Raw genomic sequence first — 72,089 nt, forward strand, 5'->3', positions numbered from 1 at the left:
ACATACGATATAAACTTTTTGAGCATTATGTGTCCATAAGTTATACTTAAAATGATAGTCACGACTAGGGTTTGGGCTGGGCACCCTTATCATATGGTCGTCGCATTGGGTATGCCTAGACATGTGATGTTAGGATACAAATGCGAGTACTCACAGGTTTGATGTGTGTATTGGCAAAGAATCTACTTTGTCGATTCCCTCATGTATTACTGTTAAATGTAGGATGAGATAGACATGTGTCACCAAGACCCTGTACCTGAGAGGACCTTGTCACTGCAAAATGTGACCGCATTCTTTGGTTCATCAATGACTGAGACTCAAGTGAGTCAAAACCGGTATTCTGGGAATATGCAAACATTTTGGGAGTAAAGGAGTTACTCAACATGGTCTCCACTGCCCGATTGGGGAACACCAAGATTGAGATTGTCTGTGAATGGTCGGATCAGAATCTGGATCCAGTGCCGTTTTGGAAATGCTTTTTGCAAAACCTATTTTACATAAAATGATAGATTATATGTAGTTATTTAATTAAAATATTTTATCGAGTTTTGCGGGACCCGATCATATACACAGACACTCTTTATATGGATATGTTCTGTGGAATGGGATTTGGCAGTACTAGTGTACATGCCCTAGATTTCATAACGATGGTGTTGATTAGTGGAGGGTTGGTATATTATGATTTATTATCATGTGGGGGTTTATTTGGAATTTGCTAAAATAATTGATTATTTATATATTTAATAGATATGGTGCTAATTGTAATTATCTATAAATTAAAATAATTAATTAATTATACTATTCCCTATTAGATTTTGCTTCTTCACCAATTAGAAGCACTTCAGGATTAAACAAGATCATGCTAATAAGGAGAGAGAGTTCTGACTCTCACTGGGATTTTCCACTCTGGGTTTTAGAAACCATGTCTTTATAAACACCCAAAAACGCAGAAGGGGGGCTGCTCCACGTTTTGCCTAGGGCTGTGCTCCCCCCCTTCCACGATTTTGGCTCTCCCACTCTCTCTCTTGTGATCTCTTCTGTCTCCTTTTTTTTGCTCTCTAGTATTTACGAGTTAGGGTTTTTGAAAACCCAGATCTATGCTTGAAGAACTGAAGAGACTCTTGGATTGGCTTGGAGAACCTTGGCTATACCATTGGAGGTTCAAATCTGTTTACCTGGTGTGCTCGTTGGGGGAAGAACCACTATCTATTGGAGGAGCAACACTTGACGCTCATTAGGTTAGCAAATTTATGTTAATACCTCTTGCTTTAATTATGTGATTATTCATGGGATGCAAAAGAAAATCGAATCGATCTCTTTCCACTGCGCATTCGGGTATGGGATGGATCCCTCTTTCCATGGGATGGAAAAGATATGAAATTTCTCTTTCTTGGGGATCCCATAATTTTATGGGACAAAAAAAAGTGATTTGGTAAAGTATTTTTATACCAAATACCATAAGGGTTCCCATGGGAGAACATGGGAATCCCTAACTATGTGCCCTGGGGACAACCCTGGATATCCTAAGAGTTGGGAACTCAAATAAAACATGTCATTAGTTTCCATGGCAAGCATGGATGAACCCATGGACCGTAGTTTGACCTACATCTCCATCTCTCATTCTTTCTCCTACGCTAGCAATAGTTATGCTTTATTTTGAATGCCCAAAAACCAATTTGGTCCCGAAGTAAGGAATAACCAGTTACACCAAAAGAGGCAGTCAATACGCCTAGAACCACGCCTATAACCAAGTCAATTCACGAGGTTTTTAAATCCACCATTTCCCTCACATTTACTGCCCCTTGGCAAATGAGTGATCTTCGCAATGAAAATTGAATTTGTCAAGTGGCCATTGTTGGCATTTAATACTCTCACGGGCAAGAAGAGCTCTCTTCTCATAGGCGTGCATGTAGCTAGCTATCTACCCAAAAAAAAAAAAAAAAAGCATGTAGCTAGCTCAACCAACCAATTTGACCTAGATCCGAACTATGATCTTTGTTTGACCATACGGTCCAGTCAAAATGAAAATATCCCACTCACAACATTCTGAGATGTATAAAGTTCGGGGTGTCAAACGGTCGGATCGGTTTCGGTGTGGAAATGACTGAATCAGAAACTACACCTATAAGGTTTTTCGGTTCGGTGTGATTTCAGTTTTAGTTCAGGTTGATCTAAGTTTGGGTTTGGGTTTGGTTTATGTTAACGAGTTCGAAACGGTTTGGGCCTGTTTAAACTGGTATCAAACTGTTTTGAACCCGGTTTTAGGCCTTATTAAATGGCCGGGCTCCATTTCTACGTTTGTTACTTTTCAAATGGACGGATCCATTTTTTAATCCAAACAAACGGGCTGTTCCAAAATGGCTGGGCTCCTTTTTCTAGTTTTACCCTTTGAAATTGGCTGGGCTCCATTTTTTAATCCAAACAAATTTGAAAGAGTCCAACGGCAAGGGAGGGTAAGGTTTTCTATCGGTTTGTACTGGGTCAGGTTTCGGTTCTGGGGCAACTTGGTTTCGGTTTGGGCCTGTCAGTTCGGGCTTATCGGGGGACCGTTGGTGTAGCCCGAACCACCCCTATTCCGAGAGGTTTTATAATTCTGAATCCGAAACCTGCCCTATAAGGGCTCAACTCAGTTCGGTTTGGGCCGGATCAGGTTGGTCGGTTCAGTGCATGTTTTGACACCGCTAGATGCTAGATATTTCCTTAAGCCTTGGAGAAAGATGTGGGTTAAGGAAAAAACCTTCCCCTTCCATGATTGATGCTGAATAGAAAATCCATTTATACTTGCCACATCTTTTCCTCGTCATTGACAATGGCAAGCAATGGAAAAACAAAAAACCTCTCAAATGCCTTAATCTTGCGGTGCCTTGCAATTCGGGCCTAAGAGCTCAACACGTGAAAGATGCAACATCCAACGGTGCTGAGCTCGAGAAAGAGAAAAAAAAAAAAAACTGGGTTAATTGAGCTCACACCATTGGATGAAGCATCTTACACGTGCCGAGCCCTCAGGCTCAAACTACAAAGCATCACAAGATGAAGGAATTACAGAGAATTTTAATCCAAGAGAGATCTTACATTCCTTAAAACTTACTTTAGTGTACAAAATGAAGTAAAGTTTAAGAAAGTTTATATTCACATGGGAACGTTCACCACACATGGGTTCTCACAAATCCCTACAGGGTGTGCAGGGAATAGATTCCGATAGATTCACATTCACCCTGGGTGTAAGGACACTCAGTCTAAAATTTAGTAATCAAACATATAATGCGTCAGAACATAATTACCCAATAATGTTAGGTAATGATTATAAATTTCCTTTCAAATATGCTTTTTTGCTCCAAAACAAAATTATTAGCTTTGAATGATCTTTGATGTCAATATGTTCAAAATTCCTAACCTTAGTTAGCTATCTCCCTAAAGCACTCCTAAAGGCAAGAACAAGTTTGCCAAATTATGCAGCTATTCAACAATGCTGCCCCTTCCTATAGATTTACTTGTAGGGCAGACAACATTGCCAAACCTGTAACACTTCCATCTAATCTAGATTCAAGTTGAGTGAAGCAATAACTCTCTATTAAAGAGATCAATACATGGGTCCATCTAAGCAGGATGTGTGCAAATTTGAACCACCATCCATGATCTAAGTCTTGGCAATAAATTTAACATCCTACCCCTATTTCAAGCTCTCCCTCATGTTCATCACAGCAAATAAAACCCCCCCCCCCCCCGCCCAAAACCTTCTCCTGGTTCTGTATCCCTGAGAAAATCTTACATAACCATGGTGTATACAGAAGGAAGAGATGTAGCAAAAACACCATACTACACCCTCCTAAACACAAATACATTCAGAATCTTAAACCTTAGCTTGAGCAGCATCCAACTCTCTTCAGTGCCGACACATCATCTTTGACGTTTATCTTCTCTCCTTTGCTGGGAACAGAAGAAGCTGCTCCCTCATCACCAGCTTCCACTGCTTTCTTGCTCACGATACGGTAGATCTGGGTTAGAACCTCAGCAAAGGCATTGTCCACATTTGTTGCTTCCAGTGCAGAAGTCTCCATGAAGTACAGAGACTCCCTCTCGGCAAAGGATTTACCATCCTCAGTAGAAGCAGCCACAAGGTGACGGAGGTCACACTTGTTCCCAATTAGCATAACAACGATATTGGGGTCTGTATGGTCCCTCAACTCCTTCAACCACCGCTCACAGTTCTCAAATGTTGCATGTCGGGTCACATCATACACGAGCAATGCACCAACTGCACCTCGGTAGTAAGCACTAGTGATGGCCCGGTACCTGCAAACTCAGAAAAGCCAAATATTTCAGGAGCCATTGGATATTCATTTTAGTATTCATATGGTGAGCAGGTGACGGAAAGATGAAGCAAAATAATTATGCAGATACAACAAAAACCAGTTCACATTATTATGCATTCTGCTTCTTGTAATTTTTGAGGAGGGATCTACATGCTGCTGGCATGTTATGGAGTCCCCACACCCAACCAATGGATTGGGCACTGCACAGTAACAGGAGCATACTTGTCAAGGACTTATATACCAGTGGTTTGTACAGCCTTTACCCTAGAAACATTGAGGGAAGCAAAAAAACACAGTACTAATGATCATCTGCGTATTTGCAGCAATTCCCAGAAATAATGGTTGCTATAAAGTTTTCAATGAAAAGGGATATGAATGGAGAAAGGAATACACAGCAATGATCTGAAAATCAAATCTGATATGACGCAGTGTCAAATATACCAAAGGGAAACAAATGAAACTTTTTAGCATCAGTGTTCCATTGCATGTTATTATAGAGCAGCGATGGAAGTACGAAAATATATATATAAAAAGCTTAAATTAAGAGTCGAGCAATCCTGTGGATGCAGTGGAGAGGTGAAGAAGGTCAAGTCACAGAAAGAACATGGCACAAAAAAATGCACAAATCATGAAAGAAAAACAAATGCATGCAAATTAAGAATAGGAAGAAGGCTTAAAGACAAGAAAGCTAGCAATCAGGATGGTTAAGGTGGCTGGTAGATTCCTCGTTACCTTGTCAAGTCATTAACCTGGGGCTGTCAACGGTACCCATTTACTTGCCTTTCCCAACCCTCATTCAGATACCATTTAATTCAATGGAAAGGGAAAGCTAATTACTGTTTAGCAATACGTGTAGGTATTGGTAAGAGAGTCTTACCCTCCGCATTAACCTGTTCACCTGTCTAGATAGAGATCGGTAATTTAGACAAATATATACCTGTATTTATATTTAACTCAAGTTCTACAACAAATACCCATAAAAAATCTCAACTAATCTACTACTCTTCAAGTCCTACAAGGTCTATGGTTAAAAGAAGATCGTTAATGCTTTGCCCATCGGGTAAAGCCAATTTTTACCAAATGGTTGAAGTCCATTACCTGATCTTACCCTACCGATGGAAAGCCCTAAATTTAAGAGTTAACAACTAGCCAATGCCTATTTTACAAAATTAGTAATATTCCATTCAATAAATATGTAACAGTTGATTAACATAAAGAGGGCTATGATAAGTGAAATTCTTATGCTACTCAATGCTTTGTTTCCTTCTCATGCTCCCTACTCAAAATCAGCTGAACAACTACATTATCACATCACATTCAGAGCACTGACATGCCCTTTATGATCGCAAGGGACAGTCCATCCTCTGAGCCTAATAAGATTATTCTCATGGCTTATACACAAATATTGTGGGAAATAAATCCCACATTGTATAACTCTTGGAGCATAGATGCCTTCATATAACAGTTGGATCTCTTCAACTAATAGCTAAGTTATGGGTAGATAATTCAATATGGTATCAGAGCCATCAGGCGCAAACAAGGTTTTAAATCTCTGCTTCGCAAGAAACCGAGACAAAACCTTAATGTGATACCACTTTGTACCAGGTTTCGACATGTTTCGGCCATATTTCGCTAATTTCACAAATTTTGACCTGAACCACCTATATAAATTCACTTGTCCCCATCGAAACTTGACAAAACCTGGGAGTTTCGACCTGAACCTGGTTGAACAACCTTATTTATGCCAAATATCATTTAAATAATGTTATTATATTTGTTATTTCATTTTTTTAATATATTATTCATAAGGGAAAAAGAACGTTGCTTGGTCGTGTGGTTCATGCGCCTAAAGACAGTAGCACGCGAAATTACTGCCCAGCCCCCTCCTGAAATAAAAAATCCCATGTGTTGATGTTGTTGCATGCGCTCTCATTGGCCCCCTGCTGGTCAGGGGCTACACAACCAAGCAGCAATCTCTTGCCCTATTCATAAATAAGCAAATACAACCCCCCCCCCCCATTTGAATCCAATAAAAATAGTTAGAACATCAAATTCCAAAAGGATAAAAAGTCAACCCCCTAGTTCAAGAACACAACCTGGATTTTCAGCGGTAGGTGAGATTTTCAACTTTCAAATGTTGGGATTTTTCTCAAATCTAAAAATTCCATTTATATTGAAGGAGTTATTTTCCGATCAAACCTCTTTTGGTGTGTGCGAATCTTTTGGTTTTTAGAGATGTTCTATCATGACAAGAAAATTGGAGTTTTTAGATTAGAGAAAAATCCAAACATTTGAAAGTTGAAAATTTCACCTACCAACGAAAATCCAATTTTTGTTCTTGAACTAGGGGGTTGGCTTTTTATCCTTTTGGAATTTGATTTTCTAACTATTTTTATTGGATTCAAATGTTGGGGGGGGGGGGGGGTATTTGCTTATTTATGAAAAAAAACTTTAGTAAATGAAATAATAGATATAATTCATTTACTTAAATGATATTTGGCATAAATAAGGAATGATTCTTGTTCGATACCATTTCCAAGAACAGTATACACTATCAAACTTGGGTCAAGCCACAAGTACCATTTTGAGTGTTCCTTATGCGAAACTATCGTATGGATTGGGTTCAAAATGTCAAAAATAGGAAGCATAGCAAAAATCAGGGCAAGAAAACAACTTCTGGACCTCAAAACCAGCGTTTCAAGTTGGCCTGGAGAAAGTACCAAGTTTTGACCAAAATATGGTTGAAACCTGGCATATCTCAGTTTTGGGGCTGGCCGAAACCGGCCTCGAAACCAAGATTTAAAACCTTGGGCACAAATAACACGGGTACTCTAAGACCTTAGATGCCTTCATATACATCTGTGTATGGCCATCCAAATAAGGGGTCACATATACCACGTGTGCTGTCATACAAAAGAGAAGCAACATGTTAAGGGGAATGTTGGGAATAATCCTGCATTGGAAAACTCTGGGACCTTATAGGCCTTCATATACCATTGGGTCTCTCCACCTAATAGCTTAAGCTTTTGTGTTGGATAAATCAACAATACTATATCATGCATAAATGAATAATGTTTTTTAGCTACTTGTCACAATGAAATGAAGAATGAGATGGAGCACATTGAGAATGAATCAATGGTTCAATTGCCATTGTCCTGTCTGTATTTTTGCTACTTAGGGGAGCACATTCAATGGTTAAACTACCATTGCTGAGTAGCTTTAAGTCCCCTTCCCCACCCCCAGGCCCCGACAGATTGTAAATAAATGCAACCTTTTCCCCGGTAATTACAACTATAATCATAGTTACCAAGGCGTCGCCTTGGCAACACGTAGGTGTCCGGGTTCCTAGGGCGCCTTGGATGCTTTGGCCCGCCTTGTTGGTGTCACCTAGATTTTGGACCCTCTCCAATACCTTGGTCGCCTTGCCACCTTGATAATTATGACTATAATATCATCAGGTGGAAATGATTGGTTGAAGAAAACAAGTGTGGAGATGAAAACAAGATTTCATTAGAGAAAATGTAATGTAGTACTGATTTAAGGGTTAAACTAGTACTAAAAATGGAATTTGGAAACAGAGAATTTCAGAACAAACAGAAGAGTAAATAACCCATGTTGATTTCAGCATGTAAGGTCACAATGATCATCCTACTTGAGGTAGAACTGTGTCAATAACCCAACAGATTCAGAAATTGAAAACAGAATCTGGAAGAGTGCAGTATCTATAGAACGTTTATGAAATCATAACTGAAATCGGCACATCAGAACACCTTCACATTAACAATCCTAGTGAGAGTAGGATTGCTGTCTCACAGGATTCAGATTTGAACAGAATTGCAGAGATTGGATGGACAGTACAGTACCTTAATGCAGACAAGAGCAAGAACAATGGCACTTGGGCTTCCCAGCGCAAGGTGTTGACTGAATTCACACCAATCATATCTTGATTCCACAAGGAAGAGCATACCATGATAGGCAGCAAGGACAATGCTTCTCATTAATCAAAATTCATACAATGCTGGATCCTCTTACAAACTTATATAGAAGACTCAAAACACTAAAAAAGAAAGGCCTAACCTAATCCTTAACTAATTAGGTAACATAAACTGGCTAATAAAGGAAACTAACTCAAAACAAGACTAGACTTATAGAATCAAAATCCAGCCTAACTAAACACTTAATAACAATTAAAATAAAGAAACAAAGACACTTACTTAACTAATCCCATCTGCCTAGCTTCTACCTTTAATGGTATCCTAATTATCCTAATTACCTAACACTAGTAACGAGGAAATCCAAAGGAAACCAGGACCGTAGGGGCAGGTAAAGGCCAGATATGGGAGAAAACCTGTAACTCTTAACTGGAAAGATAGACCAGAAAGTCTGGTTGATTGATCTAAGGTCTGAGACAAACCCTTAAAGTTTCATACACATCCAACAGTGGGATCAAGAGATACGGCTTATGAGTTATGACAGAAATAGTAAGTATCCAAAAAACAGAACTAGAAAATCAGAAAGTGAACTGTAAACAGAGATTATTAGCCTTAAAGGATGATAGAACTCGAAACCTTAAAGACTCCTGCAACACCGGATTAGAAGGTCAGGAAAATAAAAGTTTCTAAATTAGCAAGATGGCTGAAAACAGCAACTGATGAGCTTTAGTCCAGTAGCACCATGAGCAGATCAGTACGCTAAGAAAACAGGAGTCAAATCAACAATACAGATAGAAGATACAGACTTAACAACCGACAGAAGAAGAAGAAGAAGAAGAGGAAAGAAAACTGAACTGTGAAAATAGAAACCCAACGTTTAATAACAGAAACTAATAGAAGAATATCTTACCAACTGTAGGAAGGAGGAATCAATGGCTGAATGGAATCCTGCAGTTAAAGACGAAGGACCTAAGGGAAGAACAGAGATATGTTGATCTCACACCAACTCAAAGAAGGCCTCTCACCAATCTTCAACTCAGTATCTCACAAAGAAGGCTACCTCAGAAGACTCTCACACTCACACACATGCACATAGCAATATTTTTTGGTTGTCAAAATCATGACTACTATGGTGGCCTCTTCTTTATTTATAAAGAGCAAAGCTATTACAAGAAAGAGTAATTCTATATGGCTATGGGGGAGTTACTAAAATAAAGATGCAACACAAAATAGAAACTTCACTAATGACAACTAACTTTCTGGCCAAGGAAATAAAAATAGAAACTAGCTAACAAAATAGAAACGGAATAAATCTCCATGCAAGGGTGCTTTCGGCAGCTGGTTGCTTCTAGAAAAGCCCTCCCACGCATGGACTAGATATTGGCCTTGGCTTGGGCTTTGGCCTAGGCCTGACCCATGAAGACCAATTAATCTGGGCCTATGTTGGCTGATCCTTCTTGTTCCGACAGACATATTTCTGCTGGAACCTCTGATCCACATCACCCTTTGTATGTGTTCATGCCACACACAGGCACTAATGTTGGTCAGTATAAGCTTAAACTATTCTTATATTAGTTTATGCTTGTGCTCATATGCTTGTTACCTAGGACTGAAGAACCTAATTGGATTTCAATCTCTCTCACCTCCCCTCAAGCTCTGTTGCCAGAAAAATAACAATTTTAGTGAACTGTTTTAACCCGCATAGGTTCATGGAAATAATAAAATATATCAGCAGGTATCTAACAGCATAACAATTAAATCTGCAAAATAAAGACATGAAGTAAACCCCCTTACCATTCTATGCTCAACCTATCCGTAACGGCTTTCAGGGGGACCAAGAGCATCAAGAGACCATGTGGTGGCAATAAACTTTCAAAGGAACAATATAAACCAATCTGACATACTACCAACAAGGTGATTGTGTTTATTGTCCGAACTTTTTTTTCTATTGGGGAAGAGGATTAAGGTATTACATTCATGTCCCCTTGGCAGGGCGGTGGGGGGCAAGTTTGGGTGGGTGGGTGGATCTTCTTTTCTGTATGAGGTATAGTCAGTCCTGACCCCCCTGGCTTTTCTCCTTTCTTTTAGATTAATAATGCTCTGACAACAAACCCAGGCGCTGAGCTTTTCTGGGTTTAATAAAAAAGGTGGAAGGAATAAGATACCATCAAGTCACAGAATGCATGAAGGCTTAAGCACCTTCAAGTTCATATTAATAACAGAGATAGCAAGATGGTGACCGAGATGAAAAGAGTACAGCACATATTGAAGTTGTAGCAGCATGGGTTGGCAATTGGATCAAATAAAACTCTCTAGACCTATGCTCAAAGGCAGGTTTAGACCTCAAACATCGAATTGACAGTTGAACTGTGAGACAGGTAATGGCAATAACCAAAAATAAGTAGACAATATAGCTAATAAAGCAACTTCTACAATCAATAACCCCACAAGTACTGAAACATCATGAGAGAAGACGTGTTTTGGCCAAAAACCACAACTGATTGTATGTTTCACAAAAGGAAATAGAGCCCAAAGAAGCACATGCATACATCATATACAAGCTGCAAGTAGCAACAACATGCGAATTCCAGAAGAATTGAACGCCATAAACCCAAAAGCTTTGCTTTTTACAAACATTCAACCCCAGCTAAACAGATTTATACTTGATATAAATCTTTCATCAATTTATACAGATCAAACATTATCACAGTATACTGACTGTGGCTTTGAACTAACAACCTTAGAAGGATAAGATGCCTCACAATTGTAAGCCTTAACAAGTTGTCTGCTCAACAAGCCAAAATATACACGGTCTACGTTTTGTAGCAAGAAATATTTATTTATACAAAAGTCTCAATATCAGAAGAACCAAACTTCAGAAACCTGAAAGAATGGAATCTGGAAGGTTTGTTCATGCTGGTTGCAGGCACCCTTGTTACATAAACAGCACTTCTGGTGATTTCATTGATTTGTCTGTCCCATTGAACCTAAGACAACAAACGATACTACAAGTTACAGATACCCATCACAGGACAATTTATGTATCGGAGGATTTCATCCTATCCCTATTTCTGTTGAAGGTATACCTAGGAACTGTTCTTTTAGGGTCATTAGGACACAGTATGGATGGTTCAGACCTCTGACAACTAAGTATGGATGAGCCTTGAAGATTGCATTCCCATCCCCCCTTCTTATCCACCACACCCCAACTTGTAAAGCTCGTACAATCATTTCCACTCAGGGTTTACAAGCACAACATAAATTTAGTTGGCAAAACCCTAATGCAACAATATATATTTTACTACATCTTACTAAGTTACTAGTCCTCTGCCAAGTTTTACGCCAACAAGTTTGGAGTTATCACTTCATAGATAACCAATACTGCTCTAATATTATCACACTTTAAATTGATGAAAACATCTAGCATAGGGTATCACAGAACCAATCCTTCTTCATTTAACACCATATTAATTAAATAACAGAACAAGAAAATTTTGATCCCCAGAGATGGAAAAATTTGTCGTGAGGCTTCAACAACAAACAATGTTCTCCAACTACTAAATTGGCTTACTCTCAAGACAAGATGTAATGGAATAAATTTCACATTTAAATCATGGATACATATTGGGGAAAGAATATTGTTGTTATCCAAGTCCAAATACAGGCATGAATTTCTTCATTATATTCGTAATTTACATGAATGACCACAGCAATAGTCAGTTGATTCCTTAAAATATCCTATACACCTTTATATGCATTGAGTACATTCAGCTACTCATCACTGAAATGTTCCTTCATTTTACAAAGTGATACAACCATCCTAAAGTACAGCTCGAGGAAAATTAGCATCCACAAAAGCCATAATGTACACACAGACATCCATCATCATTAAAGCACTATTTTAAAGGACCATCAGAACATACAATCTTACTGCAGACTTTTTGCTGAAAACAGTAGACTCAAAACTGGAACATTCAAGTTTTATTTTGTTTGGATAGTCGGACCATTCGAACTGCCGCCCTTTTTTGTTGAATGGTTCACCCTCTGTTCTGGTTTTTAAAAGCACTACAGCATTTCATCAACCAAAATCATTCATAAATGGATAAAATCATCTTTCTATTTATATAAGTATTAAAACTAACCACAGCATTCTAGTAGAATTAGGAAATAAAATTTCTATGTACTTTTACCAAGACTGCATTCTAGCACATGTTATTTTTCAATTTTTTATTTCAAATATAATTTTACAGTAACAATACAGAAAATAATTAAAATATCTTTTGGGTGAAGTTTTTGTTTTTAAAGTTATAAGCTCACACAAGAACATAATTTTTCGAATTACCATTCAGATGGCAAAGGATCAGGCCCCGTAGTTCTCAAAGATATTTGTAAACCCTAACCAGCCCCACTCCTTGAAGCATGCATGTAACTTAATTATTTTACTAGTTAACAACGGCGAGCCTCATAGGGTGAGAAGGTGGGGTTTCTAATAGCAAACAACATAAAAGCCCATGCATCAAAAGTTTGCAGCCTAAAATAGTAAAATACCCTAAACTGTTCAAGGAGGTACACTCTTATCACTGCCATTGTCTAGAACCTTTCTTCTATCTTAACCCATAATGCCATGCTCTTGGACTTGTGAGACTCTTCATCCACATAAGGAAGCATTTTAGTATTGAACGAAGGGCATTTCAGTCCAAACATCAGAATAAATATTGTAAAACATTAGGTTTTTAAGGCATAGTGAATTTTATGTCTTCACCCACATAAGTAAGCATTTTATGTCTTCATCCACACACACACACACACACCCACTCACATTGGCAAGGTGTCTAGTATAAATACGCATCGGAAAACTAGCTCTTGAAATCGTACTGAACGAATAAGATGTTGGATATATGTGTCCATCAAACCCGGTTTGACCCAGTTCATTATGTATTAAACATTTCATACATTTTTGTTTAATATGATCACATGCGATATAAACTTTTTGAGCAATGTATGTCCATAAGTATTACTTTAAATTGGTAGTCACGACTAGGGTTTGGGTTGGGAAACCCTTATCATATGGTCATCGCGTTAGGTATACCTAGACATGTGTGATGCCGGGATACGAATGTGAGTACACACATGTTGATGTGTGTATTGGCAAAGAATCTTACTTTGTCGATTCCCTCATGTATTACTGCCAGATGTAGGTTTGGAATAGATATGTGTCATCGAGACCCAGTACCTGAGAAGGCCTTGTCACTGCATGATGTGAGTGTGTTCTTTGGTTCACCAATGACTGCGGTTCAAAATAACTAAAACCGGTGTTCAGGGAATGCGTAAATATTATGCGAGTGAAAGAGTCACTCAACATGGTCTCCACTGCTCGATTCAGGAACATCAAGGAGAGTTAGTCTATGGATGGTCGGATTTGAATCAAGATCCTATACCGTTTTATAAATGGTTTTGCAAAACTTATTTTCACATAAAATGACGTATTGTACTTATGTATTTGATTAAAGTTTTTATCGTGTTTTGAGGATTCCGATCACGTACACAGACACTCTGATACAGACATGTACCATGGAATAGGGTTTGGCAGTACTAGTATACATGCCCTAGATTCCATGATGAAGATGTTGTTTAGTGGAGGGTTGGTGCATATTTGTTATGCAGGGATATTTCCAGGATTTGCTAATTAGTAATTAATTTATTTAAACTAGTATGGGCTTGATGCTATTTATTTAAGGCCCATTAATGTTTTAAGTTATTAATTACAATTCTTCCCACTAATATTCTGCTTCTTCACTAATTAGAAGCCCATCTGTGTTTCAGATCAAACTTGAGAAGAGAGAGAGTGTCAGACTCTTACTGAAAATGAGGTTCTAAATAGAACCTCATCTATTTAAACACACAAGGAGGGGGGGACGTCCCATGCTTGGATGGATTTTACTCCCCCCCCTCTCTCTCTCTCTCTCTCTTCTCCCTTGCTCTCTTGCTCTTTTAAGTTTTGGGGTTGTTTAGGGTTTCAGAAAGGTTTTTAGGATTGGATCTGGTGAATTTTTTTAGAAGAAAATTCTGGTTTGGCTTGAGGATCTTCTACTGCATCAAGGAGATTCAAGTTGAGGCTTCCGTGAAGAGCTCATTAGAGGAAGAACCATTATCTGGAGGAGGAGCAACGCTTGAGGCTCAACAGGTTAGCAGATCTTAATGTTTATTAATACATCAAGTGTTATTAATTATTTGGTAATCATGAGATGTGAAAGAAACCTGAATCGATCTATTTTTCTGCTACGCATTCAGATATGGGATGGTTCCCTCTTTCCATGGGATGGAAAGGAGATGATTTTCTCTGTTCTTGTGGATTCCATATTTTTATGGGACAAGAAAAAAGAGCGTTTGGTAATAAATTTTGGGAAACAGTTTTCTGTACGGGAGTGTGGCCAATGCCAGCACTCCCATGTGTCTATCTCTCTCCTCCTTAAAACAAGGGGGCAGAGGTGTCTTTTCACATGGGGAGGAGAGAGATAGACTCATGAGAGTGCTGGCGTAGGCCACACTCCCGGACAGAGATCTTTTTCCCTAAATTTTTATACCACACCCTAAGTGAGTTGTACTAGGGTTCCTATGGACGACCATGGGAAACCCTAAATTTAAAATAGGGTGCCCATGGGCAACCATGGGCGACCTTTGATTTCCAATTGTTGTGAACCCAACATGATAGACAATTGATTCATGTGTTAGATTATCCCATGGACTGTAATTTGCCAACAGCGTGGTATCAGAGCCACCTTTCTCACCCATAGATATCATATAATTAATGTTTTGATGTAATAATTATGTATGGGATGCAAGTTGTTAAGATTCTTTTTTTAATGTTGTTATGGTTTCTTGTTTTTCTTTTGGAAACAAGATTCCTTTTATGGATGCTTGCACATTAGTTATTTTTCCAATGACTAGGTTGTTTATTCCTTGTAACAACTTGCCCATGTATGTTGGTTAATTTTAACCATGGGTTTGAAAACCCTAGTTTTCCAAATTTTGAAATATTGTACCCAATGCAAGGGAAGAAGATTTTTTTTTTGGAACATGAGATGTGGGGATGGAGCGCACGCTGCCAACCCCCCCTGCACATGCTTGCCCCTTGCCCCTTGCCCCTTGCCCCTTGCCCCCTGCCAATGACCACACCCGCAGCCCGCACGCGGCGCGCGGCCAGCCAACAGCGCTGCACACAAGCTACGCTCGGGCAGCCTGTGTGCAGGCTGCTCCCCGCGGAATGTGCACCTGGCGCACGCGGCGCGTGGCTGCAGCAGACCACGGCCAGCACCACGCGCGCGCGGTCTGCCCTGCGCAGGCTGCACGCAGCCTGTGGGTGTTGTCCACGGCCCGTGTGTGGAGGAAGAAGATGGGTGAAGAGATACTTCTCTCCATCCACTTGGAATTAAAAATTGTTTTTTCGAAATTGTTATAGGTTTGGGTACATGTTATCACATGTGATGTGGTGGTTCAATTTTTTATGGAATCTATATGTTTTATTTTCTTACATGGTAATGCCCATACATAATGTTGCATTGGTTATGTGACTATGGGATTGGCTTTCTAATAAAATGAATGGCGTGTTATGCATATGATACGTTGGTTTCTTTATGGGATTATGGGTGGATGTGATGCTTCTCTCTCTTTCTCTCTCTCCCCCCTTTTTTTTTATAAACAAATGTACTCGAAGTGAAAGTAGTCTTTAATAAGTTCTTAAAAATACAAAACAAACAGGGTAGCTCCCCCTGTTTATATGAAGGCATTACCGGACATCCGGGCAACAAACGCAGCCGCCAAGCCTCTTTGTAAGGCAAATCCCAACCGAGCATAAACAAAATGGTCCGGATCGCTAGACATGGAGTTGGATCTAATAACCCGAGATATACGTTCCATAAGGGCAACTGCATCCCAGGCCATTCCGCCAAAAGTGTCCATAGCGAAAGGCAAAAAAGAGTGCAAATTGGCCACACACGCTTGCTCATGCTTCATTATTTTGGCTATGGCAGCATCTTCCATTGCTTTCCCCATTATGAAGTTATCACACAGAGGCCTGACCAAGGCGAGACACAAGTGATATCCAATTATCCACACAAGTATGGCGACCCTAGTTCCAACTATACAGCAGCAAATCAGCCGGTCGCTGGCGCGCACCCTCAACTAAGAATGCAACAGGGGCTTCTTTCATAACTTGGATTCCCGCATGGCGACAAATGTCAAACAAAACATCTTTGATGTGGTCATGACGATGTTTCATGCCCGGAGTGTGACTCCACCACATGGGCAGCCCAAATGGTGGGTTGGTTTCTCCATGGGGGTTTCTTTATCTTTGGAAAGGAAAGTGTATAGAATTTTTTCCTAGGTTTCCATTGTAATTTTAGCGGAGTTAGGACTCCCAGGGCATGTTGATGTTGATCCACATGTAGCACTCAAAGCTTATGGAGATGCAAATCACCAACTTTGAAGACTTGATCGGACGGAGGAGATAGACGAGACGTAGCATCTGGAACCATCCATGGCATGATTGATGCACCTATGATTCATAGAAAGTTATTAGTTTAATTTTTATGGTAGGGCTTAATTATCACTTCTATTTAATTTTGTCGCCATCCCATAATCACTTTAATATTGCTAACTGTATTTTGCTTTCCATGTGATGTTGTGAGAGTAATTATTATCCCTCTTTAATTGTAATACATGTATGACATGGATCAATCTAATTTGGTAGATAAAAATCCATGGCCTCCCATCGAGGATAGATATCGAAGTTTTATGATATTGCCTCGTTGATGCCGACAAGATAAGGCCCGGCTTATATCACTAGGTTATCTATATTTATCCTCTTTTGGATGAGTTAGGGTATGGATAGTGAGGGGGCACTGCGACAGTGGACCATACTTCATGTTTCCATGACACTAACCAATGCAATGAGTATATACATGACTTGAGTATGTGTCAGCCGACAGAATCTGGACATGGCACTCAGGTGGCTGAAAATATTGGAAGCCCTAGGGCGGAGAGCATAGTCCACACTGCCAAGGTATGTGTAATGACTCCCGACAGGGTAGGTTATGCATGCAAGGGTAGTAGGTACCCAATTCACTTAACAAGTCATGAGGGAGACTTGAATTGTGAGAGACCATTGATAATATTTGCTCGCTTTCAATTGTTTAATTAATTCATGGGGTCGAACTTGTATTTGTGTAGATTTAATTACAATGGCTGCCGTTAATTCAAATTTATTGGCCCTTAATAAGCATGGTTTAAAGTATCGACCGATACATATCGCTATTGGTCGACACCGATACGATACATACCGATATGTCTCTTTTTTTTAAATAGACTGCCTCGAATTGTATTGAAATGTATCAGCTGATACGATACGATATGATACGACCGATACGTATCGATACCATCGATGGTATCGATACATCCAGTAAGGGGTTCTGTGGGACGTCTAATACATATCAGCCGATATGGCTCGATACATACCGATACGTACCGATACATTCCATAAAAAAAGCCATTTTCACTCACAAACTCGATATAACTCCTAATCTAACCGAAAAATGAAGGAAAATTCTCAACCAAGAGTCTAAAATTTTGCATTTAATCTTGGTTTTTCACACTTTTAGACTCAAAAAACGAATCAAAGAGTGCTACAACAGCATCCTTTACATCATCTAATACTCTTCATGGCTATAAACAATTACAATATGTAAGAAACCTCATCTTTTATAACAATTTCAATTTAATGCACTTGTTTGGTTATACATTATTCTCCATTTTAGTGTTTATGCATGACACTTGTTATATATTGCTTATTTATATTATTTTTTTGTTCCAAAAGTGTATTTCCATGTGTATCTTGACCATTTCTATGTGTATCTGTATTGTTCAATATGTATCTCCGATACGATACGTCTCTTAAAATCACCCGACCGATATGATACCCAATACCGATACTTTAAACCTTGCTTATAGGTGATTCAAAATTGACTGGACCCAACCACGTTGACTGGTACCGGAGCATTAAGTTGCTCCTAACTGCATAAGGACTCGTCAATGTTCTTGATGAACAATCTCCCCAAGAACCCCACCAAGATGATGATCCGGAATACATAGAGTTCTATGAAAACTTCATTGTGAGGGATTCTAAGGCCTCACTGTATATCCAGGGATCTATCGATAAGTCATTAGTGGAGTTGGTTAAAGACATTAGAACGGCTGGGGGTAAAATGGACAAGCTCGCTGAGTTGTTTAATAGACAGCTCACTCATGCACATTACGATGTGGTGAGCCAGATCCATAACACCCGGATGTCCCAAGGGTCCCTAGTAATGGATCATGTCATGAAAATGATAAATCTGTTTGAGAAACTGGAGACCATGGGGACAGCATTCAATCTTCTTTACAAGACTAATGTCATTCTGAAATCTTTGCTGGGTCATATGCTCCTTTCCGAATGTCTTATAAAATCAGTGTAAGGTAGTTAGAGTTTACTGAATTGGCCAAGGCTTTGGTCGAGGCAGAGAATACCCTAAAAGGTAACAAGCCTAAGGTGAACACTACTGATGCAAAGACTTCTTCCAAGCAAAAGAAGAAGAAAAAGGGTATCAAGGGTAAAACCTTGAGAGCCAAGGGTGGGGATGATGGCAATAAGAAGGCACGTGGCAAGTGCTTTAATTGCAAGAAGGAGGGTCACTGGAAGAGAAACTGTCGTGCATTCCTGGCTACTGTGAAAGACAAGAAGTCGGATGATTCAGGAACTCCTAAAGAAGGTACATTTGAAATAAATGTTTTTTGTGAGTCGATTTTGTTTATTGAACCGTCTAATTCATGGTTGGTGGACTTTGGCACCACTATCCATGTTTTCAATGTATTGCAGGGGTTCAGGGAGACAAGGAAGCTGGAATGAAATGAGGTATGCATAAGGATGGGCACTGGAGTTGAAGCCATGACGATGGCTATTGGAACTTTTACTTTGAGTTTTAGTTCTTTTGATTTAGTTTTAAAGGATTGTTACTATGTACCTTCTTTTAAGAAGAAGATTATTCAATTACAAAACTTGTTTTGGACGGATATAGTTTTTCCTTTAATTCTAAATTAGTTATTCATTTTAACAATTCCTTTGTGGCATCTGGTTATTTACAAACTAGTTTGTATTTTCTGGATTGCCCTGATAAAACGAATGTGGTTTCAAATGTTGATTTGAAACAGAAATCAGCTCCAATGAATCTAACGTACCTGTGGCATCTAAGATTAGGTCACATTAATATGGACTGAATCGGTAGGTTGGTAAAGGATGGACCTCGGGAGACTCTAAAAGTCGAATCCTTTCCCACATATGGGTCATGCCTTCAAGGCAAGATGACCAAGAAATCCTTTAGTAATAAAGGTGCTAGAGCCACAGATTTGTTAAAGTTAATACACACTGACGTGTGTGGACCCATAAACATACAAGCTAGGTATGGATTTGAATACTGTTGAAATATAACTAGAATTCCAAGAAGGGTATTTTGGTTCTTTTACACCTTTGAATACTGTTGAAATATAACTAGAATTCCAAGGGAAGTTTGGTCCTTTTACACCTTGATCATTTAATTTTTTTTATTATATGTAAACCAGAATTCTGAGGGGGGTATTCTGGTATGGGTAGCACTTCTTGTTTCTCAAGTTTACTTGTCTCACAAGTAACTTGTCTTCCAAGTTTACTTGTCTTACAAGTAACTTGTCTTCCAAGTTTATTTGTCTTTAAAACTTTTGATTATTATAAATAGAAGGCTTGGAATGAAGTTTGAATCATCCAAGCATTGTGTTTTCTCAATCCTGCTAACATGGTATTAGAGCCAAAATCCGAGAGCACAGTGTAAACACCACAACCATCCTTCCATCGATCTCTCCTTCTCTCTCCTCTTCCTTCGATCCATCCTCCACCTCCTTTTTTTTTTTTTGGTGCTAGGGCAGCACTAATGAGGTGATCTTTTTCAATCTAGTTGCTGCCCTTGTTACCTCATCAACTCAATGGTTTTTTTCAAGAATCGATAGAAGTTGAAGACCCCTCCTGCGATTTGTGAAGACTTCTTCTTGAAGATTGCTTGCTGCCCAGCATCTTTCCCTTCGAAGATTCAAGATCTGCAGGCCCTCGCTATTCAGCATCACAGTTCTATCAATTCCCCATTCCCAAAGGACTTTCTTCCCATATCGATCTTGGGTTTCTTGGTTCTTGATTCTTGCTGGATTCTTTTGCAAGATTATTACACTGAGGCAGGTATTTGAAATACTTTTCTTCTCTTTCCATTCACTATGCTAAGAACAGAAGATTCGACTACCACCTCCAGTGGAGATGTGCAGGGTAAACAAGAGTACCATAACTTTTCTGCCAACCCCATTAAACTCGATGGATCAAACTATTTGATATGGTCTTGATCTTGCTACCTTGCTATTGCCGGCCGTGGGCTTACTAGACATATTTTGGGTACCTCTACCCGACCCACTGCACTTGGCACCTCCCAAGGCCAATGGATATCAAATGACTCTATAGTCATGTTGTATTTACTTGCTTCTAAGCAAACCGATTTGGCCAATGGGTATTTATTATTGGATTCTGCTGCTCAAATATGGACTGCTGCAAAGGAAACCTATGGGCAGCTGGGCAATGATGCTCAAGTGTATGAATTACGAAAAAAAATTCATAACACTGCCCAAAAAGAGCTCTCCATCTCCCAATACTATGCTGCCCTTCGCAGTTTATGGCAACAACTTGACCATTTCTCTAACTACCAACCTGCCAGTGCTACAGAACTCGCGGCCTACCGCACGCATGTGGATAAAATTAAGGTATATGATTTCTTGGCTGGATTGAATGATGATTATGATCAGATACGTGTACAAGTCTTGTGCAGATCTCCCTTCCCCACTCTGGAACAATCTCATGCTTTGGTCCACTCAGAAGAAACAAGAAGGGCTGCTATATTTAAAAAATCCACTACTGATCGATCTGCCCTACAAACAGCTACCAAATCAACTCGTGTGCCCGATGCTCTTTCTACTTCTGATGATTCTTCAAAAATTCCCGTCAAGTATGAATATTGTAACAAACCATATCATACCAAAGCCACATGCTGGAAACTTCATGGTAAGCCATCTGATTTTGAAGCAAATCGAGCTTGTGGGAAATCTAAAAACAAGGCTAATCACACTGAAAGTGTAGCTACAACAACTACTACTGAATCTGGTCTCTCCCAAGATGAGCTGCAGGCTTTCAAACGAATGTTACAGGCTTCCGCTGCTTCTACTACATCAGCCCATTCCATCAGGTTCTAATTTTGCCCATTCAAGTATTTTGTTTGCTGGCCATTGCGCCTCCATTGTTTCCCGTCCCTGGATTATAGACTCTGGGGCCACAGATCATATTGTTTAGTTTTAGAGAGGAAGGAGAAGAAGGAAAAGAGAGGGAAAGAGAAGAGCACATACGGTTGTGTTTAATCTCTTGTGTCTCAAACTAGAGAAAACTTCCTTATATTGAAAAAGAATAACTAATTACACAGGGGCCCCTGGCCTTATACAAATAACAGAAGAAACATAAAATACATGTGGTTATGTACAAGAATACCCTTAAACTTCTATTCTTAACACTCCCCCTCAAGCTGGGTGGTATATGTCATACATACCCAGCTTGTTCAATAAACAGTCAAAGTGATGAGTGCTAAGTCCTTTGGTGAAGATATCGGCCACTTGTTCATTCGTCTTCACAAAAGGGGTGCAGATGGTCTTTGACTCAATCTTTTCCTTGATAAAATGTCTATCAACCTCAACATGTTTGGTCCTATCATGTTTCACTGGGTTGTGGGCAATACTAATGGCTGCCTTGTTGTCACAATATAAACTCATAGGTTTGACAGTCTCAAATCCCAATTCCTGAACAAGTCTCTTCAGCCACAAGACTTCACACACTCCGTGAGCCATAGCTCTAAATTCTACCTCAGCACTTGACCTAGCCACCCCAGGTTGCTTCTTACTTCTCTAAGTAACCAAATTCCCACCACCAAAAGTACAGTATCCCGAAGTGGATCTTTGATCAGAAATAGATCCAGCCCAGTCAGCATCAGTGTATGCTTCGATCCTCAAGTGACCATTTCTAGAGAAGAGAAGGCCTTTTCCAGGGCATGAATTTAAGTATCTGAGGATCCTATACACTGCATCAAGATGTCCCATTTTGGGTGCATGCATAAACTGACTTACCAAGCCAACAGCATAGGCTATGTCCGGTCGGGTAAGGGAAAGATAGATTAGCTTGCCTACTAATCTTTGATATTTTTCAGCATCTACAAGGGGTTCACCACAATCTTCTCCTAGTTTGTGATTCTGATCAATAGGAGAGAAGGCTGGTTTACACCCTAAGTACCCTGTCTCTGTAAGTAGATCAAGGACAAACTTCCTCTGACAAACACTGATCCCTTGCTTGGATCTTGAAACTTCAATCCCCAGAAAATACTTCAATGGACCAAGATCTTTGATCTCAAACTACCGAGCCAAGTAAAGTTTAAGCTTTGTGATTTCAACCTCACTGTTCTCCGTGACCACAATGTCATCAACATATACAATAAGAGTTGTAATAGTGTTGCCCTTCCTTTGTATAAACAAAGTGTGATCAGCTTGACTTTGGGTGTATCCATTCTATAGAATAGCTTGCCTAAACCTCTCAAACCAAGCCTTAGGAGATTGTTTAAGGCCATAAGAGCTTTCCTGAGACGACATACTTTTCCATTGCCACTAGGATGCTTGAACCCAGGGGGAGAGTGCATGTAGACTTCTTCTTCTAAGTCACCATGTAAGAAAGCATTCTTTACATCAAGCTGGTATAATGGCCAATCAAGGTTTGCAGCCATTGAGAGGAGTACCCGAATGGAGTTATGCTTGGCCACTGGAGCAAAGGTTTCCTGATAATCAATGCCATACACCTGGGTATAGCCCTTAGCAACCAGTCTTGCCTTATATCTCTCTACAGTACCATCAGACTTGAACTTGACTGTGAATACCCATCTGCATCCAACAGGAACTCTCCCCTTTGGGAGTTCAACAAGATCCCAAGTATGGTTCTTCTCAAGGGCCACCATCTCGGTATTCATTGTTTCTCTCCATTTTGGATCAGCCATGGCCTCTACTACATTCTTAGGAATAGAGATGGAGGAGATAGCCACTGTGAAGGCAATACCTGTAGGGGAGATAGAATCATAGGAGACAAACTTGGCAATGGGATTAGTACAAGCTCGAGTTCCTTTGCGGTGAGCAATAGGAAGATCCAAGTCTGAAGGTGTAGGAGTAGAGGAAGGTATACCTGTCTCAATGGATGGAGGCTCAGGATGAGGAGACGCAGGAGGATTTTGGCAAGTCTTCTTTATAGGGAGCCATGAAAGAGGATTTCTCTTGTCCTTTGTATACATAAGTAGCTCCCCCTGTTCTCTGTTCACCTCTGCACTCGGAGACTCCCCCTCAACAACAGTATCCTCAGACATTTTCTTTCCCTTGTCAATCTAAAATGGGGAAATAGGGACGAGAGAGGGGGAAGGAAAGGATAGAAACTCAGGAACCTCTTCAACCTCACTACCACAACACTCCCCCTGAAGAGGTGACTGAAAATACGGGAGATGTTTAAAGAAAGAAACATCTTTGGAGAGAAGTCACCGACGGGTAGGAGGGTGATAACATGCGTAGCCTTTGGAGGTAGAGGAATACCCAAGAAAGATGCACTTCAAGGACTTAGGATCCAATTTAGTGCGGGCAGATTTGCTAAGATGGACATAGCAGATGCAACCAAAGACCCGTGGGGGAAGTGAAAAAGAAGAAGAAAGTGAGGGTAAGACCTCAAGAGGTACTTTGAAGTTCAAGACACTGGAGGGCATATGATTGATAAGAAAGACTGCAGTGAGTAAGGCATCGGACCAAAAGGTTTTTGGAACATGCATTGTAAACCAAAGAGACAGGGTTACTTCCAGCAGGTGGCAGTTTTTTCTTTCAGCAACCCCATTTTGTTGAGGGGTATCAACACAAGCCACCTGGTGGATAATGCCATGGTCAGAAAAAAAGGACTCCAAACCACCATACATATACTCTCCACCTTTATTAGAACGGACAATCTGAATACGAGTTTGAAACTGAGTGTAAACCCACTCATAAAAGTTTTTAAACGCAACATAGACATCACTCTTTTGTTTCAAGAGATAAACCCAAGTAACTCAAGAGAAGTCATCAATAAAGGAGACAAAGTAGCGGAAGCCACGTAAGGAAGTAACAGGGGAAGGGCCCCAAACATCAGTATGAACAATGTGAAAAGGTGAAATAGATCTATTACTAGAAGATGGATAAACTGTCTTACAACTTTTTGCAAAAAGACAAGGTTCACAATGAAAAACATGTTTGACAGGAAAAGAGGTAAATAAATGTGGCAACATTTTTCTCATAACAGAAAAGGAAGGATGTCCCAAACGCTGGTGCCAAAGCAAAATGTCCTCCTGTGTACGTCCGCCATGTTGCACACACATAAGATTGAGCTGTCGTCACAGGGGAAGCACAAGTGTCCAGAACATATAATCCATCAGTCTCACGTCCACTGCCAATCACCCTCTTCGTCACCAAATCCTGAAAAAGACAATGGGTAGGAAAAAAGGTGACAAAGCAGTTCAAAGATTTAGTCAATTGGCTAATGGAAAGAAGATTAGTAGCAAAGTTGGGAACATGAAAGACAGACTTCAAAGGGATAAGTGGAGTAACTTGGACATCTCCCTTACCCGAGATAGAAGAAAGGGAACCATCAACAATTTTTACCTTATCTTTTCCAGAACAAACTGAGTAGGAGTTAAAAAGCTGAGACCTACCAGTCATGTGATCTGTGGCCCCTGTGTCAATGACCCAGGGTGTGGTAGCAAATGAAGTAGAGACCTGTAGAGCAGTGGAAGTAGTGGGTGCAGTAGAGGAGGATCCATCCAAGTGTGCTACAATCCGACGAAAAGCTGCTATGTCTTCTTTGGAGAGGGAGGATGAATCAGACTCATGAACCCCAATATGGGCTTTAGGCCCATTCTTCTGCGGTCCTTTCTGTCCTCCAGATGCAGTAGAGGGTGGTTTCCCATGAAGATCCCAACAAAACTCCTTCTTATGCCTAGACTTGCCACAATAGTCCCAGGAGAATCGGCCTCTACTAGCCCCCTTAGTGAAGGGAGGACGGTCCTATGGAGTGGATGAAACAAGAGCAAAGCGCTCAACAGTGGGAGTGGCCTCCATAGCACTTCTACGCGTCTCCTCACTCTGTAAATAACCACACACCTCCTCCAGGGAGGGAAGACTTGGTCGGCCAAGTATCTGTACCCGTATGGGTTCAAACTCAAAGTTAAGACCTCCAAGAAGGAACAGGACCCTCTCCTTCTCAAACAACTGATGCACTTTAGGCTCATCAACAGGACACAGCTGGAGATCTCTGTAGTGATCATACTCCTCCCAAAGTCCCACAACAAGGCTATAGTACTCAGAGATACTTTTGTCACCCTGGCGCAGGCTAACAATCTGTTGAAGAAGTTGATAAACCTTTGTAGAGTCCCCCACTCTATCAAAAATACGAGCAACACTATCCCAAATATCTTTGGCTGTCTCCTTGCTCATAAACCTTCTTCCAATCTCCGGCTTCATTGAAAAAATGAGCCAAGTCATCATAAGGGAGTTCTCGGTTTCCCATTTAGAGTAACCTGGATCATCAGAGGAAGGGGCCTTAAAGTTCCCAGATATATATCCCAACTTCCCCCTACTTGAAGGATAAGCTTCATTGACCGTGATCAATCCAAGTAATTGTTACTATCAAGCTTAACAATGGGGAGCTGAACATTTGGATTCTCATATGATGGAGGGATTGGCAAGGCTTTAATGTGGGAAGCTCGAGATGTCTCAAGGTTTTTCACCCATTGTGGTTTCAAAACAAACACTTGAGAGGAGCAATCAACAAGACTTCAAGCAAGAACAATAGATTCCCAGTACAAGACGAAAAAAGAGGTAACCTATACCAAAAAGCTTGAAACAGCTTGTAGAGCCTCACACAGACAAAGAAACAAGAATGGAGTAGAAAAGAAAAGTCTTCCTTACCAAGAAACGACAGTGGGTAGTCCAAAAAGCTCCCAAACAAAGCTCTATCAAGAGTTATTGCCAATCCACACACGGTGGCGGAAAACAGGCGAACAGCTCCGGCCGAGATTCACTCCCGCCTGGATGCTCCCAATCGGCTTCGAGATGACACAATGGGAAGAAAGGTAACCTCCAAACGAAACTAGAGCACTTGGTTGCTCTCCATTTGGATGAGAACCAAGAGAGAAAACAGATCTGTGAAGAACCGCAGGTTGGAGCTCAAACTCCAGCAACAACCAAGAGAGGAAACCACCTCTTGGCCCACTAAACACCCTTTTAACACCTTAAAACTCCAGGAAGAGTAGTCTCTGATACCATGTTCAGTTTTAGAGAGGAAGGAGAAGAAGGAAAAGAGAGGGAAAGAGAAGAGCACATACGGTTGTGTTTAATCTCTTGTGTCTCAAACTAGAGACAAACTTCCTTATATTGAAAAAGAATAACTAATTACACAGGGACCCCTGGCCTTATACAAATAACAGAAGAAACATAAAATACATGTGGTTATGTACAAGAATACCCTTAAACTTCTATTCTTAACACATATGACAGGCTCATCTGGCCTATTTCATCGTTATTCTCCCACTTCAGAGAAAGATAAGGTTCGTGTAGCTGATGGTTCCCTATCATCCATCTCAGGGAAAGGATCCATCACCTGCTCTCCCACTCCCACTTTATCTTCCGTTTTACATATTCCTAACTTTACTACTAATCTTCTTTCCAGTAGTAGTCGTACTCGTGATTTAAATTGTAAAGTCACTTTTTTCCCTTCCCATTGTGTTTTCCAGGAGCTGGAAACGGGAAAGACGATTGGATGTGGTAGAGTACATGGTGGATTGAATATGCTTGATGATGGATGTCCTCCAACTGCATTACCTTCTCAATTACATCACGAATCTGCCAACTCCTCTGAACTTCAGCAGTGGCATGACCGATTAGGCTACCCACCATTAGGAACTTTATCTACTTTGTTTCCTCATTTAGTTAAACAATTTGATAAATCCAAGTTTTTTTGGGAAGCACGCATTCTCGCGAAACAAACTCGAACTTCTTATTCTATTTCTAATAAACGGAGTTGTCCATCAATTCTGTCCCATATTTGAATCGAACCATCACCTCACCTACTGGGAAACTTGATCCAAACCTTGTCCTCATCTGACAATCCTAAACCCTAGATTCCATTTTCTTCCTCCTTTCAAAAACCCAAAATCCTAACCTAACCTAGCTGCTGATTCATTCCAGCACACTTCCCACTATTAAAACTTAACATAACCTTCACTGGAAGACTATCCTATATCAACTTAGCATAACCCTACCATCAAACCCTAAGTCCCATTAAACCCTAACCCTAATTTTACCAAAAACCCTATGTTTGGACTACCCGATTATTGTTAATAGCTGATCCTGGTTGTTTGGCTCCTAGTTTGACTTTTCAAACCTAGGACTACATTAAGTAGTGAATCAACCAAAAGAAACAACAGTATTTAAAATTTAAGAGGTGCACGGTCGAAACAAAAGAAGAAATGTTTTCTGTTTGAAAGAACATACTATATTCACAGAGCATGGCTTTTTCAAGGGGCAACTTCGAGGATAAAGATAAGAGGGTATGGCTCAAGCAAAAAGTATTGAACTATAGTCAGGAATTCCCTTCTTTCAAAGTACAAGAAATAGAGGATGAATTTTATTTTATAGGTCAAGACAGAAACAAACAGAAAGGAAGATATGGTGCACATAGAGTATGGTAAATATATGAGTAACAGGAATTATGAACGAGACTAGAGAACAAAAATACCCAAACTGGTGAGTAGACGCTAATGTTGTAAAAAAAGAGTTTCAGACCTGGAAACTTCTAACCAAGTATAATAGGGAGGAAAGAGATATTCACATGACAGGAAAGAAACCTAAAATGGAAAAGAGGGATTACATAAAACGAAGGACTGATTCCCATCACAAACATAACAAAAAAGAGCTTCTCCTTTCATTTAAAATTCAAAACCATAAATCTCCTCCCACTTCACTTGAGATATGAGAGGGTCTAAGAAATCCGATTGCTTCCAACCTAATCTGGGCAGCAAAAACTCGAAACATCAAACGGAAGTTACAAAAGACAGATGATTTGGGCCCTTAAAATTATTGAAACCCTGGAAAATGGCAGAAAATGAAATGATTCCAGACATGACCTTGCCTTGCCTAGGTTTACTTAATACTAAACCCTATATGAATTCACAAAATGGAAGCTACGGGATAGATTTACTGTAACTTTAATCATGACCTGGTGTTGACTTTGGTGCTAATTTTGACCACTTGCCACATTTAATTGACAATTAAGCACCTTTCAACCTTTGTATACTTCAACTAACAAACCAAACAAAGTCATACCAGCCCGTAAAATAGAATCCTCAGACATTCAAGAAGACAACCATTAATGAATACACACAATCACAAAGCAGAGAACAGGATGTGTTATTTTAACCCTGATATGACCAGAGCATCCCAAGAGTGAAAATTCACATTTGAACTTTCTAAGTTACTTGGCAAAAGAATTTGTTCTTAGGATAAACATTGCAAAAGAAAATGTAGCCAATCGGATAGAGAATAAGTTAAACAGTTAAAAAGTTGCATCAAGGCTAAAGCCAAGAAGCAGCAGCAATATACAAGGGCTCGATGATCAGAAGAGGCCACAATTTCAGAAGTGACATTGGCATCGGGGTACAGGTTGCACCAATCATCATTGGAAAGGTACCGGTCCAGCTTTGCTTCAATTTTTCCTCCGCCGAATTGTCGATTATCCCAAGTAAACGGATATCCTTCAAGCTTAATTTCAGATAGGCAAGCTTGATTTATGAAATTATTAAAGGGCTGAAGTTGAGCTTGAGTGATGGGTCTGCCCCCCGATTTATCCTCAAGACTAAGGTATGAGTTCCAATCACCAGTTACTAGCCAAGGCTTGTGAACAAACTGTGAAATATTCTGTAGAGTACGAAATTGAATTCTTCTCTCAGAGTCAGAGCAACTCATATAAACAAAAGTAGCATTCCAGCTTTGATTAGAATCAACAAGAAGTATATCTACATAGAAACACCAACTAGACTTCCACAGAACAGTACACTGAACATTCTGAGACCAAAAGAGAGCGATACCCCCTGCTCTCCCGCTAGCTGGAAAACAATCGAAGTGATCATACTTGAGAGACCTTCTAAAGTGATGCAGATTAACACTAGGATTCTTGGTTTCTGACAAAAAACAGACTTCAGGTCTATATTTAGTTACTAAATTACGGATTTCCCGCTTTGTCGAGGGTCGACCACTTCCCCGACAATTGAGCACAAGGAGTTTCATTTCCCACCGGGTGACTGTTTGTGGCCAGTCACCGTTGCCTCAGCCTCCAAAAGCTCAACAGTCTCCTTAACTTGCTTGGCCTTTTTGAAGGGTTCCCCATATCCGGGGCTGCAAAGTTGAAAAGTGAGAAAATTATCCTCCTCTGAGATCACTCCTCTCTTCCAGAAAATAGCCATAAAGAGGACTTTCTCGGCAGGGATCTCAGCATCCCACTGTTGCACTGCTAAGTGTCTTTGATAAAACCAGGGTTGAGAGAACAATATAACAAGCAAATCTCTGGCACTTTTAAGCTTAAGAATAAATCTGTCAGGGGCTTGGTCCACCAGATGAATCTCCTTTACACGCACAGGTTTAGAATGGCCTACACGGTTGAACATAGAACGAACCTCCAACGCTGAAACTCTAACTTTGTCGATCACCCAGCCAACGATGGAATATTGAAAACTCATCTTAGCTTCAAGAAGTGCTTGTTTCGTTACATCCACAGAAGGGATCTGCATGTTGGGTAAGTCAAGCAGCGCAGAGAACTCTGCCGCAAGCTTATCATCAAGGACCCTTGTACCAGAGTTATCTCCAAAGACAAAGGTGGAAGACGACAAGTGACTTGGAGGACATACCATGGGAAGAAAGATTGAGAAGCACAACTTATCCACAGGGACTCTCACAGAACTAAGGATTGTCGCAGGGTGCAAAGAGGGTTCATCAACTCTCCCATTAATACCCACCATCCGCAGAGCTCCCTCCAATGCATGAATAAAATCCGATAGAAGTATCCGGATAAGAAAACCACTGAGATCATGATGAACCAGGAAAGGGGGGAAGGGGTGATGATGATTGCATGCAGAGAATATCATTCCAATACCAGGATGAAACTCATAAAATCTACCTCTTATAGGCTGGATAATCTTGAAAAACTTAACCTTCATTAATGAGTAGCAGAAAAAACATGCACAAGCATGGAAGATACAGGAGGGACTTACTTGTTCAAACCGATTGAAACCACCAGAATGATTCTGATGAAACTCTTGACGAATCCCCAACGCCACTTGAGCGATCTAACCAAGATGATTTGCTTGGACTTGCAGCCGATGAAAGAGATAAGGCAGTTCAACAAATGGGTGAGAAACTTGCAGCCAAGAGCAAGAGAGTGAGGCAATCGATTGAAATTAGCTAATATAAATAGCAGCAGAAGAGGAAGGAGGAGACATCGGAATAAGATATCTAGGGAGAAAAAAGGAAAAAGATGGAGCAGAGATCAAGAGGTGCCTAAAGATCATGTCAATCAGGCCATTGGAGATGCAGAAGAAGCAAACTTCGTAAACTCCGCAGAACCTCGGTTCATCCGCTCCTCTCTCTCTTTCTTTCGAGAAGTTACCCGTTCGATAGATATAAATCACAAGTGAAATGAGAGAGGCACCACCATGGTTAATATGAAATATGTGTCTTCATGTAAAGGATGGACCCTTGTATACTGCTGCTGCTTCTTGGCTTTAGCCTTGATGCGACTTTTTAACTGTTTAACTTATTCTCTATCCGATTGGCTACATTTTCTTTTGCAATGTTTATCCTAAGAACAAATTCTTTTGCCAAGTAACTTAGAAAGTTCAAATGTGAATTTTCACTCTTGGGATGCTCTGGTCATATCAGGGTTAAAATAACACATCCTGTTCTCTGCTTTGTGATTGTGTGTATTCATTAATGGTTGTCTTCTTGAATGTCTGAGGATTCTATTTTACGGCCTTGTATGACTTTGTTTGGTTTGTTAGTTGAAGTATACAAAGGTTGAAAGGTGCTTAATTGTCAATTAAATGTGGCAAGTGGTCAAAATTAGCACCAAAGTCAACACCAGGTCATTATCCTTCGCACGGATCGGCAGTATGCTCGTGCAACAAGGCCATTTAGATTTGAAGCATTCTGGTTAGCTGAACCCAGCTATGCCGAGGTGGTGGCCACAGCCTGGTCTGGTTTCAGCCCTAGGGGTTCCCCATCATTCAAGATTTGTCGCAAACTTAAACACATGCAGCTCATCCTCAAAGATTGGAATAAGTTTCAAGTGGGTAATATTTTTCACAATCTGGAAAGTTCAAGGAGGGAACTAACCACTCTGTATAATGTTCATCCAATCTTGCGCAATGAACAATGGTTTCTGGAAGAAAAGTATTGGTTGGCATGCATGAGGAGACTTGCACATCAAGAGGAGGTTTTGTGGCAGCAAAAATCCAGACCCAACTGGATAACCCAGGGGGATAGATACTCAAGATTTTTCCACCTTATCACCATAAAGAGGAGGGCCAGAAACAGAATCACATTCATCAACCTTGGTGGGTCCACCATCTCTGATGAGGAGCACCTTGGTATTGCCTTTACGAACTTTTATAAGAATATCTACACCACCTCTAACCCCACTCAAGAGGACTCATACTTCCAGCACATCAGAAATAGAGTCACTGCAGCAGACAATCAACGACTCACCAGATCAGTCACAGATGAAGAAATAAGCTTGACGGTGAAACTTATGACCGCTGATAAATCTACAGGGCCAGATGGGTTCTCAGGGATGTTCTTTCAAAGGTCTTGGGATCTACTCAAAGAGGAGGTATGCCACTGTATCAAGACTTTCTTCACAGAGGGTACTTTCAGCCTCTCATTAAGCCAAACTTACATCTCTCTCATTCCCAAGGTGGATCACCCCTCCTCTATATCAGAGTACAGGCCCATAAGTCTCTGCAATTTTATCTACAAAGTCATTTCCAGAATCATAGTTAGCAGATTGAGGCTAATCCTTAACAGAATCGTATCGTTCAGTCAAAACGGTTTCATCAAGGGACGGCATATTCAAGACAATGTACTCATTGCTCATGAGCTTCTCCACAAAATTAAGAAGACTAGAAGAGGCAATAAAGGATTTTTCTCTCTCAAAGTTGATATGCAGAAAGCCTATGACAGGGTCGAATGGAGTTTTCTGCGAAAGGCGCTTGCTAATTATGGCTTTGATACGACTTGGATCCAAAGAGTTATGTTCTGTGTCGAGAGTACACAATTCAGCATTTTGCTCAATGGTACCCCTTTTGATTTCTTCAAGCCAACCAAGGGATTAAGACAAGGGGACCCTCTATCCTCTTACCTTTTCGTCCTCTGCGCAGAAGTATTGTCCACCAAGCTCACTCTGGCTCTTCAAGAAAAGAAAATCAAAGGCATACAACTGAGCAGAGGAGGTGAGTACCTGACTCACATGGCATTTGCTGATGATCTAATCTTCTTTGGAGATGCTTCGATGTCTGAAGCCCGGGCTCTTAGTGAGGTTCTCAACACTTACTGCAATTTCTCTGGCCAAGCTTTGAATCTCATTAAGACTAGAGCTCAGTTTAGCCCCAATGTGACCTCGGCCACAAAGAGACAACTTAGAGAGTTTTTTCAAATCACTCCAACTAACTCTCTAGATACTTACTTGGGGCTTCCTTTCACCAATGGAAAGATCTCTAAACATCACTGCAGCAATCTGATTACTAGAGTGAACAAAAAACTACAGCATTGGAAGACCCAATTCTTGAGTCCAGCAGGAAAGATTGTGCTTATCCAATCCACCCTTGCAGCGATGCCCCTTTACACTATGTCATGTTTTAAGATCCCAGTATCTGTTCAGAAATCTCTGGATTCCATCAGCAGTAAGTTCTTTTGGACAAATGGCAACAAACCTATGGTTCCTACTGTGGCATGGAACACTATTTGTCTTCCAAGAAGATTAGGAGGACTGAATGTCAAACAATCAGCCCCTATGAATACGGCCCTACTTGCAAAAAAAGGCTGGGAGCTTTTGACAACACATGATTCCCTGTGGGCACGAATGATGAAGAAAAAGTACTTCCCCTCCTCAAACTTCTTCCATGCAAAATGCTCAAGCACATCGTCGTGGGGGTGGAAATCAGTATGCTCAACAAGGGATCTCCTCAGAAAAGGATCTTTCTTTCAAGTTGGAGACGGTCGATCTATACACCCTTGGTTGGACTATTGGATTCCAAATTCCCTCCATCGGCAGCTCCCTTCCCTCTCCCCTCTGACTTCCCTTCCAATGTGGAATACTTCATTGATCAACATGCCGGAGCTTGGAAACGGGCAGCAGTCTTCCATTGGTGGCCTCCTGACATAGCTTCAGCCATCTTATCCATCCCTCTCCCTATTTTCCCAAGTCACGACCGGTTGATTTGGCTGGGGACCTCTTCAGCCATTTTTTCGGTTTCTTCAGCTTATCAGCTGGCCATCAGCAATACCCTCCCCTCTTCTAGTCCTGTTTGGCTTAAGTTGTGGCACCTCCCTACTGCGCCTAAGATACACCATCTCCTGTGGAAAACCCTCCACCTAAAGCTGCCTCTACCAGATCTGTTGAATCCCAGAGGATTTGATTTAAACCCTCTATGCTCGTTGTGCAATGTGGGTCATCTCTCAGCCAATCATCTCTTTTTCGACTGCCCTTTTGTCAAGGCTCTTTGGCAGAATGTTGGGCTTCATGACCTCTTCTACAATCGAGATGTTAGATCGGGTATCCTTTCAGCCATCCAACTTGCAGCTAATCCAAGCAGAGACAACAACCTCAGAGCATCTCTTTTCTGCAGTTTACTTTGGTTCATCTGGAATGCTCATTGGGATTTAATTTTCAGACAACTCCCATTCAACCCTAGAGCTATTCTGCTGCGTGCCATCGACCACTCAAGAGATCAAATGATGAATTTCAAAGCTAAGGGCCGCAGGGGTAGCACTCTCACTCGTTGGATGCCTCCTCTCTTCCCTATAATCAAATTTTATGTAGATGGCTCCAGTAAAGGGAATCTTGGACTTGCGGGCATTGGAGGTGTTTGTAGAACTCATGCGGCTTCCTTCATCTGTGCATTCTCGCAAGGAATCGGAAGGAATCATGCAATGGTTGCTGAAGCAATGGCCATTCGTCATGCTTTAATGCTTGCTCTTCAGTTAAGATTGTCTAGAATTATCATTGAGAGCGATTGTCAAGTGGTGGTTAGCATCTTATTGGATCCTACAGTTGCGGTGCCTTAGAGGTTAGCGAACGTAATTGCTGACTGTCGTATTCTCTGCCACTCATTCGATCTTGTTACTTTTGCTCACACTTTCAAGGAAGCCAACGCAGTTGCAGATTGTTTAGCAAATCTCGCTGCCACATCGCAGCATAATATGTATTGGAATGATTCCCCCCCTCCCTGTATCTCTCTCCTGCTACTTTCTGATTCGTCTGGAACCTCCAGCGCTAATAAATTTCTTTACCAAAAAAAAAATATTTATATCTATCTATATAACAAAGCATAATGAATAAACATGATACGCCTAAGAAAAACACAAAACTACACTCCAAAGGAAACACGACTTAGTCTCCACCGAAAGACTTCCATGCAAAGACTTAGGAGCAAAACTTACGGTGTTCAAGTTATCAAGTTCCAATTTTTCTGCTTACTGTCAACCACATGAGACAAACAAGACATCAACTTGAGCCGACTCAAGTAAGTTCAACCTCTACTATCACATTTTACATAAAATAAATCTAAAACGAGACTATCTCAAGAACAAAATAAGAAGTAAAAGAGCTTTAACAGTAGAAATCGACGCGCCCTGAAACAGACGTCACTCTAATACAGATCAAAATGAAGAAATAACACAACCATCCCTGAACCAGTATACCAAACGTCATCGCTTCAGTACTCCCCAGTCTCCAGATCTCTAACAATCACACAATTTCCTGAAATTTACTCAATTTCCCTATTCCTACTGAACTTAAACTCAGCTGGGGGGAGAACCACCAAAGCAGATATTCGGACGAAGTACGCCAACTAATTCAGTATCATCAACTAGCCAGATCAAAAACTTAGAACTTTATTTGGGGTGGGGGGAAGTACCTCTCTTGGCCCGCCGTGTCCCAAATCTGAGCTTTGATGACCTTGCCATCGACGTTCAAGCTCCTGGTAGCGAACTCCACACCAATCGTAGACTTGGACTCCAAACTGAACTCGTTCCGAGTAAATCTCGAAAGCAAATTCGACTTCCCTACCCCAGAATCTCCGATCAAAACCACCTTGAAAAGATAATCATAGTCGTCTTCAGCTCTATACCCAGCCATCAACTCCCTCCTCCTCCTCTGCTGCTTCTACTTCTCCTCTTCAAATCTACAAAACGTTGCCGATAGAATAGAGAGGGAAAGAAAATAACATCAAAGAAGAAATCTCGACTTCTCTTCAAATAAAGCCTGACATTTTTCAGAGAAAGGATCGAGGCTTGCGAGCTTGATTTCTATTGAGTTTTTGTTTTTTTTTTTTTTTATTAATCCCACTTTTTTTAGAGAAGGAAATTAGAGACTTCTTTCGGCTTGGTTGGATTCCAAAGCCGAATGGAATGTTTTATAAAGATACGAAGGACAAGTAACCGACAGGAAAAGAAAGTTATGAATTGAAATGACAATGACATGACTTGAAATGACTCTCTTGTGAAACGTAGCCAAGTGAAAATGTGGAATGGAATCTTGAGAGTTGGAGGTGCTTTTGGTAATTTCAAATTTAGAAGATACCACAATGCCAGTGAGAAGTAAGGACTTTCGGATTGAATTTTTTTTTTTTTTTTTTGCAGTTGATAAAAAACCAAGCTTCTAGGTAGAGTGGTTCGATCCATGGTTTGAAGTATAGGTATAGTATCACTTGTATCAGACAATATGTATCGTTTAACAAGTGATTAATATCGTAAAATAGTTAAAAAATCTGCTTTTTAAAAACAAATTAGGGATAAATTTATTCGATACGATCAATCCATGCCGTTATCAATTTAATACCGTATTGGTTTCTGGGTTGATCGGTACCTGTTCCCATTACATGCATTGAACCATGGGTGACCTGTTTTACCCATGTTTCAGTTAGGTTTATTGAATGACCTCAAGATCCTTCATATCACATCAACATAAAGGAATGGTCAAGAAACATGCCGGTTACATTGTACAGAAAGGAATGATCAATAAACATGCCATTATAAATTGTAGATCTCTTGACATCAGCTAAACAGGGTTGGGTTCCAAAATTTTTGTGGATTTCTTGTTCAAATTAACATCTAATCAAACATTTCATCAAAAAAAAAAAAAAAAAAAAACTTCTTTTCAAATATTGTATACTAGCAATGTTCAACCCAATTAAACGTTGTTACATGTTAGAATAAAATCACCTCAATTAAACTCATTTCGCCAGTCAATTTTAAAGAAAATATATTTAATGTCAAACATATTAGAGTATGTCTTTTCTCACGTCTCCCATGGTCATTTTAGGTTAGGTTGTATTTGAAAAGCAAGTATCATGACAAAACAAGAAATAAACCTCTCCAAACCATTAAATTTGGCGTATAGACTTACAAAATACTCCATCTATCCCATGGTCAAAATGATCGATCCATGAGTCCCAATGTCATAAATAAGGAGATGGTTTGAAAATAACCCCCCCTTCAACCACGGATTTAGGAATCGGTATCCATCAGCCCTAGACTGATTTGCATCGGTCGCTACCATATTTGACTTATACTGATCAGTCAATACAATAAGTACTACAAGAAAAATGATTTTCCGCGACGGTAATAAACTGTCGCAAAAAATCATTTTTCGTTGCCTAAAATAACGTCGACGGTAAAATCTAACTGTCGCCAGTCCGTCGGCTAAACCAACGTCGCGGAAAATAGCGACGATAAAACTGGTGCCATCTAGCAAAATCATCTTTGGCGACGTTTATTACTTCTGTCGCCAAAAATGTATTTATGGCGATGGTTAATTTTTTCGTTACTAAAAATACCATTTCTGGCGACGTTTATGGGTTTCGTCAGTATAAATATATTTTTAGCGACGGTATTCATTTAACCATCGGGGAAAATATATATTTAGCGACGGTTAATTTTTCCATTTCTAAAAATACCATTTCTGATGACGTTTATGGGTTTCGTCCGAATAAATATATTTTTGGCGACGGTATTCATTTAACCGTCGGGGAAAATATATATTCAACGACAGTAAGATATTTACCGTCGCCAAAAAACCTTTTTTTTTTAAAAAAAAAATTGCATTAATATGCATTACATTCCATTATAATATTCACCTGTAGTTACATCCATATATAATATTCACTCCATAAAAACAAAAGCTATTAAACATTGCATTAATAATGCATTACATTCTATTAGCACACAAAATTAACTAAAACGGATGCCTTTAAAATTCACTTTCAATCCAGTCTCCACCAAAGTTGTTAACCAAAACATCAAAAAAAAAATTACACAAAGAAAAAGTTCTAGCACTCCTTGCAATAAAAATACTTCATCACCATTGCTCTCGACATTGTAGATCAGGAACATCATAATCTAGTACGTCCTTCCAATTTTCATCTTTTCGAATTTCTAGCTTCTAACTTCATTGCACCTGAAGGAAACATAAATGACCAAATTACATATAAGTTAAAATCCTTTGAAGGACAAAAAAATAATCAAAGGAGAAAAGGGTTTTGATACATTTATCTTCACACCCAAGCAAGTGCTTCAAATAGAGGCTATCCTCAACAGACATTTAAGGAGAAGGGGGGAGGGGGGAGAGGGAAAGGAAACCATCGAATATTAGAAGGGGAACAAACATCTAAACCTCAGTTTAATGTAAGGGTCAGATGCCTCTAGGAGAGGTCTCCTATTTGCAGTAAGAATTCACCCAAAATAGGGGTACCGCCAGGTGTATGAACAACAATCAAACTGAAACAAATTTAAACCATTTTGTTTTTCTTTTGATTTGAATGGGTCTCTTCTACCAAAAAATTCCACAAAAAAAAAAAAGAAGCAACAATCATCAATACATAAGAATTTTTTACAAGGGCAGAAACATTAAATAAAGAACCATAAACACGCAGAATATGAAGGGTTTCCTGGGGGGGAAAATCTGTCAGCTTCCTTTTAGAGGAAAAGCCATTAGAGGAAACATATGAACAGATCAAGCACAAGAAGAATACTGGAAAAGACATCTGTCAGCTTCCTTTTAGAGGAAAAGCCATTAGAGAACACATATGAATAGATCGAGCACAAGAAGAATACTGGAAAAGACAGTAAAATAAAGCTAATGCATCTGAAACTTACGGAAAATAATTCGGCGTATCTTCAATATATAAAATCAAAGCAATAAAAAAAAAACCTTGACTTTGCTCAACAACTTATGAAAACTCATTAACCAACCAAAAAAGTAAAAGAGAAAGAACTTCTAGAAGCTAGCCAATATCAGTTTTAACTCAAGCCAAATGACTCGATACTCCTTCGAAACTTAACAGACACCATTATGCCCAACACCCAATCTGGTCCTAAGTGGGACATATTCCACCTAGGCTACACCACTCAATCAATATGAAGCTTCATTACAATGATTATATAGCTAGAAATGCTAAAAGCTCAATTTTGTTTCAGAATCGAAGAGAAATTAAGAATCAGTGAGAGGTTGAAGATATTGCAGGATCTAGTACCCAATGGAGCAAAGGTTTGATTCCTATCTAGTACTTTACCCAGCTTTTCTTTTTTTTCTTTTTAATTCTGTATTGGGTTTTTGGAGGTGATGAGAATAGTCTCCCCTTTCTTTGATTTTATTACTTTAGGTTGATTTGGTTACCATGCTAGAGAAGGCCATTAGTTATGTCAATTTTCTTCAATTGCAAGTGAAGGTGATTACTTAACTCAATTATTCAATCAAAAAATTCTCTCTAACCTTAAAGAGTGTACATGAATATAATAAGAATTATGTTTGGTTCAGGTTTTGGCTATGGATGAATTTTGGCTGGCTCAAGGTGGAAAAGCTCCTGAGGTTTCTCAACTAAAGGATGCCATTGATGCAATTCTCTCATCAAATAAAGACAGAAATTCAAGCTCAAGCTCAAAATAAGAGGTCCATGTTAATTAGAAGATAAACCAAGCAGAAGAAGAAGAAGTCAAAGACAAGAAATTAAAAAAAAGGAAGGTTCTAGGGCCAACATCACAAGGAAAAAAAAGCTTATTTGCTTTGGACTTTTAGTAAAAAAGGGTTCTGAATGGTTGTAATCTTTATTTCTCAGCTATTCTAGTCTTTTTCCTCTGAACTTCTATAATTGTGTAGTAGTACATTATGGATCAAGTATAAGGTGATGAAGAAAAGGGAAATGGAAAGAGGGTTACTGAGAAAAGGAAGGGGGGGGGGAGATAAAAGGTGATGCAATGGAAAGAGATGATTACTGAGAAAAGGAAGGAGAAGAAAAAGGGATGGAGAAAAGGGAAAAGAATAGGAGGATTGTCTTCAGGTCAGGTGAGTGTCTGGACCCACTTCTCATTAATGGCCGACTATGGAAATTTCTATCTGTTCTCATAACACCCACAAGGCCACAACATGGAACCTTCTCTCTCTCTCCATGAACCAAATAAAATCCTTCCTCTTTTAGCTAAAAAAGAGTTGGGGAGAATGACAAAACCATAAAAACAAGTAGAAAGCAATAAATTTTGATAGAGAACAGTTATATACGTCCCATTAAATTTCCTACCAAAGCTGGTGCCAAATGCTATCTAATTCTCTCAAACGCATCTTTAGAAATTCCAAAAGGGATCGACAGCAGGCCCCCCACCTAGTGAGCAATTGGTAACCAACGTCCACCCCTCGATCACCCCCTTTTCCCCTGTACGCAGTCTTACTCTAGATGAGTCTTACATTGATCTAAAAAAGTCTATTAATTTTAGGAGTTTCAGTTTTTAAAAGTTTTTTTCCTTTAAGAAAGAGAGAGTAGTTAAGAGCCCTAGAATAGTCAGGAAGTTCCTACTTTTCCTTTTTAATCAATTCTGAATACCTCATGGACATCTTTGTCTGCCATTCTATTTTAAAGCTCTGACCTTCACCATTGTGCTCCATTCCAAGGGTGCAGCCAATGGCCTTAAATCAAGGAGGAAGCAAAGCAACCAAGAGCAAACAGGTTAGAAGGCAGTTTAAATTTGAATTTGAAGTCTGGGTCCCAAGCTGAGGTAAAAGGAACAGAGCAGATATGTGGATCTGGGAATTCAATTGAGCAACCCAGTGACCGTCTCATGGTTGATAAACGAATGCAGACCAAGATGAAAACTGACCACTCAAAAATGTGGGATCTATGAAGGTCCACCTCACCATCCAAAAAACATAACAAGATTGACACACAAGAGGTTCTGTAATGTCCATATTTTCTAATTCTTGCTGCCTATATTACTTGTATATCTCTTATTCCAAGTTGTTGGAGTTTTCTAAAGCTGTTCTCTTGATCTTAGTGCATAATTTTGAATAGAACTGTTTTAGCAAATTCCTAGTTTCTGTTTTATAGACGCCATGCTTCCCATGACCCATAATTCATGTATGATGTTCTTACAGTCAACTTTCCATGAAATGTTTAATCAAATATCAAGAGAAATCATTGAATTTTTGCTTGGATTTGTGCTTCTAATATTCATGATTGAGTCTTGGAAACAAATACAGAAGTAATCATTGTTTTGATTTTTAATTTGTTTTCCAAATATCTTCTAATTTAACCTTCTCAATGAGGGTCCACTTATTGATTCATTTACTTACTGATCTAATTGTTTATTTTCAGGTAAACCACAAGTTTATTTACCATTTGAGTCTGCACTTTCCCTTCTTTAGAATGATGTTTTAAAGAAGAAAATTAAAGAAGAAGAGTAGAATGGGAAGAAGAAGTTGAAGGAGACAAAATAAGGAGACAAAATATAAGAAACATTGCAGAAGAGATGGAGAGTGGGAGCTGCTGCCCTGTTGCAACAGGGCTGGAGGTCATGTGAAGCCATATGAGATGGTGAAAGGGTGGACAGTTGGTGGATCCACTGATGAGTCTTGTGAAACCATATCAGCCGGGTTCAACAGATGTCCAACAATGTTAGGTCGCTCACACTATCAATCAATCTGACCATGAAGATTGATAACTCTTTCAGCTTATTAGCCAAGAAGATGATGAGGAAGCAGGTGAGGATGACAAAGCTGATGAAGTGGATGACAAGCAATCTGTGCTAAAACTCTTCTTCATGGCAAGTGAAGAAGAAGGAATCTCAAGTTGAACACCAAAAAGCCTCAGACCTCCAACAGCACTTCCTGTGTAAATGGTGCAAGTCCTTGAATTAATTATGTCCCATGTTCCCACAATGTGAGCATTTCCTGCCCATTTTCACCCAGACAGAGAACTTCAAAAACCAACCACCGACACCCACACATACAAACCAAAGAATGAAAGATAATGAGATACTCTCACTAGTGACTACTACTTAGGTTTGGTTGTGGAATACAGGCATATATATATGAATGTATTTGATGATGGAGGATGTAGCGTTTAATAAGAAGGAAAGTGTAGGAAGGATAATTGGATGGACATGGATTTTTTGTTGGATATTTTCCATTGTGGGACTCCAAATCAAAAAGAAATACAACAGTTAAGGAGAGTCCGACCACCATCTTTGTGTGGGTCAAAAATTTTATTTTAAAAAAATCTATAAATAAAGAGTACCTATAGTTTGGAAGACATATTATAGTGTTTAGGTGGGGACCTACTTAATTATTTATTTTCATCTACAAATGCATTTATCTGTTCATCCATTTGGTACAAATCCCACATTAATATATTTTTTTTGTTGGGTTTTGGGAATGAGATTCACAAATTCTTAGTGCTAATGTATGATCTAAATTTAAGCTTCTGTATGATGATCCAATCCCTCTCTTGGCATGATATTTTCTGTTTTGCTCCAAGGAGTCTCACGGCTTTAAAACGTGTCATATCCAATAAATTAAGGAGGTTACTCTTTATCTCTTCCTAACTCGCCATAAGACTACATATTGTCCCAACAGCCTCCTCAAGTGGTGCAACCCACCTGCACCTCATGAGCCTACTCATGGAACATTCCATATGGAACAGAACAGTAGGGTGGATTAATACAACATAAGAACGAAAGGGGTGGGAGAGTGTGAGTGTGTGAGTGTGTGTACGGGCAGCAAGGGGTGGGTGAGTTAGCCATAGGGAATGATCCATGAATTAAAAAAAAATGCTCAATATGTAAGGAACAAGGGAGAGTTTAAAGGACTTGGAATATTGAACTCTGGTTTGGAGATCCATGTACCTCTCATTTGGAAGCTTGTGACAAAGACATAAAATCCTGAAATGATTTCATATGTGCCCCAAATTCAGCCAGCATTTGTTCCTGCTTAGCCAACCTTGCATCCTGTTCAGCTGCTCTCTCTTTCCACTGAGATATTTCCTCTCCCTGTTGAGAGACAATCTCTTTCAACTGATCATTTTGCTTTCTTAGGTCTGCAATCTGAGATGCATTATGTTGGGTGCGCATTGCCTCTTTGCCCCACATCTTTGTTGGGGTTACTCCAGCACCCATCAAGCGGACTCTCGCATGAGAATCCTGTCCAGCAGCACCTTTGAAGATTTCTTCCCGGACTTCAGGGTTTTGTTGATCTTCTTCACTTCCCTTATTAAGCTCTATGTTTATGCTGTTCTGCAAGTTATAATTAACAAGAACACTTTAATTTAGGGAATATAGAAGAGGCCAACTGAAATAGCTAAGTTGGAATGCAAACCATTATCCTTTCTGATTCAAGGTCTATGAAATTTCCAGTCTTCGTCGATCTATGTGTCAAATCAAACATCTCAATACGAGAAGGAGATAAACGTTCTGGATGCTCATTTTTCTTAAAAAAAAAAAAGAAGAAAAAGAAATATCAGAAAATGTTGGGACTAAGAGATAGCCAACTTCAATAAAAGAAACACAAAATGTAAAACAAATCACTTACCTTCCTCTCACGTAATACTGCAAAGGAAGTACTTCCTGTCGTATGGCACATTATTTGTTTGGCCTTAATATCTTTATTTCGTTGTGAAAGTTCCTACCAAGAATATTCCATTCAATTAAAACTGCAAAGACAGTAAATGTAGTAAAAAGTATTTAAACTACATTCAGTTCTATAGAAAAGTATCTTTACCAAATGGTTATTGTCCCCCCACATCTTGAACATAGCTTCCCATTGTTCTTTAGACATATATTTCAGATCAATGTTTGCCATACGTTCTGAATCCGTCTCATACTTATTAAAATGTTCAGATTTCAGTAGAGATTTGTAATCCCTCCATCGAGCACAAAGTTTCTCTAGGATCCAACTCTGGCTAGATTCCGGTATGTCAAATTTCTCCTAAAAGAAAAAAAAAAAAAGATATTAGTTATCATATTATTATTATATAAGCCATACAAATTATGGATTTGATATTAATAATACCATGACTTTGGCGCATGCATCATCTTTGTACACTTGCAGCACTTTCCGCCAATCAGGGTACGTTAATGGTAACAAGTCGGTGTTTTTTGCTAACAACCCAATCCAAGTAGCTATTTTGGCTGTCCTTGTAGAGTTTGCTTGGCCATACTTGTTTACACCAATACAAATTTTTTCCCCATTAGGCATGTTTACAATGTCTTTTGCCATTGTTTTGCCCCTCTTGCCTCTTCCCCTACGAACTGTAATTGATTAAACATAAGAAGAAATTAATCATCTGTAACAATAATACTTGACATCAAATTTAAAGAGTAACATTACAATTGACTAACCAGGAGTAGTAGCACCACTATCCTCCTGGGTCCAATCCTCCGACCCAGGAGGCTGGGTCGAATCATCCTGACTCATGATTCTTCCTTGTTTCACTCCTGCAAAATCAATAAACTCAAATCATATATCAGATAAATTTTCTATATGACAATATAAATAGTGTAAACTGATGAAAGTAACTAATCCATAAGTACATGACTTTTGGTGTGAAGTATACATTAATGTAAGCAACGGATATGACCCACTATCAAGTGAAAAAATCTGAAGTCTTTCTATGTCACTATAAGACTAAAAATCGATATAGAATTAGGAGATGATGATCCAATTGCTCAATCTATCTTTCCCTCATATAGAGAAATAAGACCTTTAAATATCTCTCTAATTTGATGTCTCTCTACTGTAAAATTGTGTGGTTTCATTTGCTGGAGCCTGAAACATAAAATGTTGTGGCTGATTGTTATGGTGATGTATCTATACATTCTCATACCAGTTTGTTCTCAACCGAGCATGGTTTATAATTCAACCTGTATTCATTTTGTTTGGATGATTTGATTCCTTGCATTCCATAAAAATAAACGAGTAATAGAAAAAATAGAAAGAAAGACTTATCCAACTTGGAGAAAGAGGAACTTATGGTTGTGTTTATCAAATCAAAAAGAGAAGAAGCTTAATCTATGTCACTAAAAGACTAAAAATCGATAAAGAATTTATTGGATATTGGACTTTGAATGTTAGTGAAGGAATAAAGAACGCATTGCATTTAAGTCAGTACATTTCCATTTATTTCTCAAAGAATATGCGACTTACTTGATTTTAATGTTCAATCAATTTTGATATATCATCATCTGAACTTTCCATTGAATTGATCAATCCGATGGGGGTGTCAATTATAATACCTTCCACATCAGATCTTACCCAACTAAGACTGGCATCACCATCATCCTCTGAATGTTCTACATATTGTCTATATTATAATGTACTCTGTGTATATGTCTGATCTAAATCATCACGATCCGGATCCTGCTGTCCCATATCAAAAATATCCCTACTTTTAGGCCTCATGGTAACTTGCCATTCAGGCCTATGAGAATCTACAATGTAAAACACTTGCTCTGCTTGTGATGGAAGTACAAATGGTTCGGCAAGCTGATCTCGGCTACTATACAATAAATGGTTAAAATTGACAAGTACAAACCCCAACTCATCTTCCTCTACTCCCTTTCTGTTATTAGCCCAATCACAATGAAATAATATTACTTTCAGATCCTCTGCTGTTCCAATTCAACTACTTTTTTCAACAAACCATAATACGTGATAATTCCTTCAATAGGATGTCTATCTCTTGAACTGGAGTAATCTTCTAAAATTGCCGTAATAAGGACCCCGCTATTTTGAGTTTTTCTATGCTTCTCATGTGACTTACTATGAAACTTGATGCCATTATAGATGTATTCATTATAACTTCTCACATCCAAGTTAGGACCTCGAGCAAGCCATCTGATATGATGCGGCACCTCCTCCCCATTCTGGTGTAGATGCAAGATCTGATGACACAATATTAAGCCACATATAAGAAGATATAGGCTCTAACCTAGCTCCCAAACAATTGAAATGTGTTGCACTTACATGCTCATTGAACCAAGCTGGAAACTCCTTAGCATGTCTTGTCGAAATAAGATGTGGGCGAGATTTACGACCCATTAATCTTTGCAACTTCTCTTTGTGGAGCCTAGAAGTATGTACATAATTTTCTTAAGGACTATTACTTTCTCATAAACATATAAAATATAAAGTTCAATCAAATATAAATATATTGTAAATAGAACATTGATATATAATACTTACTTTCGGTATTCATTTAATCCATCATAGTTCTTTAGCACGTACCGATGAGCCTGGTCCCTTTCTTGAATGTCTAGTCGTAATATCTCACACTTCCCTACAGGCCTACCTGTTCTTGAGAAAATAGAGATTGGATGTTCTAGTTCTGTTGAACCTGCATTTCTGATCGGTCTATTCGACTTTGTTTCCACACCTTCAAAGTATCTAGAGCAGAAAGTCAAACACTCATCCCCAATGTATCCTTCTGCTATTGATCCCTCTGGCCGACTAAGATTGCGCACGTAGTCCTTAAGTTGTTTAAGGAACCTAAACACAAATAAATTTATGACATTATTTAATGATCATAATATGAAACCTACACTAGTAACTTCACTTTTTAAGCCACAAATTTCACACTAACCTCTCTATTGGATACATCCAACGGTATTGTACTGGACCAACCAAGCTAGCTTCATGGGCTAAATGAATAATCAAGTGAACCATAATATCAAAGAATGAAGGTGGGAAAAGTTTTTCCATATTGCTAAGTGTTATGCCAACACTTTCACCAAGCCTCTTAAAGTCCTCCTCTTTCCCAACTTTACTACACAAATCCCAAAAAAATGCACATAATTGTATCAATATAATGGTAACATTCTTAGGCAACACACCACGCAATGCTACCGGAAGAAGTTGTTGCATCATGATATGACAATCATGGCTCTTCATTCCTAATATGTTACGTTCTTGCACACACCGTGAGATATTACTGCAAAGTCCATCTGGAATTTTTACACCCCTTAAAACGAAACAAAATAAATCTTTGTCAGCAGTAGACATTGTGTAGCATGCTGGAGGTATGAACATTTTATCCTTCCCTTCAATAAACTTTGGGTGAAGAACTGATCGTATTTCGATCTCTCTCAGATCTAAACGTGCCTTCACCTTATCCTTTGTCTTTTTTTTAAGATCCAATAATGTGCCAATGATACTATCACATACGTTCTTCTCAATATGCATCACGTCTAAATTGTGACAGATTAGATTAGATCTCCAGTATGGCAATTCAAAGAATATACTCTTCTTCTTCCAATTAAATGGAAGCTTTTGCTGTTTTAACTTCCTTCGCCTCTTCTTCTTCTTCCCATGCTTGTCAATAATATCTTTCCCAAATAAAGGAAACTGAACACCTTCCAGCTCCTCCAAAATATGGTAACCCGATAGTGGCTTTGGTTGTAGTCCATGTTCCTCATAGCCATCAAAGCTCTTTTTATCACGTCGAAATCTATGTCCTTGGGGAAAGAATCGACGATGACCTAAATAATAGTGTTTCCTCCCATATTTAAGCCAACGAGAAGTAGTATTCTTGTTGCAGCATGGACAAGTGAAAACATCTTTAGTACTCCAACCCGATAATACCGCATAAGCCGGGAAATCATTAATGGTCCATAACAAGCATGCATTTAGCTTAAACTTCTCCTTCTTATATGCATCGTAAGTTACAACCCCAGTGTTCCATAATTCTTTTAACTCTTCTATCAATGGCTGTAAATATATATCTATATCATTGCCAGGTTGTCGTGGTCCAGGAATAAGCAAAGTAAGCATGAGATACTCTGGCTTCATGCACATCCATTGTAAGGCATCACAACAACAGGACATATGCTATACTTTACACTCATTGACTTGAACGGGTTGAATCCATCACTAGCTAATCCAAGTCTGATATTACGAGGCTCCTAACTAAAAGTAGGATGCAATTTATCAAACTCTTTCCACGCTTGCCCATCAGCTGGGTGTCGTAACCTTTGATCAGTTGTATGACCCTCGTGGTGCCACCTCATGTTAAATGAGGTTTTAGATGACATGTATAACCTTTGCAACCTTGGGATCAATGGAAAATGGCGTAATGTCTTAGCCAGGATTTTCTTATCTACTAATGTATATCTTGAAGTACCACATTTGGAGCAAGTCGTGGCTTTCTCTTGTCCCTTCCAATACAACATGCAATCATTGGGGACCCATCAATCTTGTTGTAATTAAGCCCCAAGTCCTTGATGATCTTCTTTGTTTCGTACATATTTTTTGGTAAAGTATTCGGCTCGGGAAGTGCCTCTTGCAACAACTCTAACAGCATTGTGAATGCTTTGTTGGTCATTTTACAAAGGCATTTTATGTGATATATACGAAGAATGAAGGACAGTCTGGTAAACTTCACGCATCTTGGATACAACTCCTTCTTTGCATCTTCCATCAATCGATCAAATTTATCGCCGACGGTACTCCCACCCTTTGTACACTCACCGGTGACACCATCCTCTATTTTTTCATTTGTATTTATTCCGCGCATCTCATTTAACATAGTATGTGTAACATCATTTGTTTCACCTTCCTCATGTACCACTGTGTTAACATGGTGAATTGTATGTGAAGATGAACCTTCCCCATGGTAACTCCATTTCGTATAATTCCATAGGATTCCATCAACTATCAAATGTTCTAACACTGTATCTCTAATCATGCGTAGTTGATTTACGCAATTTACACATGGGCATAGTATCCGACTTCCTACTGCAATACTAGAAAATGCATACTCTATGAATTTGTTGACTTCTAATTTATATTGTGAAGACAGTTGGAAATTTGGATCCCTTGACTTTCCAATCCAACTCCTGGGCATGGTTTATCAGTGGTCTGCAATCAAACTTGAGATAAGAAAACCAAAAACAAAGAATTAGATCGAAATCAATAGCTTTTTTGTAGGTTTAAAACAGATCTAAGATGAGGATAAGAAACAATGTACACAGAATAGAAATAAAGGTAAAGTAAGGCTGAAACTGATTAGCAGAAAAGTATGAATTTTTTTTTGATAAATGAAAAGTATGAAATTAAAGCAAGTAGAAGCAAGATAAAAGGGAGAATTAACTTGCGCAATGTAGAGAAAAGTTATAGAAAACTTACCTGATCTACTTGATCAACGGAGAAAAAAGGATCAAGGCTATGAAACAGGAATCCCACCTAATCCTATCATAGCTGTCATGGGGGTTAGGCGACCCAAGGCGGTGGAAAGGGCCAAAGTTGAAGGTGACACCAACTAGGCGAACAAGGCGTCTAAGGCGCCCGCCTAGGCCACCAAGGTGCCTGGACGCCTAGGCGATGCCTTCACAACTATGGATCCTATGCCAAATCCATAGCAGAACTATTGAATCCCACAATAGTTCACCCAGAGTCCATTGAGCAAGAAGACCTCGAATTTGTAATGGCTCTTCAGAATTAGCCCTCTAATTTAAGCGACAGAATACAAGACATCGTACCCTACAACAAATGAGCCTAAGTTCGAAGTCCAAACAGACCCTACAGGTTGTAGAGACCTAACCCTGCCTGCTTGCCTCAATAATAAAACCACACCCAATTCAAAGGATCTAACCATCTTCATTATCATAACTAAACCATGTGATTATAGAGATCACGTGAAGTGATCATTGAAAATGTTCAAAGAAAAAAAAATTAAAGAAAATGGAAAAGGAAGGCCATCCTAGAATTTCAAGAAATAAATTTATTAATTTATTTCTGTGTATTATTATTATTAATTTAAAAAAATTATCAACTACAACTAGTTGATGATGATTACTTCTAGTTGATGAACCCATAGTCTCAAATAATCTCCAAATCATTTGATCCCCGTGATTTCCTATCACTTCTCTTATTGGGTATCATCTTATATATATATATATATATACAAAGCAAGTGTATCAAATAATGTAATTGGAACATGATTCAATGTTTGCTTATTTAAGATCATTTTATATTTTAGATAGTAGGTCATAACTCATTTGTAGAAATTAAGCTGCAGATCTGAAGCTCTCTCTGTACATGGGACTTGGTGCATGCTTTCCCTATTAACATGCAAAAGGTCATTACAGCAAGTCCCAATGGTCACATTATCTAGGCAGCTCTTTCTGTACTTCATTAGCTTTTCAAGTAAAGGAAGTAATCTTTCCAAATGGGACTTGGGTGCTTGCCATTCCCATTGATTTAAATGGTCAATTGCAACTCCCAATGCCCATGGCTAGCTCACCTCATCATATATACTTGGAGGATCTCACTCACTAACTATCTTAATGGGATTTTATTCTCCCAGTGATACAAAAAGGGTCAGTGGTATCAACAAGTTGCATGTTTAAAATGGATAGATAGTGCCTTTTCCATAGTGTTGGGACTCTAATTGGTGAAGCATGATCTTCTCAGTTCTAATTCAAAAAGTATTGTTGAATTTTCGGTGAGCTATTGGGACTTCGAAATGCATTAGAAAGATAAAAAAGTGCATACCTCAGTGCCGGTGGCTTGATCTTTTAAGAGTTTGTAGAAATCCTGATCCTAGCCACTGAGTCAGAAAACACATTATAGAGAAGAAGATTAAGAAAAAAAAAAAGGGTTTTATGGAGAAGAGGTTTTTGGGAACCATAAGTTGACCCTATATTAAACCAAGACAAGATGAGAATGAAAACAAGAAACCTTGTGGAAAACAAAAGATCGGTTCTCTTTATTCAATTGGCCAATGGAAGGATCTGAGTTGGAAAAAAAAAGAAAAAAAGGCAAAAAAAGAGCAATTCATCATGAATAAACAATGACAAACAAAATGTAATTACAAAACAACTAATTTATTTTCTGTTTATTAGCTGCCAGTGTGTGGTGCTCCACTACTGATGATCATGACCTAGCTCATGGTGTGCTACCTAGCTTTCAACTCGTTTGAGTTGGTCAAAACTAGTTATCTTGCTAGCTAGCTCTGACTCTAAGCAGGAATGAATCTCTCTTCTCTCATGCAATCAATCCAATACAATATGGATTCAAGAGTTTGATAAGTCATCGTGAAACCAAGCTTATTAGCCTTTTCTGGTGACAGCAAAATCTTGTGTGAGCATCTGAATAAGATATCGAATCAGTCTGTTTTCATGTTGCCCTACCATGTATATATGTATATTTTGTGTATATTAGTTACAGTTCTATTAGAAATCCCAATAAGCAATCCTGGTCTGAGAACTGACCAAGCCACCTTCCCTTCTAGTTTCTCCATCAACAAATCCTCAAGAATGTAGTTGAAGATGTGACCTTCATCAACTCTTGGGCTATCTTCATAGTAAAGAATTGGTTTACTATTAGAAGGGCTAGTAAGAGAGAGATAGTGCTTACCTGCAGTTTGAAAAGAGACATGTTTCAATGCTTTGGCTTTAGGGAGAATAGCATTCAAAGCATTGGACATCATAGCTTTGTTCTATTCACAACACTCAGGGGAATCCAATGGGTATTGGCTTGCCCAAGTGATCCAATACACATGAGTTACATCTTCAAGCAAAGAGACCTTCTCTGTAGTTTAAATTGGGTCTAAGAGGTCACATGAGATGAACTGATAGTTAGAACTTGAAATTTGGAGTTCACCAGCTTTACGAGCTATGCCATACACCTTCCATCCAACTCTAATTCTCTCAACACATCCTTAGAAATGGCAAAAGGGATCGACAGCAGGCCCCCCACCAAGAATCGATTTTTTAGAATAGAAACATTGCCATACAGAGCCTTATTAGCTTCGTTTCTAATTCTGTCCAGCTACTTTCTATTTACTATACTAATTTGTTCCTTAATTTCTATTTTAAGGCTTGCTATTTTTTCACTTAAGTTGCTGTTTTCTGCTGATTCTAACCTTATATTTCTAATTTTAGTCATCACAACCTCTTGATTTTTCCCAATCTAACTGTCGGATTCACTTGTAATTTTAGCAACCCATTCCTCACACGTAATATGCGTTGTGATGAGAGTTGCAAACAGATCTTGCTAATATTGCTCTTTTGGAGGGTTATTGAGAGACCTGCTGTTCTAGACCATAGCAGGCTATTGGTTCACAGCTTTGGGTGCATTTCTCAGAATTTATTTGACACGATTCTTATGGATTTCAGTTATAGGTCCTTTCTGGTAATGTTGACTATGCAAATTTCAGGTAACATTGGAAACAAATTATTGGTGACTGTAAGTTGTAAGTCAGATTTTTCCCCCTCTTGTAAGTATTCTTATTCTTCTCTTTCTTTTCTCTTTTTTATTTGTGGCTAGTCATTCCTATACCACCATATCCTAGGTACTGAACCAAACCAACCCTGTCACCACTAAATTACAAACAAAAACTCATCACTGCCCCAATCCATCTCAATATAGGGTGTGGTGAAGCAAAGCGGGATCCAATAAAACCCCAATCATACATGAAGTACTAAATGTTTCTAATTTATATCAATTTTGAAATACTGAAAGACTTAATAGTTACTACATTCAATAAGACTACAGGAGTCTAATGAGACAACATGCATAGTTGGTATAACAAGGTAGACAAATTACACAGCCGTTTTTGTTAGGAAGCAATTAAGAGGTTCTTCAGAAAACATTCTAAAAGGGAGATATACATGAAATAAACATACATTTCTTATGTTAAATGAAGATCGTCATTATTTATTTGGTAAACAGGAAAAACAGAGATAAAGTGAGCAAGATAAATGATTCCACTCTATTCACTAGGTACTTTTTAAATTGCTCTAATTCTCCTCAAGCAGGTTCCATGTTAAAGTCAACTTAACTACTTTTCCCTACAAATATTTTATAATTTCATGGTTATATCCACCTGGGTCATAAGTAGAACTAGCCATTTACAACACTAAACTAGAAAAATGCATGACGTGGTGAACTGGAACTACTACCCAACCGAGTAATACATGGAATCTTAAGGTGTACAACCCTGAAATGGAAACATTGCAGTTAACCATAATAGAGAGAGAGAGAGAGAGAGAGAGAGAGAGAGAGAGAGAGAGAGAGAGAGAGAGAGAAACCTCTGTTTCCACCGTAGCAACTGCTCAAAGGGGGGAGGCAAACACTAGAGAAGGGAGTGGGAGAAGGGTTGCAGAGATGGGGGAGGCGATAGTAAAGAAGGGGGTTGGCGCAGGTTTGAGGCGATAATAGAGAAGGGTTGCAGAGATGGGGGAGGCGATAGTAGAGAAGGGGGTTGGGGCAGGTTTGAGGTGATAGTAGAGAAGGGTTGCAGAGATGGGAGAGAGACAGTAGAGGATTGAGGGTTAGGGTTACACCATGAGAGAGGATTTTAGAGATGAAATCGTTGGTGATGAGAATGGGGTTGGGTTAGGGTTTGAGATGATTCCGCTTTGATCACTGATCTTCTCCGTCGTGCGAGAATGGGGTACAAATGATCGGGTACAGAGGAGAAGAGAGAGAGACGTTTGAAGATGGAATCGGAGAGAAGAAAGTGGGAACGCGCGAAAAATTAAAGGCAATCTAGCGACGGTACTCGCAAAACCGTCATTACGATGATATTTTCTACGACGGTAATTGCATTACTGTCATTAAATATTTATTTTTCGCGTCGGTAGTAGTTGTACCATCGTTAAATATGTACTTTTCACGATGGAAATATGTACATTGTCGTTAAAATGACATTTTCCGCGACGGTAATATTACTACCGTCATTGAAAATCCATTTTTCACGACGAAAATAGATAAACTGTCGCCGAATTATATTTTTAACCACGGGTGCCTAGTTACCATCGCAAAAAATAATTTTTTGCTACGATACTATGGTATCCATCGTTGAAAATTATATTTGGCTACGGAACATATTTCTTACCGTCGCAAAAAATCATATTTCTTGTAGTCATGCTTAATCCCTACAACTGTTCCTTAACGTACTGGAGTTGTGTTGCTGATATATTGTGAGTTCTGACCTTTTCTTGGAGTTCTATTGCTGAAACTTCTCATTCCTTATATTTCTCAATCTGCCCAGTAGATCTTTGAGATTATTTGGATAGTTCCTCCACCACTAGTATTGTTCCATTGACCAGAAGTTGAACCACATCCACTAGTTAGTTCTATTGAAAATTAGTCAGTTACTAATTCCGAACCTACTTACTAATTTCAGAACTTTGTCTATATTTCCTAATTTAACCATTGGATCTCAATCACACTTAAAGGAGTTATTCATCCATCTTAGAGGCATGTTCGACCTTGTTCCCCACCCCATCTGAGTTCTGATTTATCAGATATCAATAGTTTCCAATTCTGGTCCTGCAGTCCTACCTTGTGGGTGATTCTGTACTTTGTTGTTTTTGAACCTAGAATAAAAAGAATTATATTAAATAAATGAATCTTTAATTTTGGGTTACCTGGAGATTTGACTTGTTTGGAGTTTTTTATGAGTGAAGGAAGAGAGGAGATTTTGTGACTTGTTCAAAAGAGAAAAATTCTGAACTTTTCTATGGAGTTTTAGGTGGACTAGGGCAATTTGGTATTATCGTAAGATTAAGGATCATATTAGAGATTGCACCTCCTATGGCGGGTGATCAGATATATATGATTAATACAAACTATATTTATATATTATTGTCCATTAATTGAATGCTTGTTACTTTGATCTCTATCTGCAGGTAAAACATATAAGATTGTACTACAATGATTTCAGTTTGTTTATTAGAGATCAGGAAATAGTGAACCCTTGGCTCATTTACTACTAAGTAATTAGCCTTCAAGCGTCAATGATGCCGCTGCCGATTATATTATTGAAGTGGCATTGTTCTATAATGAGGCAACAGTTGTTCAAGAGGTTCTAAACAAGTTACAGTTAATTTCAGGGCTAAGGAAGAACAAATTTTCATTTAATTATTAGTATTATTATTTTTCAGGTTATGGATCAAGTATTTTCACAATTAAGCCTACTGCCATAATCAAGTATTGCACAGATTAATGATACCTCCTACTTTGATTTAACAACCAGGTGGAGCAAGAGGACAAAAAACTTAGAAATAGAGGACTTTGGGAAGTGCCTCATCCATGGCTTAATGTTTTTAAACCAAAATCACAAATCAAACCATTTAAAGACCTTCTGCTCAAAACCATCTCTGCCATTCCCCCTAATGGACCAATGCTAATCTACTCAATTCTTAGACACTAGTAAGAATTAAACCCAGAAATGCTTATAGCTTTAAACGATATACAAATGCTTTAAACCCAGAAAAAATTAAGCTGTACAAATACTTATATCTTTAAACATATACAAAGCTTTAAACCCCAAAAAAAAAAAAAAAATTGCTCAACAAAACCCTGAAATGGAAACATTGCACTCAACCTTAAATAGAGAGAGAGAGAGAGAGAGAGAGAGAGAGAGAGAGAGAGAGAGAGAGAAAGAGACAAACCTTGCAGAGAGAACTCTGTTGCCACCGTAGGCAACTGCTCAGAGGGGGAGAGGCAGACAGTAGAGAAGGGAGTGGGAAGGTTGCAGAGATGGGGGAGGCGATAGTGGAGAAGGGGTTGCGGCTAGGGAATCAAAGAGGTGTGACTCCGATTGGGGGTTTATGAGAGGTGTGAGTCCGATTGGGGGTTAGGGTTTCACGATGAGAGAGGCTTTTGAAACCCTGAAATTGTTGGGGGCAGGTTTGAGATCGGAAATGTAAAACTCATCGGAAAAAGGAGGTACTCCAGCAGTAATGACAACAGGCTAGAAAATCACCAGAGGGAAGCCTTCCACTTCGATTTCATGATGACGGTGAGGAATAGAACTCCGAGGAGCTAGCGCTTGACCGCTGATCTCTTCTCCGTCGTGCGAGAATGGGGTAGAGATGGTTGGCTAGAGAGAGAGAGAGAGAGAGAGAGAGAGAGATGTTTCATGAGGGAATGGCATGGAAGAAAGCGAGAAGCTGGAAACTAAGGAGCCCGCTAAAAATTTAAGGCAATTGGGCGACGGTATCTTTAGTACTGTCGTTAAACATATATATTTCCGCGACAGTAAGACTTATACCGTCGTTATAAATGTGTAATCTATGACGAACTTTACAGTACCGTCATTATAAATATATTTTTCACGACAAAAAAATACACACCGTCGCCCAATTCGAGTTTCTATGACAGATAATTTAGAACCGTCGCGGAAAATAATATTTTGCTACGATATTTGGCTACAGACCATATTTATAACCGTCAGCATAAATTCAATTTCGCGATGGAAAAATATACACCGTCACCCAATTAGCATTTCCACGATGGTTACTTAGGAATCGCCGCAGAAAATAATATTTTGCTACGATACTATACTACTAACCGTCGTAGAAAATCATATTTGGCTACGGACCATGTTTCTAACCGTCGGAAAAAATATAATTCCACGGGGGAAAATACACACCGTTGCCCAATTAGAGTATCCATGACGGACAGATAGGAACCGTCGCGGAAAATAATATGCTGCTACGCTACTATATTAACCGTCGTAGAAAATGCTATTTGGCTACGGACCATATTTCTTACCGTCGGCAAAAATAGGATTTCTTGTAGTGAAGGATATGATTGTTAATGAAAAATTGCTATCTTGATATGGAATCGGACCAATACAATTGATCAACAAATACGTAATCATACTGTTAAACTAGATTCCTTTTTCAATGGAAAAAAATAAATAAAAAATGTGACCCAAAAAAAAATTCACAAGGTTTAGTTGAGATTTTTTATTTTTATTTTTTATTTGGAGGAAGTTTTCATACACGGTTATGTAAGTCGTGCATGTAAGAGGGTGGGAGTTTCGAGGCATTAAATATGAGTTGGGGGTTTATGACATTTCCTACTCCTTAATTTATGAGAGAGGACACAACTGCACGGCCATGTATGAAATCTTTGGCCTTTTTATTTTTTTAGGGTAAAGGTTGAGAAATCTGAAAGCCGGCTGACTGGTTACGTATATTGAGGTGGAAATTACAACCTCAATAGGTTTAAGATTAAAAAACCAGACAATCCATCAACTATAATAGTCGCTTTTGATTGACACCATAAAGTGGCTGAGTAGCCGACCACCTCCTCCGACTTCTTTTGGCCGTGGCAACTGCGGTGGGGATGGTTGTGGCGACAGCAGCAGCAGCATGGTAGTCTGGGCATGTGATTTTCGCACAATGCTATGATCTGTGATTTCGTTCATCTGAATCCCAAAATGGCAGTGGAGATTAACATGTCAAGAAAGGAAAGTTGACGAAGAAATGTGAAATTTGAAACATTGATTTGGGGATTTCTTCTCACAATATGGGCGGGTTATATATGATCCCGTAAGGAAAACGGGTTTGACTCACTTATCTGGGGCAAACAAACTACAGCCGCACGATGACCTCTATCCACATGTCGTTCACTAACGGTCGCACTGCTCGATCTCCAAATTGGAGAGGATTTTTAACTGAAACCTACATTAGTTAGTAAGTTCGCGTATAATACGCATATTATACGTTTATCCGAACGTTTAATTCAAAAAAATGTATTTTATTGTATACTTCCATATATATGGTAAAATACTTGATTTTTAAGTGCACCCATATTATACACGTATTAAACACGAATTAAATGCATTTAATACTTTTAAATTTAAGTTTTGTTTTGTTTAAAAAAAAACTCAAAACTTAAAGAAGAAAAAACGCAAAACAAAACCCTCGCATAATACGATTTTGGTCTTCTTCTCTTCGAACCCTAGACGTCGACTGCCCCCATTCCATTCATCTTCTTCATTTCCGTTCTCATTTCAGTTCAGGTGGCCGATTAATTGCATGCATGCTAGGTAAATTGGTGATTGCTGAGGCAAATGAACTTCCATTGGTGATGTTAGTTCATCTTAGAGATGAGTTTATTGATGTGAGCTTATCTTAGATATGAGTTCTAGAACACATTATATCTTTTTTATTTTTTTTCCTTATGTCAGATGAGATACTTTAATTGATATTTTGATTTGTTAAAAAATCTTCTGAGATGTGATAGGGGATATCATATTGTGTTTATTTTAGTTGTGAGGTTTCTTTTTTATAAAATCATTGTCAACATGCTATTATTTTGTTTATTAGGTGGTGCATGTCTATTACATAGTGAGTATTTTTGCTTATAGAGCATGTTGTATTAAACACGTATTAAACATATATTGTATTATTGCCGTATATGTTTTATTACACCGGATTTTTGAAAAGTATTATTGCTGTCTAGTCCATTTAATTACCGAATGTATCCATTCCCGTTCAATTGCCGTTCCCGAACTTACTAACTAAGGAGAGGACACCGATTTGATTAGATTGTAAACTTTAACTAACCAAAGTGTGTAGTCTAGTAATTTTCCATTTTTAATTCTAAGAATTAGAGTTTTGCTTTCTCAGTGGGCTTAGACCTCTGGATGGAGATGAAAGGTAATTCAAATTCTAACAAGTGCTGCAGTTGAACCTTGATTTCTATGCGGTCTTTCTGGCTGATTTTAATTTGAGCCATATGGGCTTAGTGGAGCTTTAATTCGGATTTTGATTGTGGATTATTTCGGGATGAACCCATGAGTTGTAATGAGAGTTGAATCTATATTTAATTGCTGGCCCATTTATCAGCATTGAATAATAAAAGTTTCCGGAGATGCCAGCCCAAAACTTGGGTACCACCGTACCAGTATACATTTTCGTTAAAAATTAAACCAAATCGAAACCATTTACCGAAATTAAATTGAATCGTTTAAATTGAAATCGCCAGATTGTTTAGTTAAATGGTCTGGTTATGGTTTTAGAAATTATACCGTTTATTTAATCGATTCGGTTCAATTTAGACCGTTTAATCCAACTGTTTCAAACCGTATAATCCAATTAAAATCAATTATAACCAAACCGTCTAATCGTTTAAAAACCTTGGTTTCAGGGAAGCTATTGGTTCATACTGTTTGTATTTTGAACCTCTAACCATGGGTTCTATTGTTTCTATTTCATTCTTAATTTTTATATACGTCTTCCTTAATATATAAATATTATAGGTTCTAGGAAAGTTGTGGATTTTAAAGAAGCAATCAGGAAATAGGGAGATTAAAAGAGATGCACTAGGTGGAATTTCTGATTGGAAAGATTAATAGAAAGTCTATTTTCTATTAAAAATTACAACAAGTAACCAGTGTAAATTAGATTTAGTTTATGGTTTTTCATTAATGATTTTAGTTTGGAAGAAAAATACTTGAATTCTGTCTTCGTCTGAGTACGTGACCATAGCTCCGTCAGTGTATGTGCTGCCCCTTTCAGCTATCTCTCCCCATGAAGCGTAGCATGGATGGTGATCCTAAGAGTCCGGTGGATCCTCTTCCTCCACTTGACCCCAACCTGGTTACTCCAGAAGTAGATGACGACGATGATATCCTATCGTTGGCAGAAGATACGGAGGAGAGTCTTGCTGCCAACAATAATATCTGCTTGGTTGGCCAGGTTACGTTCTGCAAACCCTTCCGTCGCCAGGCTGTTACTGAGGCTTTATTGCATGCTTGGAACCCAAGGTTTCCGATCTCTGTTACTCCTCTTCAGGATAACAGATACCGTTTTCAGTTTCAACACAAGATCGACTTAACCAATGTTATTGATGAAGGGCCCTGGGCGGTGGGTGGTAACCTTCTTCTTCTTGAGCCATGGAATGAAGATCAGGTTTGGAGTTTTGATTCTACAGAATTTTGGGTTCAGTTTCACGATGTACCCTTGGAGCTTTTTAACCTGGAAATAGGATCGCAGTTGGCAGCCAAGGTTGGACAACCCTCACAGATATCTCTGATTCAAGGAATACAGTTTGGATCAAGAGTTAGATACGTTCGCTCTCGGGTGCGTATCAGTGTGGCCAAACCGCTGTGACATTCAGTTACTGTTAAACGTAGATCGGGTGCCAAGATTACAGTAATTGTTAAATATGAAAGATTGCCATGCTTTTGCTACTTCTGTGGAATGCTCAACCATGAAGTTAGAAGATGTGTGGCAGTGTTTGAGGCTGAACAAGTTCAGTGTACTACACATGGTTGCCCTAAAGCTTCTAATTGCCCAGCTTTCCCTGCTTTCCATGATGGCCCGGGAACGAGAGCAGCCACCCCTGACGCAAGGTTGATAGAAGGTAGTCCCTCCCTCCACATCAATTCAGTTGGTACCCCCTCTGTATCTCCGGCCAACTCCACGCCGGCAGGACATCACGGTGACAACAGACAGGATCCTTCTTCCTCAAAATTTGGGCATCAAAATCCTACGCCAATCCCAATTAGCAATCTTCTTTCCTTTCCTGGCTCCACTCACCATACCCAGCACAATACCCAATTATCTCCCCAATCAACGACTCATGAACCAATTAACCCCACCCAACTTAACCTTCCAAATTTGGACTTATCCAATATCCTAGCCACGAATCCCATATTAAATCACCCTGACGTGTCCAAACTTTTGTCAACGCTTCTTCCCCAGATCTCCGCCATTTCAATCAACCAATCTCTCCCCAAAATCCTCACCTTCCATATCTGATGTTGACGTCCACACCCGACCCACCCACCCACCTCTTTCCCTTACCCACCCATTACAACTAACCCAGAATCCCTCCAATATGGTTGCGGGCTCATCTTCTACTCATGAGTTTGGCAGTCCTGGACACAGAGAGCTGGTTCAAGAGGTTACACGGCCCAATGAAAAGCTGAAGCGTCCAAGGCTGGATCACATAACTCAAGAACAAGTCTCTGGTACTGGGAAGAGCATGCAGGCTGCAGATGGGGAGAGTATGATGGTCCAGGAAAGTGGAGATCATTTTTTATATTTGGAACCCGTGGTTGCTCGGGAGCTACAGCACCACGGGGGTCAATGAAAATCCTGAGCTGGAATTGTCAGGGTTTGGGGAGTGCCCCGACAATTCGTTCTTTAGTTCATCTCTCCCGTATGGAAAAACCAGAAATTATTTTCTTGATAGAAACTAAAGCTGTTAAAGGGAAGATTGAACGTCTTTGTAAGAAGTTGGGAATGCATGCTTGTTTTTCAGTCGATGCAGCTGGGGCTTCGGGGGGTTTGGCTCTCTTATGGACCCACTCGGTCACTATTGATGTACTCTTTTCGAATAAAAATATCATTGATTCAAAGGTCACTTTACACAATGGTTCCCTTTTCTTCATGACTTCTGTGTATAGAGCTCCAATTAAAGCTAAAAGGCAAGAGGTTTGGGACCACATTTCTCACATTGGGTGTGGTAGACATGCGGATTGGATCTGTTACAGAGATTTTAATTCTTTCTTAGCTTGGTATGAAAAGAAAGGGGGCAACCGCAATGGTCAGAGAGATTTGGATAATTTCAGGGGGATGGTCAATATTTGGGCACTTGAGGACATTGGCTCTCATGGTCCTTGTTATACCTGGAGTAATAAACGGAAAGGCTCTTCCAACATTAGAATAAAATTGGCCAGAGCTTTGGCTAATGTCGCTTGGAGGACGTCCTTTCTAGATGCTGCAGTGTTTGTGAAACCAACCGTGAACTCTGACCATGCACCAATTATTATCGATTCTGATGGAGGGCACTGTAAGGGGAATCGCCCTTTCCGTTTTGAATCAGCTTGGTTCAGGCACCCTAATTGTAAACCCACGGTTGAGACAGCTTGGTCCAATCCAGTTCCAACCTCCTCTCTTCCTACCCTTCACCAGAAGATGATGGGCATCCAACCGGTTTTCAAGAAGTGGAACCGTGATACTTTTGGGCACATTCAGAGGAAAATAAGTAGCCTTCAACAAGCTCTTTCAAAGCTATAGGAAGGGCCTATGGGGGAAGATTTCTTTATTCAAGAGGAGACCCTTACAACGCTCCTCAATGAGGAGCTAGAAAGAGAGGAGGAGTTGTGGCGGCAGAAATCTCAAATTACTTGGTTGCAACAGGGTGGCAGGAACACTATGTTCTTCCACATGACCACCATACAGCATCGCAGTCACAACAAGATCCTAAAGCTTCAAAAGGCGGATGGTAGCTGGACTCATGAAGAGGGAGAGATTTACCAGATTATGAATAATTACTATCATGACATATTTATGATTGAAGGATTGGACCCAGACGCCCTTGGTCATGTGTTGGCCTGCATCCAACCCCAGGTTAGTGATAATATGAATTCTATGCTTTGTGCTGCCCCTACAATTGAAGAGATTAGAGTGGCCCTGTTTGACATGGCCCCGCTTAAAGCCCCTGGTGTTGATGGTCTCCCCCCAGCTTTCTTTCAGAAATACTGGGATTTTACCCATCAAGACTTGTTTTCTTTTTTGTCTGAATACTTCACTTTAGGGGTGTTACCTCAGGATTGTAATGAAACCCTTCTTTGTTTGATTCCCAAGACCTCTAACCCTTCTGCTGCTGAGCATTACAGGCCAATTAGCTTATGCCCAGTGGTAGTAAAGGTTATTATAAAGGTGATGGCATCCCGATTACAGGTTGTTCTTGACCAGCTTGTGGCTCCTACTCAATCAGCCTTCGTCCCAGGGAGGTCCATTTCAGATAATATTTTTATGACCCATGAGCTCTTCAACTACATCAACAAGAAGAAGAAGGGGAAGCAGAAGTTTATGGCCCTAAAGCTAGATATGAAGAAGACTTATGATCGGGTGGAATGGCAATTCCTTAAGGCAATTCTCTTGAAGTTTGGTTTCAATACAAAGTGGGTTTCTTTAGTTCTTAATTGCCTGCGTTCGGTCTCCTACAAGTTGATTATCAATGGGGCTATCAGGGGGAAGGTGATTCCTTCTTGTGGCATACGCCAAGGGGATCCTCTTTCCCCGGCTCTCTTCATTCTTTGTAGTCAAGCTTTAAGTGCTGTCATTGCCCATTCAAATCGCCAAGGGTTGATTAAAGGAGTCCGTGTGAAGAATAGAACAGATCCTTTGACACACCTCCTCTTCGCCGATGATTGCTGTCTTTTCTCTGAACTTAAGTTGCAAGAAGTTTTTAATTTGAAGGACTATTTGGAGCTGTATTGTAGGGCTAGCGGGTAGGCCATAAATCTCAAGAAATCATCGCTTTCCTTCAGCCCTAATGTGGAGGGTCGCTTCAAGAGGTGGTTTTCCCGTATTCTGAAAGTATCTTATACCAAGGGTCCGTCTAAATACTTGGGATTACCTGTTGATTTTGGGGTCTCCAAATCATCCCTTTTCCAGGACTTGGCAGATAAGGTGGGGCGTCGTTTTTCTGGTTGGAAGAATAAACTGCTTTCTCATGTGGGGAAGGAAATTATGCTCAAATCTGTTGCTCTCTCCATTGGGAATTACACCAACTCCCACTTCAAACTTCCCGCTTCTCACCATGCTCGGATTCGTAAGGAAGCCTCTAATTTCTTCTGGGGGGATGACTCAGGTAAACAAAAAATCCACTGGATTTCTTGGAGGCGCTTATGCAGATCTAAAGAAAGAGGTGGGTTAGGTTTTCGAGATCCGAGTTTACAAAATAAAGCTCTCTCATCTCGGATGGCTTGGAGACTTTGGGCTGAACCAAATTCGATGTGGGGGAGGTTTATGAAAGCTATATATTTCCCTAATGGAGATTTCTTATCGGCTAAATTGGGTGCTAGCCCCTCTTGGGCTTGGAGGAGTCCCCTTGAAGGTCAAAAAGTGTTGAAAGATGGTCTGGTTTGGAAGGTTGGAGTGGGTGACTCAGTCCGGATCTGGTCGGATAATTGGATTCCCTCTCTCCCTGGTTGTCGGGTGCAACACCCACCTACTGAACCAAACCCCCCTCAAGTGGTAGCAGAGTTGATCGATGAGCCCAACAGATGTTGGAAGGTAGGGATCCTTGAAAAATTTTTCCACCCCAGTGATCGTGAAGCGATAATGAAAATCCGGCTCTGTATGTTTCCTAGAGATGATACCTTGTTGTGAGGTGCTGACAAGAAGGGTGTTTATTCGGTGAAGAGTGCTTATCATCTACTATCGAATCAAAGAGAGGCTCGTGAGGCAGCAGCTCCCTCTTCCGGGAAGTCGCATTCTTGGGAGGCTATGCCATCTATTGTTTGGAAGAGAATTTGGTCCAGCCACACCATGCCCAAGATTAGAACCTTTATCTGGCGAGCTGTGGCGGGTGGTTTGGCCTCTGCTGCTGCGCTCCACCAACGTCATATACCTATTGATACTCATTGTTGTAGGTGTGGTGAACCTGAGGAGTCAATTGATCACATCTTGCTCCACTGCACTTTCGCCCTTTCGATTTGGTTTGGTTGCAATTTAAGCTCTTTAATATCTGGTGACAGTAGCTTTGAACTCCATCAATTTATAAATGGGTGGGGGTCCCTGTTATCTCGCGGCAAAATTAGCTTCAAGGAAATTACAACACTTTGTTGCTTTGTTTTGTGGTACCTGTGGATATCTAGGAATGACATGGTCTTTGGAAGCAGATCTTGGACAGGGGAGGAAGTTGTAAAAACAGCCCAAAAAGCTTGTGGTGAGTTCTTGGATGCTTGCAACAACCAAGCTTCTTCTCGGACTATTTCTGTGCTTGGTAATGTTTCTTTTCTCATGGCTTGGTCCCTCCCCCCCCCCCCCGGCTGGTGTTTTTAAGATCAATTGTGATGCTTCCTTCGACCCGGTCTTGAAGCGGAGTGGTGTGGGTTTCTTAATTCGTGATCATGAAGGAAAATGCCATTTTGCAGTCTCCAACCCTCTCTCCTTTGATGATGTTGTGATTGGAGAGGCCTTGGCTATTCGAGAGGGTCAGTTGGAGGCGATTTCTGAGGGTACTCTCTCGGTCATGGTAGAGAGTGATAGTTTGCAGGTCATTTCTTATCTCCAGGACCCGTTGAAGTCGGCTGATTTGAAGGTGGCACCGATCCTGGAAGATATTAGGCACATCGTGTCTTACTTGGATGTTTGTAGTTTTGTCTTTATTTCAAGGGCTGCTAACTCTATTGCAGATTCCCTTGCCAGGAGGGCCCTATCTGTTTCGGGAAGGATGGTTTGGCCCATTTCCGATCCCTGGTTAGCTGAGGTTACTGTCTCAGACACCAGGAGTTCCTCCCGTTCTCTTCAATAAATTTGCTTTCGACCAAAAAAAAAGTTTATGGTTTTTCATTTAGTAACCGTATAACCGAAAGCGTTTAAAAACCATTTAATCGAAACTGTTTACCAAACGGTCCAGGTTTTGATTATGAAACCGTTTAGTTAAACGGTCTAGTTACAGTTCTACCCTCTACCAGCCAAAATTGAATTGAATCGAACCATTTAACCGAAACCAAACCGTTTAACATCCTTAGTTAAAATACATACCAAATTGGACCCCACTTTCAAAAGAAACCAATGTTAATTTAATTCAAGGGAATCTATCCATCAATCCAATGCACATAAATTATTGATCAATCTTGGGTTTTGCAGACCCAATCTCGCCTAAAAGCAATTTCTCATCAAGAGGCCCTTGATTAGGAATCATTTTAGTGTCAGCTAATTAGCTTTAGATATACTTAGTTAATTCATCAACAACTAGTATAATGTTAAATAGATTAATATAACTTACGTGCCTAGTTTTTTTTAGTTAAATACTTTCACATGACATGTTTGAATAAATTAAAATAGATCGTTTTCGGCTCTTTTGCATAGCTTCCTATTTCATATATTGTGTAATCAGATTACTCCTTTTTAGTCTAGTTTGAATAATGCAGCATTTATTTAATTTTTGTTTCTAGACTTATTGATTCTTGTACATGTTAGCATAAGGTAATATAAGCTCATTACTCACACCATAACATAATACACCTACATATAAGCATCACATATAATTTCACATATCCCAATATAATATAGCATTAGGCATATATACATACCATATTATACATAGATTATACATTAGTATAAATGTAATGTATTTACTTAACATATAATATAGCCTTAATATACTTAATATATTTAATGGATCGGCGTTCTCTGTGGGGGGGGGAGTGGCCCCTATGCACACGAGGGCCAATGAAAGCACACGCGTTGGCATCATGGGGACGGGATTTTCACCTTTCATGGGGGGTCGGTCATTTCGCCCGACCCTCTCTGTGTCTGGGCATGGGCAGTGCACTCCCCCATAGAAATTTTCTCCATATTTAATATAGTTAGTGTCACGCCCCCATTCCAACTAGGAATAAAGTACAAATGAAGGGTTGACTAGGATGACACGCATCGTCCTACCTCTACCAGGATCACAGATATAATGTCCCAATCACAGTCTTAACCAATATTAAATTACACAATAATATCAGAGTATGGGAAAAAAGGAATATTACATTCCAAGATCAGAATAAAGCGGAAGCGTTAGTACAGTAGGTACAGTATGTTCAATCGACTAAGTGATACATCATAGTTTTAACAGTTATCCAACTGACCATCATATAACTACTCAAAAAAATATAATATAATACAGAGAAGGTTTAAAAGCGGGCACAAAGCCCCAAAAGAATCAAAAGAGATAACAATTCTCCAATATCAGCATGGCCCGTAGGCACAATCGTCTCCATCATCGTGTTCCTTTGACACAGCTTTCGGCTCCTCGGTGCCAATACCATCGTAGTCAGTAGACTGAACCTCGAGACCAGCCAAGTAACCATCATTTGCATCAAAGTATAAAAGAAGGTGTAATCAAGGGATTAGGTCCACTGAGGTAGTGAGGGGATAGGGAATGCACATACACACAGATCACACATAGTCCATGATGAATGTAGATGTTAATAGATTTTCCACCTAGCACACAATCTAAGTCCAGGTATATGCTACTATGACAACTCGAGAGTCACTATGGGTCACTTATCTTATCGCCATAGTGAAACCTCAATTGTCACCTGGGGGCCTACGCCGGTCAAAGCCACCAAAACCACTTAGTCACCCCAATGATCAGAAGTCATCCTTGAGCTGGCCTCTCTCCCCCACAGGCAAGGAGCCCTGATCACCCAACACCTAAAACCCTATTGGTAATGATCGTAGCATAGGGAATAAGATCCTAACCACAGTTATACTACATGCAATTCCTATCGTCTCGAGAGGTATTCTGGGTGTCTCAACCTCCCATTCCATCTAACACCCAGGTACCATCACGACATAGCACATATAGGCCAAAATGACATGCAATAAAAGTTCTTAATATTTCTGGGGTTCCGATACCGGTGCACCCGGCACTATAACCCGATACAACAATGAAGCAAAACACATAACCACATTCGTATCAATTCACAATCAAGATAAATAGTGCAAATATGCAATATGCTAATTTATGATACTAGTAGCATGATAAATGTGTGTTTAATAGTAAGCAAGCCCAAACAGTCACCCAAAACCCACTCACCAAAGATTCACGTAATATTTGGGTGTTTAGAAGAGATTGACAGATACACGTCCCCGAACAAATTAGACTGCCTAGGTATGCATGAGATAAGTGTTAGAAGAGTGTAGGTGGGTCCCACAAAGAGTCCCCACAAGCTTCCATTCATGACAGCACAAAAGACCTCGAACGGATTTTCGAACAGAGGCACTCACAGTGGATTCATTCGTGAATCCGTTCTCAGGAAATAGAGACCCGAGAGTAAAGAGTGAAAATGGACTGAACGGATTTTTGAACGGAGGCAGAAGCCTGGGTCCGATGGTGAATTCGTCCCAGCCAAAGTTCTATTTTCAAACCATTAAAGGCTGAATGGATTTTCAAACGGAGGCCCGATGCCTGGGACCGTTCGTGAATCCGTTCGAACCAGCATACGAATTCCTTAAGCTGTTTGCTTTCCAACCCAAATGCTTAGTTGTTCTATGGTCTTAGGGCTTGAAAATAGTCTCTTGCAGGGTCCAATAGTGCCAAGAGGGCCTAGCCCTAAGTTGGTCTTGGGGATTTATGAGTTGGATCCCCTAATGTTTCCATTTCTAGGTTTAGGTTGATTAAAGCTCAACCCATCAACATGAGTTGTAAGAGAACTCCCAAGGTTTTTGCTTTAGAGTTTCTAGGGTCCATTGAGGGGAGTTCATCCAATAGCCAAGGTTGCACCTTGGGTTCCAAGTGGAACCCTAGGTCACAACTGGTCCAAGAGGGGAGAGTTCTTTGATAGCTTCGGAAGAGGGGAGAGTGAGTGATGAATGAGGCCCTTACTTGATGGATGATACCTAAAATGGATCCTCCAAGTGGCAAGTCCCTTCCTCCTTCCCTCTCTTTCTTCCCTTCTCTTCTTTCTCCTCTCCTCTTGAATGCTTAGTCTTGCGTTGGTGTAGATAGTAAATGGCCAATAAATGGCTTAGGTTCTATTTATAGAAAGTAGCCACTTAAGGCCTGTTTGGCTTGGGCCTTCAAAGTACAAGAAACACATTAAAATAGATTTTGGGCCTTGTGGGCCCATAACCATGGCCCAACAATATAGAGAAGGTTAAGGGTAGGTCCCACCATGTTCGGGAGCATGGTTATCGCATCCGGGACACGGGTATGTGGGCCCCACACGAAGGAAACACACAATAGACCAATCAGCATGAATGGATTATCGGACGGACTCACCAGCAGTGGGTCCGTTCGTAAATCCTTTGCAGCTGAAAGGGCAGGAATACACAAGGAGGCCTTGGGAGTTAGACCAGCATCTCAAGGTCATAGAGAGGAGGATGCACAAGCACACTTAAGGTTAGTAACTTACCCCTCGACCGTCACAGCATGTCCTTCGTGATTCCAAAAAGTTTCCCAACCGTGATGGTAAGCTCATCACTAAGCGAAGTGTCTAAATGTGGCGACACAGGAAAAGTCTTTCGGTACTCTTCGCTCCTAGGACTCGTACTAGGAGGATAGTCGACGAAGTCACCATCGATGAATCTCCCCCAATCCCAATTAAGGAACCTTTCTTTGACAGCAAACCTGTGAACTGATCGATGATCTTGTAACTGGGCTTGACCACCATTGAGAACCGTTCACCAGCATACAAAGCAGCAGTATCTACACGTCACGAGGAAGAAATTAATAATTAATTAAAATCTTGGGTGTGCGTATAACATTCCCCCCACCTTACAAGAAATTTTATCCTCAAATCTTGGCGTACCTTGTAAGAAACCATGGGAAGGATACTTCGTTCGCATCTCCACTTTAGCTTCCCAAGATGCTTCTTCCTCCTGATGGTTGCATTATTTCACCTTTAAGTAGTGAATGGGTCGGTTGCGAAGATTTACCACCTTGTTGTCCAGAATCTTCTCGGGTTGCTCTTTGTAAGACATATCAGTTGCAAGCTCCAGTGGTGCTTGCGATAGGACATGACTTGGGTCATGAACGTACTTTCATAACATTGACACGTGGAAGACGTCATGCACACCCTCTAAGGATGGAGGAAGTGCCAATCGATACGCCATCGGCCCGACTCTTGTAAGAATCTCATAAGGCCCAATAAACCTTGGACTCAGCTTGACCTTCTTGTTAAACCGCATCACACCTTTGGTGGGCGACACTTTGAGGAACACCTTGTCACCGATGAAAAATTCCAAGTCCTTTCGTCTTTGGTCCGTATAGCCCTTCTGTCTAGACTAGGCAGCCTTGATTCGTTCATGAATCAAGTCCACCCTCTCACATGTCGCTTGGATCAACTCGGGCCCAATGATATGTCGCTCACCTACTTCACCCCAGTACAAAGGTCTGGCATTTCTTCCCATATTGAGCTTCAAATGGTGCCATACCAATGGTAGCTTGGTAACTGTTGTTATGGGCAAACTTGATGAGCGAGATATGTTCATCCCAGTTACCCTGCATGTCAATGGCATAGGCTCGGAGCATGTCTTCCAATGTTTGTATGGTCCTCTCCGACTGTCCGTCCGTCTGCGGATGGAAGGCCATACCAAAATTTAACAAAGTACCCATAGCTTTCTGGAATCCTCCCTAGAATTTGGATGTGAACCTGGGATCATGGTCCGAGATGATGCTAACTAGAACTCCGTGCAGGAGAACCACATTATCAATATATAAGTGAGCTAGCTTGTCCATCGAATAGGTGATCTTAATGGGGATAAAGTGAGTTGTCTTCGTCAATTTGTTTACAATGACCCATATGGCATCAACACCCCTGGGTGCACGGGGTAACCCAGTGATGAAGTCCATAGTAACATACTCCGACTTCCTCTCCGGCACAGGCAATGATTATAAAAGGCCATGGGGCCACTGTCTATCTGCCTTCACTTGTTGACAAGTGAGACACCTAGCCACAAATTTAGCTACATCTCTCTTCATTTAACTCCACCAGCAGTGTCCTTTTAAGCCTCTATACATCTTTGTGCTACCTGGGTGGATCGAATAAGGGGAGTCGTGGGCTTCTGACAAAACTTCTTTCCTCAGCTGATCATCCTTGGGAACACATAACCGATCCCTAAACATGAGGACACCACCCTCGGTCAATGTAAAGTCTAAATCTCGCTGTGTATCTCCTTGAATAGCTTTAATAATATCTTGGAAGTTTTCATCAGAGGCCTGGGCAGACTAAATCCTTTCCACCAATATCGACTGTACCAATAGGGGCTGCTAAAGATAGGGTAACACCGTCTACTAGTAATTCCAGATCCATCCTCCTCGCTTCCTTAACAAGTTCCTTACTGACGGCCAAGGATGCTAAGGACAAGGTTTAAGATTTTTTACTAAGGCATCCGTCACTACATTCGCTTTACCAAGATGGTAGTGGATGATGCAATCATAATCCTTCATTAGCTCCAACCATCGTCTCTGTCTCATGTTAAGTTCCTTATGGGTGAAAAAGTACTTGAGCCTCGCTCTTTTCACCATACAAATAATGTCTCCAAATTTTTAGAGCAAAGACCACAGCTGCAAGATCTAGGTCATGGGTTGGGTAATTCTTCTCATAATCTTTCAGCTGACACATCTTGCATTAGAACACAGCCAAGGCCCATCTTTGATTCATCACTATAAACTACCATCCCTCCAGTACCATTTGTAATGGTGAGTACCAGAGCAAAAATCAACCTCTGCTTCAACTCCTGAAAGCTCTTCTCACAAGCATCAGATCACTCGAACTTCACTCCCTTCCGGATCAGTAGAGTCATAGGAGCTAAAATCCTTGAGAAGTTCTCAATAAATCTTCTATAGTAGCCGGCCAGACCCAAGAAGTTGCGAATGTCTACCACACTCTTGGGTATCTCCCAATCAACTATAGACTTCACCTTGCCAGGGTCTACTTCAATACCCTTGGTAGAGACAAGGTGTCCTAGGAACGCCACCTATTGTAGCCAAAACTCACATTTGCTGAATTTGGCATACAATTGCTTCTCTCTCAAATGCTACAAAACCAGGCAGAGGTGGTCTGCATGCTCTTCTTTACTTTTGGAGTAGACCAGGATGTCATAAATGAAGACGATAACATACTTGTTTAGAACATCATGAAAGACCCGGTTCATCAACTCCATGAAGCCTGCAGGGGCATTGGTCAATCTGAAGGACATAACCAAGAATTCATAGTGACTGTAACGAGATCTGAATGATGTCTTGTTGTTGTCACTACCCCTGATCTTTAACTGATGATACCCCAACTGGAGGTTGATCTTTAAGAACACCTTAGCGCCCTGTAGTTGATCGAATAAGTCATCGATCCTAGGCAACGGATGCCAATTCTTGATTGTAAGTTTGTTGAGTTCATGGTAGTAAATGTACATCTGCATACTACCGTCCTTCTTCTTCACAAACAAAATAGGTGCAACCCACGGTAAAACACTGGGTTTAATGAAGCCTTTCTTCAATAGGTCATTAAGTTGTTCATGTAGCTCCTTTAACTCTGTAGGAGCCACCCTATAGGGAGCCTCAGACACTGGGGCAACACCAGGTACTAGGTTTATCATGAATTTTGTCTCTCGATCCGATGGTAACCGTGTGAGGTCTTTCGGAAAGACGTCCGGGAAATCTCTCACTACACCTATCTCTTCCATAGGTATAACCTTCGCTTCGGTGTCTACCACGGAGGCCAAGTAACACTGACAACCCTCATCCATCAACTTTTGGACTTGGAGAGAGGAGATGATGGCCTTCTTGGGCTTCTCATGTTTGTTGCCT

At 39.9% G+C, this 72,089-nt stretch overlaps 1 protein-coding gene across 3 annotated transcripts; it reads right to left on the reverse strand.

The window, feature by feature from the left end:
• Positions 1-3,711: 3,711 nt before the first annotated feature.
• Positions 3,712-59,710, reverse strand: LOC122641001 (ras-related protein RIC2-like). Of its 3 annotated transcripts, XM_043834310.1 has the most exons (5): positions 59,699-59,710; positions 47,368-47,375; positions 47,315-47,325; positions 35,674-35,932; positions 3,712-4,293 (listed from the first exon to the last, which is right to left on the reverse strand). In XM_043834310.1, the coding sequence occupies exons 4-5, from the start codon at positions 35,892-35,894 to the stop codon at positions 3,858-3,860; spliced, it is 657 nt and encodes a 218-aa protein (XP_043690245.1). In that variant the 5' UTR covers positions 35,895-35,932; positions 47,315-47,325; positions 47,368-47,375; positions 59,699-59,710; the 3' UTR covers positions 3,712-3,857. The 3 variants fall into 3 exon arrangements, with proteins under 3 accessions (XP_043690245.1, XP_043690247.1, XP_043690248.1); XM_043834312.1 differs by lacking the exons at positions 47,368-47,375; positions 59,699-59,710 and adding an exon at positions 52,298-52,308; XM_043834313.1 differs by lacking the exons at positions 47,315-47,325; positions 47,368-47,375; positions 59,699-59,710 and adding an exon at positions 35,940-36,039 and having other exon boundaries at positions 35,674-35,897.
• Positions 59,711-72,089: the final 12,379 nt, after the last annotated feature.

This window comes from Telopea speciosissima, chromosome 9 (assembly GCF_018873765.1).
Source record: "Telopea speciosissima isolate NSW1024214 ecotype Mountain lineage chromosome 9, Tspe_v1, whole genome shotgun sequence".
Lineage (NCBI taxonomy): Eukaryota > Viridiplantae > Streptophyta > Magnoliopsida > Proteales > Proteaceae > Telopea > Telopea speciosissima.

Excerpts from the sequence above, each read along its gene's own strand:
- LOC122641001 (XM_043834310.1), bottom strand. The coding sequence starts at position 35,894 with ATGGCTGGGTATAGAGCTGAAGACGACTATGATTATCTTTTCAAGGTG. Across the intron at positions 4,294-35,673 it reads GACACGGCGGGCCAAGAGAG|GTACCGGGCCATCACTAGTG; the intron begins GTACTTCCCCCC and ends CTGAGTTTGCAG.